General features: G+C 44.8%; 4 protein-coding genes and 3 long non-coding RNA genes across 16 annotated transcripts in view; 5 read left to right on the top strand and 2 right to left on the bottom strand.

The window, feature by feature from the left end:
* LOC145653377 (uncharacterized) overlaps positions 1-4,862 on the top strand; it is a 13,046-nt gene extending 8,184 nt beyond the window's left edge. The window contains exon 3 of the long non-coding RNA XR_014119666.1: positions 4,148-4,862. This is a non-coding gene — a long non-coding RNA (uncharacterized LOC145653377). The remainder of the gene's footprint in view (positions 1-4,147) is intronic.
* Positions 4,863-5,412: 550 nt separating this feature from the next.
* On the bottom strand, positions 5,413-9,841 carry LOC118240717 (uncharacterized). 2 transcript variants are annotated; one of them, XR_014119664.1, is made up of 2 exons: positions 7,083-9,841; positions 5,413-6,848 (listed from the first exon to the last, which is right to left on the bottom strand). It is a non-coding gene; the product is annotated as an uncharacterized LOC118240717 (long non-coding RNA). The 2 variants fall into 2 exon arrangements; XR_014119663.1 differs by having other exon boundaries at positions 5,413-6,810.
* A 172-nt stretch (positions 9,842-10,013) lies between these two features.
* Positions 10,014-11,698, top strand: LOC113572338 (DNA-binding protein inhibitor ID-1). The gene is made up of 2 exons (XM_027001791.3): positions 10,014-10,513; positions 10,738-11,698. The coding sequence occupies exons 1-2, from the start codon at positions 10,154-10,156 to the stop codon at positions 10,771-10,773; spliced, it is 396 nt and encodes a 131-aa protein (XP_026857592.1). The 5' UTR covers positions 10,014-10,153; the 3' UTR covers positions 10,774-11,698.
* Positions 11,699-13,842: 2,144 nt separating this feature from the next.
* ndnl2 (necdin-like 2) lies at positions 13,843-17,750 on the top strand. The gene is made up of 11 exons (XM_027001790.3): positions 13,843-13,894; positions 14,009-14,089; positions 14,352-14,462; positions 14,972-15,035; positions 15,341-15,420; positions 15,513-15,607; positions 15,695-15,774; positions 15,893-15,935; positions 16,168-16,230; positions 16,810-16,924; positions 17,263-17,750. The coding sequence occupies exons 2-11, from the start codon at positions 14,042-14,044 to the stop codon at positions 17,335-17,337; spliced, it is 774 nt and encodes a 257-aa protein (XP_026857591.1). The 5' UTR covers positions 13,843-13,894; positions 14,009-14,041; the 3' UTR covers positions 17,338-17,750.
* Positions 17,751-18,158: 408 nt separating this feature from the next.
* Positions 18,159-21,915, top strand: LOC145653376 (uncharacterized). The gene is made up of 5 exons (XR_014119665.1): positions 18,159-18,315; positions 18,778-18,845; positions 18,942-19,001; positions 20,864-20,902; positions 21,774-21,915. It is a non-coding gene; the product is annotated as an uncharacterized LOC145653376 (long non-coding RNA).
* Positions 21,916-27,934: 6,019 nt separating this feature from the next.
* si:ch211-236h17.3 (carbohydrate sulfotransferase 11) lies at positions 27,935-41,805 on the top strand. Its single transcript, XM_027001737.3, has 3 exons — positions 27,935-28,523; positions 37,893-37,975; positions 39,590-41,805. The coding sequence occupies exons 1-3, from the start codon at positions 28,430-28,432 to the stop codon at positions 40,433-40,435; spliced, it is 1,023 nt and encodes a 340-aa protein (XP_026857538.2). The 5' UTR covers positions 27,935-28,429; the 3' UTR covers positions 40,436-41,805.
* A 149-nt stretch (positions 41,806-41,954) lies between these two features.
* LOC113572317 (solute carrier family 41 member 3) lies at positions 41,955-56,832 on the bottom strand. 9 transcript variants are annotated; one of them, XM_081706615.1, is made up of 11 exons: positions 56,767-56,832; positions 55,114-55,411; positions 49,670-49,777; positions 49,460-49,531; positions 48,790-48,934; positions 48,229-48,375; positions 47,718-47,862; positions 47,027-47,205; positions 43,915-44,049; positions 43,578-43,726; positions 41,955-43,319 (listed from the first exon to the last, which is right to left on the bottom strand). In XM_081706615.1, exons 2-11 carry the CDS (start codon positions 55,384-55,386, stop codon positions 43,146-43,148), a joined length of 1,527 nt encoding a protein of 508 aa, XP_081562741.1. In that variant the 5' UTR covers positions 55,387-55,411; positions 56,767-56,832; the 3' UTR covers positions 41,955-43,145. The 9 variants fall into 9 exon arrangements, with proteins under 9 accessions (XP_081562741.1, XP_081562742.1, XP_081562740.1 ...); XM_081706616.1 differs by lacking the exon at positions 56,767-56,832 and adding an exon at positions 56,182-56,395; XM_081706614.1 differs by lacking the exon at positions 56,767-56,832 and adding an exon at positions 56,031-56,173.
* Between the last annotated feature and the right edge of the window lie 13,795 nt (positions 56,833-70,627).

Here is a 70,627-nt window from a genome sequence, read left to right as displayed (position 1 = left end):
GAGTAAAGGACTAACACACGCTAGGAGTAAAGGATTAACACACGCTAGGAGTAAACGATTAACACGCGTTAGGAGTAAAGGACTAACACACGCTAAGAGTAAAGGATTAACACACGCTAGGAGTAAAGGACTAACACATGCTAGGAGTAAAGGATTAACACACGCTAGGAGTAAAGGACTAACACACGCTAGGAGTAAAGGATTAACACACACTAGGAGTAAAGGACTAACACACGTTAGGAGTAAAGGACTAACACACGCTAAGAGTAAAGGATTAACACACGCTAGGAGTAAAGGACTAACACACGCTAGGAGTAATGGATTAACACACGCTAGGAGTAAAGGACTAACACACGCTAGGAGTAAAGGACTAACACACGCTAGGGGTAAAGGACTAACACACGCTAAGAGTAAAGGATTAACACATGCTAGGAGTAAAGGACTAACACACGCTAGGAGTAAAGGACTAACACATGCTAGGAGTAAAGGACTAACACACGCTAGGAGTAAAGGACTAACACGCTAGGAGTAAAGGATTAACACACGCAAGGACTAACACACGCTAGGAGTAAAGGACTAACACACTAGGAGTAAAGAACTAACACACGCTAGGAGTAAAGGACTAACACATGCTAGGAGTAAAGGACTAACACACGCTAGGAGTAAAGGACTAACACACGCTAGGAGTAAAGGACTAACACACGCTAGGAGTAAAGGATTAACACACGCTAGGAGTAAAGGACTAACACACGTTAGGAGTAAAGGACTAACACACGCTAAGAGTAAAGGATTAACACACGCTAGGAGTAAAGGACTAACACACGCTAGGAGTAATGGATTAACACACGCTAGGAGTAAAGGACTAACACACGCTAGGAGTAAAGGACTAACACACGCTAAGAGTAAAGGACTAACACACCCTAGGAGTAAAGGATTAACACACGCTAGGAGTAAAGGACTAACACACGCTAGGAGTAAAGGACTAACACACGCTAGGAGTAAAGGACTAACACACGCTAAGAGTAAAGGATTAACACACGCTAGGAGTAAAGGACTAACACACGCTAGGAGTAAAGGACTAACACACGCTAGGAGTAAAGGACTAACACACGCTAGGAGTAAAGGATTAACACACGCTAGGAGTAAAGAACTAACACACGCTAGGAGTAAAAGACTAACACATGCTAGGAGTAAAGGACTAACACATGCTAGGAGAGTACCAGGTGTTAGGTCTGTGTACAGGAACAGCTTTACATGAAAACATGCCTAAAGCTCAGTTTTTAAACAGCTAGTACTGAGTGAGTTAAAGTCTAATGTTAAATAGGAGGAGATGAAGACCATTGGAAGGTTGGATGAGGTCATGTCCATGTACATGTGTATGTGTGCCCAGCTGTGTAAATGGATGATGTGTAAAATATGTGAGCTATGCAGGTCAGCCTGAATAAAGATGTTTGCATAATACACAAGTTTGAGTGCAAGTGTGTGTGATTACAAAAGGAGAATGAACTAAGAAGTGACAGCACTTTGGACCTTGTATCTAACAGTCGTGGGAAAGTAAGTCAGAATCGACGATTTCTAGTTGACTTGTTGTGTTGTTCAAGCGTATGAGACACTGTAAGAGCTTGTGTGGGGCTCTGGCACTACACATGAAGTGAAACGTGAATGTTACTGACTACACATTCAACAGAGCCATGCTGATATTTTTGTGGGAAACTGGACAGACTGATTGCAGGTATCATAATGCCACACTGTTACAAATGATTACACACACAATTTTTAAACTTGAAGCTACAGTACTGAAAACTGATGCGTAAGTGAAGGATGTGTGTGTGGGGGGTGAATGTTAAAGTGGTGGGAGAGAAGCTCCCAGTGGCAGTGTGTTCTGATCTGCTTCACTCTTTCCCTATATTTGTCTTTTGTCACTGGCTCTGCCTCCTGGTTCTCTCTGACCCTGTTTTTAACTCCTGCCATTATCTTAACGTCTGTTCTTATTCAGAGCCCCCTTTCTCGCCCTGCCTGAGCCCACAGACTAGGTGACAGATGTTGTAGCTGCTGTTAGGCTCTAAATCTCTGACTGGGAGGTTGTCATGCTGTGGAGCACGGGGTGGGGGGGGGGTCGCGTTATCCAGCTGTGCACAGCTGTTAGCCTCTCCCCACACACACACACGCGCACACACACGCACACACACACGCGCGCACATGCACACACAGGCACACACCCCTTACCACCCCCCAGAACGGAGAAGAAGCCACTGGGGAGGCTAATTTGAGACCTTGTTCTTATAGAAAGCGTATGAAGCCTTAGTCATTGTCTTTCTGTAAATTCTTTAACATTCTTGGGTCAGCAGGCAGAATGTTTCCTCAAAAGCCCGTTGGCTTTTGGCTTTGGCTCTCTGGGCGTCCGATGAAGGCCTTAATGGTTTGGATCCTATTTGATTTCACTCAGTTGCCTTTCCCTGTCGGAGCCTGTGGCTCGCCAGCTTGGCTCTGATGGGCTGTTCAGCAACGCGGGCAAGTCTGCCAGCACAAACACACTTGTGTGCCAGTAACGGGCCAGAACAGCCTCGGTGCTATCTCACACAAACCTGGTAGATCAGACCTAGTAGATCAGACCTGGTAGATCAGACCTGGTTGATCTCAGTGTTGATGCTTTTCCCATTTCTTCTGTTTTATCTCCTGAAGGACTTCATTAATTTAGGTGTGGAGTGATGATCAACAAAACAGTTAATTTACAAATTGGATTTACAAATGGGCTCTCATTAGCAGTCCTCAGACACACACACACAATTTAGATTGAGATGTCAGAGGGATCATTATTACTTGAACAGCTCTTTCTCAGCCTCTTTCACTAGCATCAGAGCACTGTGTGTTAGAGCTCTGCTCCCCAGTGACACACACTTACACACACACACACAGACACACACACACACACACACACACGCACACACTACTCTCACTACTTGAGAGGCACAATGACGGGGAACTGACCGAGTTTTCATCACTACACAGATGTGCATTACTTTCTCTAACACGTGTCTCTAACAGTGAGCTTCAGTGTTCTTCAGCTTCCGTAAGTACTGACAGAGCTGTAGATGAAGCCAAGCTGCCAACCAAGGACATGCTGGTTCCATATCAAAGCCACTTTGTTTGCCTGTGACATCACACAGCTGCTGATACTAACTGCTGATTCTGCGAAGGGGATGTTGTGGTGTTGGGAGCGAATATTACTTCATGATAATGTTTCTTTTTTTAAATGTTGAGTCATGCAGTTACTTATACTGCCATGTTCTATTCTGGGCTAAGGATCTGCATTCAGAGAACTAGTTTTTGCGTGGGATCAGCTGGAATTTTTGGACACACACTCACACACACCCGCACCAACACAAAGGGATTGAGGCTGTACTAGATTTGCTACAAGCTAAAAGTGTCCAACAGTGTCACCCCCTCATCCTAAAATAGCCCCCTGTTCATCCATGCCTCCTCCCCCACCATAATCTGCCCCCTCCCCCCACCCACGTTCAGTTTCTCCAGGCAATTGTCACTGAAGTGGAAAGTCCTGCAAAGTACAATGCGCATGCCTCCCAGCACACGGCTGTGAGCGACTGGTGCAGTGTCACTAACAGATGGTGAGCTAATTAGACGTTCTAAAGAGCTTTGAGATGGTTTGTGGGAACCGGGCTGGTCTCAGGAGACCCTGTCCCTCTCTCTGTCTCTCTGCGTCTCTACCGGGGACGTGTGTCCCACTTGGACTCCAGGGCAGGAAGACCTGGGGAAGCACCCTGCCACACTGCCCTCCCAGAGTCCTACCACTGTCCCTGCTGGACAAGGGAGTCACTGCACCCCTGGCCTGGAAATGAGGTCCCAGAGAGAAAGATGTCCAACTCAAATACAGGAGGTCCTCATTTCATCATTTAAATGTGCCTCACTTTGGCACTTTGTGCCTCACTGTAGTGTGGTGCATAAGAACAAGCAGCACTGTTATGGCTAATGTGTGTGTGTGTGTGTGTGTGTGTGTGTGTGTGTGTATGTATGTACATGTGTATGTGTGTATGCACATATGTGTGTGTGCATGTACGTGCATATGTGTGTATATTCACACATACGTATGTATGTGTGTGTTTGCTCCTGGTTGGGATGGATGGGATAGTCTGGTCTTCTACACCAGGGACCAGGGGCTCGCTGATCTGCTGAACAGAGCTCAACCTGCCAGTGAGGCAGCAGTGAGGTGGTGGACAAAGGTCACAGGGTCCAAGCTCGGCCTCAGGGGAAGCATCATTAGCGAGTCGTCTGTCAAGCGCCTGCCGGAAACACCGCGACTTCAGCTCAGCTTGTGAGTGAAGCCATTCTCAACCAGTGGGGATTTCTGTATGATCGTTCAGCTTCAAAGACAAATGCAATTGTGCACTTATAGAAATTTGAATTAGCTATGGTCAGTACATCTGAAGCAGATGTTCATGTACCTTGTAGAAAAAACTTCCAATCTTGATTAGCATTAACATTCTTCTTCACCAGTGTAATAATGTGAGTAGTGTAATGCTGTATTTTACTCTTAAACATGTCCAACTTCTGTTCAACTTGTATTTCTACTCAGCACAAATTATGCAGACTTATTCAAAACAGAGTGTGGGACCTGACTTATGAGTTTGGCATATCTGTTAACCAGTTAAAGAAAAAAAAAGAATAGTCATTCTGTTAGCGACAGTTATTGATGTTCCTATTAGCGCAGGTTTGACATATTACCCTTCCTTCGATTCAAACCTCTTCCTATTGAAGCAGCCTGGAAGGGGGAGTATCTGTCACATAGATCTTCTCTCTCTCCCTCTCTGTCTGCTCAGCCACGGTCTGCTGACCCCAAGCTAAGTGACAAGCACAATGCCTTTCCCATTCCAACCACTGCTGCTCCCCCTCAGAGCCACAGTGCAGTCCAGGCAGGTTACTGCATGGCCCTGCCCCTCTATACCACAACCCCGCCCCCTCTACACATCAACCCCGCCCCACTACACCACAGCCAATCCCGGGCCCTCTGAGGTATAGCCTGCTGCTAGAGTTCAAAAAGATCAGAAAGATCTGCTTTGCTTATTTAATTGTTAAATACACCATTTCTTAAGTTATAGTGGACATTGACTGATAAAGATGAGAATTTTTAGCATGCTAGTTAAATGAGTCCCTGAGCATTAGAATTTACTACAAACATGCTATATTTGTTCAAGGTTTGTCCAACCTCCTAATTTCTCTTCTGTCTTCTGTCTGGAATGTAGCGGGTGATCTCTGATGTGTAAAGATAGCTGTCATTAAAAACTCAGGAGTTCATGAATGCACAAATGTGAGGCGTGAAGTAATTTCACTCACTCCTGTAGCATGTTTACAGTGTGGGGCAGGTGGGGAAGCCCCCCTGAAAAGAAGCAGCAAGCATGAGCAGAAAAGTTGTCTTTATTACATCAGAAATCACAGAACACAATTCAAGCAGAAGCACCTGCGGTGTGGAGCCCCCCGAAAGCCTTCCTATGCTGTCACTGGACAGTGTCATGCTGAGGTAACAGTATTTTTAGCTGAGTAGGGCTTCTCTCTCCTCCTTTGGGTGCGACATGTTAAATGATTGTGTAGCTTCTCAGGAGAGAATCTGTGCTATCCCATCTCTAAGGCTAGGCCAGTAAGCCATCTCACATCACTGCCACTGCAACTGCACACAGATCAGGTGGTTACGAGTTAGCACTTGTGAACAGCAAACACTAATGTGGACTTACACAAGTCCTACTTTGAAAGGTCACAGTACTGCCAAGATTAGCGTCTTCCATGCACTAGCCTAATACACCTGGCTCAGTTTCAGTTAGTTACCAAGGCCCTCTTACAAATCAACTGTGCAGTATCAGATTACAATAACATAATTGCTTGCACTGAATCTGTATGGATGAACTGACAATTACCATCTGTCAGTTAACTCTATTTGTATAATATAGCTCTCTAAAGAAATGTTTTTTTTCTATCATTCTCTCTACCAGCCTCTAGAAACAAGCCCTCTGAGAGCATATCACTGCCAGACAATTGCAGCTAGAGACTGACAGAAAAAAACTTACATGCATATATGCTATGCATGTAAATCCATATGAGTGGATTTTCATGGGAAAAGTTTGATTTATTTGTATAATTTACATTTACAGTTATGGCATTTGGCAGGTGCTCTTATCCAGAGAGACTTACAAAAGTGCTTTGTCATTTACTCATAGAATACATCCTAGTACAGTACAGTAGGTTAGAGTCCAACATACCAATGAACTAGAATACTGTAGAAATACATACAATGCTGACGCCTAGATGTGCAAAATTCATAAGCACTATGTTAGACAACAATAAGTGCAATAAACAAGTACTAGAATATGTTAGTCAACAAAGTGTAGTAAACAACATCCTACAATAAGTACCAGTTTAGTTAGTCAACATAGGAGCAGGGTCAGAGGTCATTTAGTCTGCGTTTGAAGACTGCAAGGGACTCTGCTGTCCGGACAAGCAGAAGTTCATTCCACTATTATATTTAAATAATGATATTGCTTATTTATTTTACAGCTGGAATAGCATAACCAGTTAGCACATTTCATGGTATCCTTGTAGACACCCACAGCTACCTCCCTCTGCCAGGAGAGGGATGCAGAGCCAAGACATAACGGGGGTTTCTTCACGAACTGGCAGCCCAACTGTGTCAAGCAACTGAAGAAATCCCATCCACAAAAGCGCTGTGTGGTGACATTCCTGAGCTCATAACTGTACACGAAACCAGGAATCAGAGCTCTCCCCGGGCCACAAAATCTGCATGTTCTAGAGAAGGACAAGCAAAACCTAGCAGTCTACCATAACTGCAAGCCATGCAAGGCTTTGAGTCAAAAGTCTTGTCTGAAATCAACAGAATTGCAAAGATACAATTGTATATTGTATTTGTTACAACTAAAATATGTTTAATGTTAATTAATCTTTTCATACGTTCATCTGACCCACTTTTATGAAGTACACAGAATCCAGTCTGCATTTGAGGTATCAAAAAACAGCCAAAATAGGCCGCAGAGCATTATTAATGCTTGCTAATGATTCACCTGATCTGGCTGGGCCTGTGCGGCTGCCTCTGCAGGGCAGACACACCTTCATCCAGGTGCTGTTTATCAGTTGAGCAGGTAAGGTCAGGCCCAGGAAACCGGGGCTATATCCTGACCTGGTGGGCTGCATCTGACACGCTCCTTCTTTCTACCTCAGTTGCCAGGCAATGACCACGAGTCCACAGCACCAGCGCAGCACTTTTAAAGCACAGCAGCACGTGTTGCTCATACTGTCAGAATGAGGCAGCAAAACATTTATGGAATGTTCTTTCTCCTTATCGCTGTGCTGCCGCACAATGCTGTGTTTCCTGAAGTCTTCCTCCCGTGCTTTCCTCTGCACCGATAAAACGGGTATTCCTCGGCAAATAAACTTCCCCTTTTCCACAGAAAAAGGAAAGTGTGTTAAAAGGGGTGGGAATATGTGGGGAGGCCATTGAAACAGTGCTCCTGCAGGTGTAGGGAAGTGTGCATCTGCTCTCTGCCCAAGGTGGAAGATGAATACTTTTACTAGTGTGTGTGTGTGTGTGTGTGTGTGTGTGTGTGTGTGAGAGAGTGTGTGTGTCAGTGTGTGTCTGTGTGTGTACGTGTATGTATGTGAGTGTGTGTGTATGTGTGTGTGAACGTGTGTCTGTGTGTGTGTGAGAGTGTGTGTGTGTATGTGTGTGTGTGTATGTGTGTGTGAACGTGTGTGTCTGTGTGTGTGTGAGTGTATGTGTGTGTCTGTGTGTGTGTGTGTCTGTGTGTGTGTGTGAATGTGTGTGTGTGTGTCTGTGTGAATGTGTGTGTGTGTGGTTCCCATATCCTCCCTGGCAGTTAAAATCAGGAGCTAATATGTTTCACTTTCTTTTACATGCCATCCTCCCTCCCTCCCGCTCGGCTTGATGTGCTGTAAACAAGATGAAAGGGCCCAGCTGTGTGGAGTTATTGTTACTGTCAGTAGGAAGCTCTGATAGCCTCAGAACAAAAGTAAGACAGGAGCTGTAAGGGGAGCTCCAGACTCCACGGCTCCAGTCAGTCATCTCTCCCACAAGCTGGAATCCACTTCCCATGGCTTCAACACAGGGCCCCCTCCCCCTCAGCCTCTTTCACCCACATGCTTCAGTGTCTTCTGACCAGACTCAGAAGATGTCACTGAAAAGCAGAAGTGTTAGGCATGTGTGGAGATGGCAGAGTGCGAGGGGACTGCGTCTGCAGTAACACAGAATTCTGCTCCATTGTTTGATCACTACAAATACCACAAGCAGGACTTATATTTCAGTTCCAGGAAATTCAAATAATTTAAAAAACCCACTTAGTCTTATATATGACATCTATAATGTAGATGTCATATATAGGTCCGGTATAAAAAGGTCCGGTATAAACAAGGTTATACAATTTTTTTTAAAGTATCCTGGCTGATTCTATTATGTAATAAACACAATATTTTAATTTAATAAACTATATTTTAACGTCTTAATGAAGACATATACAATAACAATAACAAAACACTGCTTAGTAACATCATTCATTTTGATTAAAAACAAAAACTTTAAAGGCTACTGCATTAAGAGTCTAACTAGGCTAACTAGATAACACACTCCAAAACAGATCCGGTGTGACCAGGTGAGTGACGGAATTTGCCTTGTTGAGTATCACAGCAGGTACTCCAGTCTGAAGACATTCGCCAAAGAGATCCGTGACATTAGAGCCTCCTTTAGCAACTCTTTTCTTTCGCTGCTCTTCAGAAGTCGATCGAGCAAGTTAAACAACAAAAGCGTTTTGCAGGTGTGCGGGCCAGTAATCTGTTGGAAGAGTGGTTTAACGTGATAAATGAATGCCGCTCCCGGCAGCTAGCGCGTTCTCAGGGTTTGCGCTGTGCAGGTGAAGGAAGGGGGAGTGCGCGAGCCCGTTGTTTGCGGTCTCCATGGACACCGCCCGCGCGGCGCCAAGCTGACAGGCGTCAGGGGTTGTATGAATGGGTGACGTCACGGCCCTGGCGCCTGCCAGTCTGCTTCAGCCTGTTTGGACAATCTGGGGAAAGATTCGAGGCAGATCCTTGCTATTTCACACACACACACACAGTGGGAGCATGTGAAAGCATCGGTAACCCTATTCATTGTGGCCTACTTTATTGTAAGGCGGATCTGTGATTTGTTTTATTGAAGGCCAGCGCAGGCTGCGCTCTGGAATTTCGTCCAAGCATCGCAGGCTGCACAGCAGATGTGCGATGAGGCGACTTACCGTGCTAATCGCATCACAACTAAAACCTCGTTAAACTTTCAATGACCATAATAGCGCAACGCATTTTTATTCTGTTGCAGCAACATTAAAGCCAAAACACGCTAGTTCAAGAATAATCTTTGCCAAGATGGCGTGCTTAACCTCACTGCATTCACACCATTCTCCTTTCAGATTTTATCTCAAAACTGATCACTGCATCTAATAAACAAAACGAAACAAAAACGAAACAAATGATCAAAAAATCACATCACACCCAAAGCGAACGCTTTTTTTTTTACAGCACAGCACCCGAAGATCTTAAACTATTCGATAATGTCTCTTTTTAAGCTGCCGAGAGAAGCTCGCAGTTATGACGCTGTAAAAACACTAATTAAAAGGCTTTTCACGCAGTGACTGCAGCGTTCTGTCTGTAGACGCCCTACTTGTTTTCTCAGCCCGCGCATCACTACACCTGCGGAGTCCCCAGGCACGAGCAGCTGGACTCCCACGTTCGTTTCCATTTGTAACACCATCCCTGACCGAGCGTGAAGCCCTGATAGCTCAGACTGCGCCGCTATTGGTGCACAGTTGCCTCGTAGTCCGGCCAATTCCGCAAGCGCTCGATTGCCATTGGCCCTGATTTTGAAAGTTTACCACGCTGGGACACACCCCCGAGCCCACCACTGAATAAATAGGGCCTCGGCTTCTCCACGCGCTCTAGCTGACAGAGCCTCCGGCTGCGTTCTGCTTCCTTCCGCGAACGGAACTAGTCTCCTACTGCGCACCAGCCTAACGAAACACGGCAGCTGACTGCGCGCGGGTTACACCAAGCTGCGGCTTTTTCCTCGTGAAGATCTCTTATCGTACACAAGATGAAAGTTGTTGGACCTACGTGCGCGCTGAAGAGCAAGGCTGGCGGCGAGGACGTGGTGCGCTGTCTGTCCGACCAGAGCCTCGCCATCTCCAAGTGCAAGATTCCCCTTCTGGACGACCAGATGAGCGCGTTCCTGCAGGACATGAACAGCTGTTACAGCAAGCTGAAGGAGCTCGTGCCTACCTTGCCACCCAACAAGAAGGCCAGTAAAATGGAGATCCTGCAGCACGTAATCGATTACATCCGGGACCTGCAGGTGGAACTCGCCTCCCCGGGAATTAACCGGCAGCAGGGGACAACCGGCACGCGCACACCCCTTACAACGCTGAACGCGGAGCTCAGCAGCATCTCGGTGGAGGTACGTGCCTGTCTGCGGCATCACCACTCCACGGCAGCTGCTTTAACAACGTGCGCGTAATGTTTCTTGGGTTTTACAAACAACGCTGCAGGTTTAAATAAAAAAAACAAAACAAAAAAAAACATGCAAGACTTTTCTTTGATGTATCCTCTCTCTCTCTCTCTCTCTCTCTCTCTCTCTCTCTCTCTCTCTCTCTCTCTCTCTCTCTCTCTCTCTCTCTCCAGAACGGCTGCTCAGATGACCGAATCCTGTGCCGTTGAGATCCAGGACCGCACGGACTCGTCAGTAAAGCCGTCGGTGAGGATCCAGTGCGTCACGCGCAGAAGACGCCGAGAGCGCGGCAGCCCCCATTCCGCGCGTGGCACGCGTTGCTCGATCACCGTGGACTGTGTCGTGCCTGATGCGTCAGCATACGAAGGTCCGGTTAGTCCCGCCAGGCCTCCGGGCAGGCGGTGAAACAGCGTCATAGTATTATGCTGTCTGTATTAGATGTTATTGAAGACCACGTCGACTGACTATACCTTAAACGTTTCTGTTCTCTTTTGTATTTTTTTATAATGTACACATAGAGAAATTTATTTTTTGTAAACAAAAGTCGGTTCTCAGATTTCTGAGTTATATTTGTATTGTATATTACAATGCCTTAAGATGTCCGCATTCATGTTGTATTACAATGTATGTAAATAGTGTTTTTATTAATACAGATAGTATTTTGGGGAAAAAAAACTGGTTGTATCTGTCGTATTTATGTATTGAGTTCTTTATGTAGACCATGTAGCCAATTTTGTTTTCTTAAAGACTTAAGACAAACTTTTCCATTTAGGTTAACTAAGTTTTACCAAGCGTGTTTATAAATGTGATATGAGACTGCAACAACACCAGGAGAAAGAAATCCTGTCTTTCAATACTTAATTCATTCCATGTTTCTTACAAAGGAATGTTGCAGGAATATTCTGTTTCGTTAGGCTCATTAAAGCAAAATTTAATTAACCAACCAACTCATGAACTAGACCACGTGCCTGGGGATGTTCCATGCACTAAACTGATACATATCAGGTGGATCGACTTACAGAAGAATAAGAATAATGCAAGGAAGAAGCAAGCAAGAGCTCTTATTTGGGGTTATAACCTACAAGATACCAAACATTACATATCAGTATAAAATATATTCAAATGTAAGACCAAGTAGGAATTCCAATTGTTAATTTCTTAATCCAAAGGGTACATACTACATCTGCATGCGATACGCTTGTTTCAACTACCGTGTTTAAAAATAAATAAATAAATAAAAAAATCACTACTCAGCTGTGTGTGGGGGGGGGGGGAGGTGCTCAGCACACCACCGTTAGAGCCTTTTTCTGTGTGTGTGTGTGAGGGAGAGAGGGAGTTGCTCAGCACACCACCATTAGAGCCTTTTTCTTGGCTGCGATCCCGGCCCATCTGTAGCTTGGCTCGCGGATGACTATTTGTTAATGTTTCAGTCAGCTGTGCGCGGGGATGTGGAGCTGTTTAACCCGAACGTCTCCAGGTGTGCGGCGGCGCCGCTCGGTCTGCTGCGCTGCCCTTCCCTGCCCCTGGCACACACACACACACACTGCGCCACGGACCAGAGGCTCATTTATGCTGGGCGGAAATAACCTCCCCATTGCCGAAGCGTGTTTGCTTGTGAAAAAAAGGTCATCTGTCATTAGTCCAGTTGCCGAAATGCTGAGATTTAAAATGTGTGGGATGGGCTATAAAATGCCATGTTATACACCTATTGGCTGACGTCCGATATAAACTGGATACAATCACATTTAAATAAGTTAATATCTCACACAGTTAATAAGTTAAGAATGGCTTATATTCTCTTACTAAACACGTTGCAGAGATGGTAGGTCGGAGAGAGAGAGAAAATGCACGTATAAAAGCAAAATGTGAAAAGTTAAAGCGCTTTAACAAATCTTTTAAACGGGCAGTCTGAATGATTTGTAATTGCCGCTTAGAAAGTACAGGCCACTATTAAATCCTGCACTGCCACTGTGTGGCTTTATTCGGAATGAAACAGAACTGAGTCACCACAGGACCACAGGCGTGTGAGACTGAACGTTTAAATGTTTTCATGTAACGTTTCCCTTGTAGTGGGAATCATAATACAGGAGTAAAGAAACCCTGAATAGACACACAGTGTCGGGGGAACACTTGCACGCTCCATTGATTCGCATTGCACACGTTTCTTTTATTGGTTTTAAACTAAAATTTAAAATATGTCAAAGAAAGATGTCGCGTTGTGGTTTAAAGGTTTACATGATTGTAAGTCGCAAACGGAGCCAAACGACGCCACATTTACAGCTATCGACAGGAGGGCTCCACCGGGACCGGACGGGTTCCGATGGTGTTCACTGTGTGCAGCAGACATTTTGCGTCCGGTGAATAGAAAGGTTAATAAGATCTCTTAAGATCTGAATTGTTAAAAATTGCAATACAATTCTTCAGATATTAGTTTAGATTGTTAGTTAGCTAGCTAGCTATGTAGATTCAGATATTGAAAAAAAGTTGATCCCCCACCCCCAACACAAGTGTTACTGTAGAATTTACACTCTGACTGTAATCTGGGTTTACATGAACATTTAGCCAGCTAGATAACTGCGATTAACGCTGATTAATACAGAACCAGAACGAAACTGATAATAGCAGCCTTAATAATAAGCAATCTAGTAGGTTATAGACCTGAGCATGTTGATCGCAATGTCAGCTAATGTTAGTTGTCTGGATGACCATAACGACTACCGTAGCCGCCCTGCTCAGTCAGGTGTAGGAGACAGATGTAGGATGACCATCCCACTACCGTAGGTGTAGCAGACAGGTGTAATCTTACATTTACAGCATTTAGCTGACACTTTTATCCAAAGCGACTTACAATTATGACTACAACTTAAGTAACTGAGGGTTAAGGGTCTTGCTCAGGGGCCCAACAGTAGCAACTTGGCAATGGTGGGACTTGAACCAGTACAAGGCAAGTACCTTAACCACTTAGCTACCACTAGTCACAAAATGACCATATCACTACCGTAGGTGTAGGACACAGGTGGCCACTGTGGACCATTTTGGGGACATAAACGGACACTGAGTCCAATCGAGTTTAGCTTTGCTGTCTATCTGGACTTTCTCCGGGTAGAAGACTACTGAAATTGGGTGGTGTTGACATCTGATGTTAAATCTGTTTCAAATTTCCCATCCCGGATAAACTTGCGGAATGTTTCCCCCACGAGGCTCCCTCCGACAACGCATGCGCATTGTCACGGCAAGCTGTGACGTCAAGCGCGCACACATTTTAACCAATTGGAGGAGCCATTGACCACACGTGACCACACGCGGAAGAACACCGAGAGTCTTTTAGTGGTATTAGTCTTTAATCTAGCGATCTGATATCGTTATTAAGCACCCCGTGATGTAGTTTGTATTGACTCAGAGGAGTAATCGTGAGTAACATTTAACGGTCTAACATCTTAACAGCTGCGACAGTGTCTGAGCTCACCGAGCGTGGAGATGTCCCAGAGGAGCGCGGGCTCGGGCGCGCGGAGGAGCAGGCCCGGGGTACGACCGCGTAATGTGACCACGCGCCACTTTATACCTTATACACCTGTCTGGCGTTGTTCATAAACTAGCTACATATGCTAACGGCTGCGTGTGCATGATTCCGTGCGCCTTAGTGTAAGTGAGCTGAGCTCTAAAACGGACCCCGTGTTACAGCTGCTTTTGTGCTTGCTGGGAATATGCTGTTTTCTCCTTAGTGATAAAGGAAAAAGGGAGACGGACCGAAGCATGACTGACGTTTCTGTTTTCCGCCCCTTCCTAGCGCTCCCAGGTTATACTGGACGACGATGAGCCCGACGTGTCCTCGCAGCCCAGCTCATCGCAGGTCCAGCGAGCAAGGTGCAGCTTCACGCCCCAACAGATAGAGCAAAAGGTAACCCAACTAATTAAGATCGGTATATGCCATCTGTAATTTCTACGTGAAATGACGAGCTAAGTCTATCATTAATGTGGTTCCTCATTTAACTCAGCATCAGCTATCTAGATGAAGGTGGTAATCTGTGCAGTGTCCAATAAGCTTTGTATTTTAACACTAGGGACAGTAGCCTTGCTATTGCATAGTAAAAATATGCATTATGTATTTATGCCCTGGGGTACTTAAAAATGCAGGTAATGCTTTTTTTTTTCTTTTTCTTTTTTTTTGCTTGATGAACCTTAAAAAAGAAGGTTAAAAGTAAGACAGAAAACAGAAGTCCAGGCTCTTTTGTTTTGTTTTGTTTTGTTTTTCTTCCTGTAGCATTGTTAAGTCCACTGCTACCATATTCCAGACTGTTTGTATATATGCTTATGGTTATTAATATGGTTATTAATTTTCATAGAGTGTTTTTTAAAGTGTTTTTTTTCTTCTTCTGTACTGTAACTTAATATTTTTGTTATTTTAAGGTGGCTGAGGTGGTGCAGTTTATTCTCATAAAAGACCAGAAGAAAATACCCATCCGTAGGGCAGGTGGGTGGTGCTTCCTTAATGAAGGTCTTCACACTTTTTGCATGCTGTATATTGGAAGACTTACCTCCACTCTTCCATTCTGTCCATTTCATTATTCACAGGCCAGCAATGCATAAACAGTGTAACAGTAAGAATGAAGAAACCGTGAACAATAAGAGAGTGCAGACGGAGTGAAATGTAAACAGTGCAGTGTAGTGCAGGGGATATTGCCGTGTTTTGCAATGAGAATGTCCTGCTTAGAAACATGCCCATATAACTCAGCATGGTGTTTAACAAATCATGTCTCAAAACGTATTTTTCTTTAGATGTCGTCAAACATGTGGTAAAGGAATATAAAGGCCAGTACCCAGGCATCATAAGGAGGGCTGGCCAAACCTTTGAGCAGGTTATGCTTAATGTTGTATTTCAAAGATGCCATAAAGTCCACTGCAGATGGTGCCATTCTGTGATGACATGCCCTCCCCCACCCCCCAACAGGTCTTTGGGTTGAACCTGGTGGAGATAGACTCTAAGAATCATGTTTATATCTTGGTAAACAAGCTGCATCCTCTTCCTGGGGAGCCAATCAGCATGTGAGTTGGTAGTGACATCACTCATCTGAGTTTGGTGAATTGAGGTGTGGCGAACTGAATTGTAACTGTATCCGGCCTGTTTATTAGGTGTCCAGGCAGCCCCAAGACTGGATTACTGTTTGTGATTCTCAGCCTTATCTTCATGAAAGGAGGCACAGTTAAGGAAAGTGTGTACATCTATGCATACTTTGATTTTCTTGGTACATAATAGAGCTTAAATAACAAAAAACTAGGAATTAGTACAGAAATGTAATTCAGTTGCTCCCAAATGTTTTTCTATGCTAGTTCTAGTGTGGAATACACTGAAGAAACTGAGAGTGTATGAAGGGTAAGACACTTAATATTGAAAATGTTTTTAGTCACTATCAGAATTTGTTTATTAGCCAAGTATGTTTTCACATACAAGGATGTGGCAATCAGAAAAGAAGAACAGGTAGAAAAATACAGCAGATAATTAATTATACAATACAGTATATACATAAAGAGAATAGTGGAGGAAGATTTGCCCAGACAAATGAACAGTTCCTGTGTCTGACAGTTATATGAATTTCTACTTACAGGGTGAAGCATGAAGAGTTTGGTGATGTAAAGAAGTTGGTCACCGATGTGTTTGTTAGGCAAAAGTGAGTGGACTGAGATGGGTATGAAGCGTGTTTGTTGCTTGGATTTCAGTGCAGTGGAGTGTGCAGTTACTGATGCACATGCTGCAGTTCTGTATCGACCTTTAGGTTTATATGTACAGAAACGTTTTCTTCATCTGGGTTAGTTTCTTTCCAATTTAAGTCTTGCACCACTGCAGCGTTTTGAGTGTCCAGAGCTACTAGGGTAGGTGAATATGACCTCAGCATCCCTGCAGTGTCCCGTTCTCAAAGCTCGCAGTAGCTCAGGTGGTTACACCTGCAGGAGCAACAGCTGCAGGGTCGCGGGTTCAAGCCCAGCCCAGGTTGGTGTGTTCAGAGCTGGTGTCCCTCAGACCATGGGCAGCTGGTTTATATCACACCATAGAGAACCATGGAGCCCTATGAGAAAAGCAAGATTCACAAGACCACCAATCCAAACTGCTAAGGGCTCCAAACATTTAGTCTTATGTTACATAATCTGTCCAAGTCGGTGTATTATGGGTCACGTTTGAAACGAGATAGGTGGATGGTGTGTTTGATGGAGCTGATGTCCAGCGTCACTGAACCTGCTGTGTGGTGTAGGTACCTGGAGTACGTGCGGATCCCTCACACAGAGCCGCTGGAGCATGAGTTCCGCTGGGGAGCCCGGGCAGAGCAGGAGGTGTCCAAGATGAAACTGCTCCAGTTCATTGGGGAGGTTTGTTGATCTCCGCTATAGGAATGACTGATTTTTAAGAATATGTTTGAATGGGAGTAACAATCCTCATGACCTGTCTATTGATAGCACGATTTGGAAATAATGTTTTATAATCACTTCAGTCAAAACAAACTAATTGTAGGAACATGAAAGGAGAAAGTACACTGTTCATATATAGAATAGTACACATATCTTACTTGAACATTTGAGTGCAACTAGTGCCATGGTGGAACTCAAAGAAGCCTTATATTTAAAATGGTGCTGATGTTTCTGGTTCTCTTTAGCATTACTGGGGACAGTTTGATGTTTGATGAAGGTTATTTTTCTTCTGTTTGCAGCTACACAACGAGGAACCTCAAACCTGGACACAACAATACAGGGAAGCAGCTTCTGTTGAAAGCAACCCAAGATAGTGGAAAAGAATGAGATGCAGGGGTGTGTGTGTGGGGGGTGGTGCATAGGTGGTTGTGTAGGTGTGTGTGTGTGTGTGTGTGTGTGTGAGAGAGAGAGCGAGAAAACAAAGATGTTGGAGGAAACCACAGTTTCTTCTAACAAGTGATTCTTATGGTGGGAGAGTGGATGCAGAGATCTGTAAAACATCTGCATTCCTGATCTGTAAAAGGTCACGTGTCAGAAAACAGCTCCCACATCTAAATAAAATTGTAAATCTGGCTGTAAACTAGACCTCTGAACTACGGTTGTCACAGGAAGAAAAACAGCATCTTAAAGCAGCAGATTGTTTTATTTAAAAAAACAAGCTCTGCACATATGTAGTCCTTTGTGTATTTTATTGTCTGTTTGAATAAAAAAATATTGTTCATTCTCATACATTTCTGCTGATTGCATTTCATTTGACATATTTGAATAGCTACGTTATAAATTTAATTTAAAATAAACGAGGGAGCAACTTCCACAGGTTTCTTTGAGGGCTCGGTGAGTGGGTGGGGTAATATATAATATAGTAATATATATATAATAGTCTGACGCCATCCGACACGTGCACAACAGTCATCAGTACGCAGGTTAGAATCAGTGTCACATGTATGAGAATAGTTACTGTAACGTATGTTTAAAATCGGCGGTTACTCGGTTAAAAGGCTTTAAGCAACTTGATTATTTCGAGTGGGACAGAGGAACTAAAATCCCACGAGTTTTCCTTTCCACGCGCGTTGCACGATCGCCGTCTTCTGGGCAAGGATTGTAACCACCATATCTCGCGTCCGTGATGTTTCTTAACAGTGTTTCTGGCCGTCTGCTGCCATGAAATGTCGACGCACCTCAGGGCTTCTACTTCTCATTTGAGTCGCTCATGCATCATTGGCCTGAAAGCGTGAATTTAACCACATCTGTTGCTAAACAACTTCACCAAATGATGGGAGCACCTTGTGCAGGTAACTCCTGACTAGTATTAATGCGACCACTGAGGAGTTTTAGACTAAACAATGAACCCAGATCAAAGACGGCAAGTTTAAGAGTCACAACCTTTCCGTTTAATTGATCTCTCCCCGTGTGCTGTAAAGCAACAGATCACATGATTGTAGCTGGGTGTCAAATGAAACGCGAAACGTCTGGTGTGTGGTGACTGCGGTGAGTTTTCAGTCTGTTAACTGAGTGTTTTCTAGTGATCTACAATGGCAGAAGGCGAAACTTATACCGGAGGCTTAAGCTGGTCCGTTGCCCACAACAAACACTCGTGGGTTATCACATTTGTTTTTGGATGACTCTGTACAGCGCGAAGTTTCCACCTCAGTTTGTCTAATATCCTTTTCAGCCCACCAGCAAAGAGTTTGTCTTTTCCAAGTATCATTTGAATATCGTTTTAATTAATTAATTTTTATTTATTTATTTTACAGTACTGGAGTTATGAGAAAATACAGACACAAATTCCAACAGTTTGCGTCGTGTCCAGCTTTGTGCTTAGGTAAGTCAGTATATCATGTCCTGATTATGTCTTGTGTTTATTTAGGTAACATGTATTTCACTGATTCATTTAATTTCTTGTTAAACAAATGTGCAGTGGTAGAAGGTTACCACTTGAAGTCCCACCACTGCCAAGTTGCCGCTGTTGGAATATGTGGTGAGACCCTTAACCCTCAATTACTCAAGTTATATTCAGTAACAATTGTAAGTTGCTAAAAGTGCCAGCTGAATACAATAAATGTAAATATGAGAACAATACAAGAAAATAATGTGTCTGACCCTACTGGAAGTGCTCACTATTCAGGTGGAGTCTTTCCCCAACACACCTGGCTACATTTATGAAGGCCTGATAACTGACCAGGTGAATGAGGCTTGTGAAGGTCTAGCTGCCCTGCATTGGCCTGCAGGCTGGATGTGCCAGTATGCCTCCAGTGGGCAAGCTGAGCCTGGCACATGGCAGGGGCTCAGGGTTGGGGTGTACCAGGGGTGGGTGGTGCAGATCTGTGTCTGGAATGAGTTGGGTCTCCTGCTCCATGTGTCCGTGACACAGTAGTGGAGCCATGCTTGTTAACATTACAGTGTTTGTCTTAGATGAATGCAGTGTGTGCCAATACAATACTGTGGTCTTGGCAGCACTGACAGTTTGCCATGTATCTTGGAGCACTCTCTCTCTCTCTCTCTCTCTCTCTCTCTCTCTCTCTCTCTCTCTCTCTCTCTCTCTCTCTCTCTCTCGCTCTCGCTCTCTTATTAATACAGTTCTCTGCGTCACTACTGCCAGTGCTGAAGAGAGGGAAGAGCCTGTGTTAAAAACTGAGCGATTGCCTTTTCTAAATGCCATTCCAGCTAATTTAAACTGCTATGAAAGACAGAAATGGGGAATTTTTCATTTAAAGACTTTTCCTGTCACTTCAAACTAGCACCAGAGAGGTGGATGACCCTTGGGTTGTCATCTGGTGATGGACAATACTTTACTTTTGCTAGATGGAAGGGATCTGCTCACTCACTCTTTGAATGTGTAGTGCTGTCTGGGTGAGACTGGGTGGTTTGTGCAGGCTGCAGGTCCCAAGGTAGGGTAGTTCCAGTGTGGGCTTTCTACACTGGAAGGGCTTGTGTGTGCAGACTCTTCCACCTTCAAGTTCTGTGGGATGACGGCCAGGAAGTAAACACTTAGCATGATGTTCATTTACATTCAAACTTCTTTTTGGTTCTATGTGATTGATTAATAGGTGCTTTCATAATTTGAGTTTTTCCTGATTTGTTGAAAAATCACATGAAGCTTTGAGGTCCAGAGTTATTTTTAACTCTTGAAAATATTATGACATTTTTTTATACACTATTATGCAATCAATTTGAATAACTGTATTGTAGCATGCTTTTTTAAATCATGGGCATATAATATAATTTGCATTTCACTTATTTCATGTTTAATATTTGGTGTCCTGAGTTGCCATATAAATTGCTACACTGATTGATGCTTTTTTACGTCTTCTACAGAATGGAAGCTTATAGTTTATGGACATAGCTGTATGGAACCTGAACATTACACAGCACACAAGGACCCTGTAATCCTTCACAGCATGAGTTTGCTACTGAAAAGGGACTGTGTCTAACGCAGAGTCTGTGTTTAAGTCTCTGTCTAATGCTACAAACAATAGAGTAGTGAGCAAAGTGTTTTCACCTTCTGGTTTCGATCATGGTGTAGTTTATCTGAAAAAAAGCCCACCACAGAAAATCACAGTTAAGCCTAACTGCCCAAATTGTATCCTGGTTGAATTTTGTCCTAGTGGACGTCACCTTACATGTGTTTCCCAGGTTGTCTCACTATAAAAGGTTCAGCTTGTTCAGAGGTTTATGGAAAATTAGTAGTTAAATCATCTCATCTGTCCTTTGTTAATTTGTTGTGTAAGTTAGGTGTAATGTATACAATAAGTGCTGTAGCCCAAAGTCAGCAGCTGTTTCCATAAATGTTTTAAACATGTATATTAGGTATATTACTCTGTATGAATCATTGTGATTCAGGTGGAGCTGTTGTTCCTGGGTGTTACGAGTCCTGTAGAGGTAGGTCTCTGGAGCTCAGTCTCGCCCTGCTACACCAGGCTAGTCAGCATCCCACTCCCACAAATGCACTCCACAGGAAGAAACCCCTGGAGCTCTTTTCTAACCCCAACCCCAACCCTAACCCCAACACTAACTGTAACCCTAACCCTAACCCCAGCTCTAACTCTAACTCTAACCTAACCCCAGCACCAGCTCCCAACCTTAACCCCACCCCAACTCTAACCCCAACACTAACTCTAACCCTAACCCCAACCCTAACCCCCACCCTAACCCCAACCCTAACCCAACCCCAACTCTAACCCCAACCCCAACACTAACTCTAACCCTAACCCCAACCCTAACCCAACCCTAACCCCAACACTAACTCTAACCCCAACAATAACCCTAACCCTAATCCCAACGCCAACCATAACCCAACACTAACACTAACTCTAACCCTAACCCTAACCTAACCCCAACACCAACACTAACCCAACCCTAACCCCAACACTAACTCTAACTAACCCAACCCTAACTCTAACCACAACACTAACTCTAACCTTAACCTTAACCCCACCCTAACCTAACCCTAATCCCAACCCCAACCATAACCCAACCCCAACTCTATCCCCAACACTCACTCTAACCCTAACCCCAACTCTATCCCCAACACTCACTCTAACCCTAACCCCAACCCTAACCCAACCCCAACTCTAATCCCAACAAGAACCGTAACTCTAACTCTAACCCTAACCCTTACCCTGACCCTAGTCTAATACCTTAACTACTGAGAAAAATGCAAAATTGCCATGTTGATTTTTTTTCACTTGTTTGTTTGTTTGTTTACATAATCTTTTATTTATGAAAATCCTCTCTTGAATTATGATAACAGGAAATGTTGGGATCAGTCACCATGGAAAACTACCGCATATGAAAAAACCGTCAATCTGTTATGGAGATTCATGTCTCTTGTAAATAAGATTTTGGTTTACACATTTGACAATTTATAGGTTGGTGGCAATAAAAATCCAAGATTAAAATGACCTCTGTATCTATGAAAGCTTTTGTGTCTAAATAATCATTTCTATGACTATATTGTAATATTGTAATCTGAAGGGGTGCATGTGACTGTGAGTCTGTTACGCGCTGCAGGAGTCACACCAAGTACGGGACATTACTGGACCCTTCTCCTTTCAGCAGAGGCTGTGGCTGAAGTGCTATGGAGGAAGCTGACGTGGACCACAGCTTATATATGTCTAATTTACAACTCTATCAGTACTACACTGATATAAGCCAGCAGTCCCAGAGCCGTGTACAGTGTGTACAGGAGCTTCAGTCCAGTGCTGGCCCTCTCTGGCCCTCCACCCAGTTCCATCCCCTCCACCTCCACCCTGCGCCAGCCCAGCACTGAACTCAGCCACTTACTAGCTGTCACTTCTCCTTTACAATCACTTGCTGAACATTTCAAAGCTATTTTTTCCTCATCCCAGTTAATGACAAGTGAAAACCATCTGGCATGAGATTTGTACTGGCATTTACATTTATGGCATCTAGCTGACACTTTTATCCAAAGCAACTTACAATTATGACTGAGACTGCATTTTCCTTCCTTAATGGTTACAGGACAGATGAGAAGAGCAGAAAAACTTCCCTGGAGAGAGATTACCAAAACCCCCAAAAATGTACCACTCTAAATCTTTCTTTTCACAACAACTTATTGTGAGAAGCTACACAAACGCACAGCCTGAGAGTAACAGCCACACAAATGCACAGCCTGAGAGTAACAGCCACACAAATGCACAGCCTGAGAGTAACAGCCACACAAACGCACAGCCTGAGAGTAACAGCCACACAAACGCACAGCCTGAGAGTAACAGCTAAACAAACGCACAGCCTGAGAGTAACAGCCACACAAACGCACAGCCTGAGAGTAACAGCCACACAAACGCACAGCCTGAGAGTAACAGCTACACAAACGCACAGCCTGAGAGTAACAGCCACACAAACGCACAGCCTGAGAGTAACAGCCACACAAACGCACAGCCTGAGTAACAGCTACACAAACGCACAGCCTGAGAGTAACAGCCACACAAACGCACAGCCTGAGTAACAGCTACACAAACGCACAGCCTGAGTAACAGCTACACAAACGCACAGCCTGAGTAACAGCCACACAAATTCAAAGCCCTTCCTGGTGTGCACATGCTCTTCCTCTATTACTGCTTGTGAAATCTAATGTTTTCTGTCCCCTGTGAACTCAGTGAAAGTCAAATTCAGAACAAAGCAGGCTGTTCTTCTGTGCTTCAGAGTCCCAGGAGAAGCAGTGGGTTGCCAGCCCCCTCTCCTGTCTCCAGAGCCCAGGCAAGCGTTCCAGCTAAAGCCCGTCTGGCCAGCGCCCAGCTGCCCCTTGGTCACCTCAGATCACGGTCCGAGGCCCGCTGGCGGAGGTCAGAAGAGGACAGAAGGCCGTGGTTCACCCCAGGGCATTGATTGCTGTGTGGCAGAGATAAAAGGGGTTCAAGCAACGGTCTGCGTGAAGAGGATCTGTGTGCTGTCAGGGGAGCTGAGTCACAGAGACGCCTCAAGCTCAGCCAATCTAATCACATCAAAGCCAGGGAAAACAGCAGTGTCATGAGTTATGCTTCACAGTTCACAGGAGGCTTGAATTTTTGTTCAATAATGTCTGGAAAGATACCTTTGGTGGAAAACAATCACTGCTATCATTAACTGTTCACCACAAAAAAGACAACAAGTTTTAGCGCTGGGCATAAGAAGATGAGATGTTGGATTAGTAACATTACAAACTGCATTCTGTGTGTCAGGAAAAGGGGAATATGAGGAAAGTAGAGAGTGTCTCTCAGTCAGGTCCAACAAATCAAAAAGTGCAGTCCTAGAAAAAAAACACTGCACCCAGCACGGGCCACGATGACACAGGGAACAATACTACCAGCCTACACCCACTACCAGCCTACATCTACTAACCAGCCTACGCCCACTACCAGCCTACACCCACTACCAGCCTACATCTACTAACCAGCCTACGCCCACTACCAACCTACACCAACTACCAGCCTACACCCACTACCAGCCTACATCTACTAACCAGCCTACGCCCACTACCAACCTACACCAACTACCAGCCTACACCCACTACCAGCCTATGCCCACTACAACCTACGCCCAATACCAGCCTACGCCCACTAACCAGCCTAAGCCCACTACCAGCCTACACCCACTACCAGCCTACACCCATTAACCAGCCTACACCCACTACCAGTCTACGCCCACTACAAGCCTACACCCACTAACCAGCCTATGCCCACTACCAGTCTACACCTACTACCAGCCTACGCCCACTAACAGCCTACACCAGTCTGCAAACAGTCTCATCCTGGGGAAAGGTAATATTTTCAAATCACTGGTTAGATACACAAACATGGAGGATGAGAATACCCTAGGTTATGAGATTATATGAAATTACCTTGGGTGATGTGATTTTATGAGATCACCCTGGGGTATATTATATCAAATTTCAAGTTTCAAGTTTGGTTTATTTGTCACATACATAGTCATACACAGTATAACTCGCAGTGAAATGGTTGAGAGTGCTCAGTCCAAACTGAGGAAAAAGAAAACGGGTGCATAGAGAAATATAGATATTCTATATATGTACAAAAATATATTAACAATGTAGGTACAATATATGTACATTGTTTATATACACAATGTACAATGTATATGGTTGTGTATATATATATGTACAGAATGTACAGATCCAGTTTGTAAAAAGACATATTTACAGTTTTTATGTTACATGGTGGTAATTGAATACATATGCAGTTATTGAATATATATACAGTTATGTTACATGGTGGTGGTGGTCCCCACAGTTTATCAGTTTCCCTGATTCAGGGTCCGAATGGCCTGTGGGAAGAAGCTCCTCTTCAGTCTCTCTGTCTTGGTCTTCAGGGAGCGAAAGCACTTCCCTGACCTCAACAGAGAGAAGAGCCTATTGTTGGGATGGGTGGGGTCCTTCACAATCCTCCTGGCCTTGGTCTGGCACTGCTTGTAGTAGATGGTCTACAGGTCAGGAAGTTCCGTGTAAGTGATGCGCTCTGCTGAACGCACTACCCTTTGGAGTGCTTGTCTGTCCTGCTTGGTGCTATTCCCAAACCAGACTGTGATGTTCCCCATGAGGATGCTCTCAATAGTGCAGGTGTAGACGTTCCACAGTACCTTGGAGGGCAGTCTGAAGTCTCTTAGGCGTCTGAGGTGGTAAAGACGCTGACGAGCCTTCTTTGCCAGGGAGTTGGTATGGCGGGAATTTATATGAAATTTATATGAAATTTATATGATAATTTATATGATAATTTATATTAAATTACCCTGGGTGATGTGATTTTATGAAATCACCCTGGGGTATATTATATAAAATCACCCTGGGTTTCAGGGCCGGTTTTTACACTTGCTTAACGGTTGAAGGTGTAATAAACTATGACTCTTTGTCCAATCATTCATCCATGACTTGCGCAGAGCCCAACGTTGCACAGGTGGGGGCTGAGAAGAAAATTCTGCCCGACACTGAACAGGTGGTACGACAGATCCCAGCATCTCCAGTAGGCAGAAGCAGGACTACAGATGAGGCAGAACAGATGCCAAACGCCTGCATGCCACCGAGACGTCCCCCAGCGGAGACCTGGGCCAGGGAACACGAGGAGGGGGACAGGAAAAGAGAATGAAAGTCAAAACAGGAGCAAACAGAGGTGTTTGTGGAGCAGGGCATAGTGGAACAGGGGGTTGACAGATGGCAGGAGGGGAAATTTCCATTCGAAAAGGTCACTGAAGAGCTCACCAGTGGGGTGCGGAGGAGGAGGAAGAGGCTGGGATCTGTGAGCTGCCTGCCAAAGGACAGACAGGAGAGATGGTGGTGAGGGGAGGGAATGCAGGGAGGTTTGGAAGGAGCGGGAGAGTGGAAAGGGATGCTAAGCTTCATTATCGGAATAAATACAATCCTTCTAATGTGAACAGATGGACGTGATCATCTCAGATCTTACTGCAGGCCAGAAGAATGGCTGGCGTGCTCTGATGGAGCAGAGAGAGGTGGAGGGTTGGAGAGGTGGCGAGAGGGATGCTCTTAGTTCACTTACCCACACAAACGTGAGTTATAAGAGTAATGCATTAATAAACTGTAACACAGGTGGAAAAACACTTAAAGCAACGCCAGCGAATGTCTGTTTCATATGTATGATTCTTCCCCGGGGCTCCCAACTGCCACTACGCTGTGATCCAATGCTTTCCCAAACTCAATCCCAGCTAAACATTACATGCACAGGTAAGGTGTTGTGGAACAATGGTATTTAAAGCACAGCACAGTTATACCATAGATGAACAATTAAGAAAAATTAACAAACAAACAAAATGGGTTAAAAATCTTTCATTGTAGAGTTCTGTTCTAGAGTGTTACTGAGTACAGCCACATGAACTTAGCCTAACGTAGCTCACAAGGATCCTGTTGTGACACTGGACAAAACAGCTGTGGTAGGACAATACAATAGTTCATATATAGTAGTTAATAAATAACTTCTCATGACATCAGTGCAGTGATGTATCCATTACACTGTCATTCTTTAAATCCTCAGAGTTATTGTAAAGAAGCACATTTAATAAACAGGTATTTTTCAATACAATACAACCCTAGCTTTTTTTTTTCTTTTTTTTTATTGGAGCCTATAAATGAACCCGGGAGGGTCTGGGCTGTTCCATATATAAATATCTTGGATTAAAAGGGCTTTATGGAGTAATAGTTATAGATTTGTAATTAACAAAGTAAATGAGTGCAGATGATAATCAAATTCCAAATGATTGTTCTGATCAGACCAAAGAGAACTGAAAGAGTGAAGAATCAGTCTGGTTGTATAAAAACACATGAAAGTGCTAATGCCTGGCTGGACCAAGAACCGCTGCGCTGAGTGAGAGTGAGTGAGTGAGTGATTGTGTGAGTGTGTGTGGTATGTGTGTGTGTGTGGTATGTGTGTGTGTGTGTGTATGTGTGTGTGTGCGTGCAGACGGTGTGAGGGCGAGGATGTGTTCGGCCCAGTAGAGCAGAGGTAGAGGTGTGCTGGAAGTGTCTAGACTTCAGTACTGGCTCCACCAGTCACACCACACACACCACACACACCACACTAGTGCCCAGCCGCAGAGATTACGTACAGCTGACCGTTCTGGCTGTTCAGATCCAAAATGGAATAAAATGACATTACATTCCACACCAGCTCCAGTGTCACAACATTAAACTTTAATCCATATATGAATGGACACCTAAGGAGTGCCTGACATTTTGAGCCAAAGCGCTTGGATCACAGGAGTGCTCAGCTCATATGGGTTTCAGACTCTGGGACTTCAAGGGTTTTGTTAGAAGTGTTTGTGGCAGGCTGCGCCAGAGCTTCCACACACTACTGCTACACTCACACATTTTATAACACACTTTATACGTTGCGTATGCCCCTCGTGCATCTACTGCGTAAAAGCAGATTAGCCATCAGTGAATTCAACACCGTTACTCTCGGTTTGTAGCGGCACGTGCCCCCCCACACACGGAGAGGCGGTCGTTGAGCACTGTCCCACGTGGCTTCGGTAAACACAACAGGTCGAAAGATTCTCCGGTTCGACGTGTCCGTGTAGATGCTGAGAACACTGCCATGTTCGTAGCCATGTTCAGTCATTTTGACGGCCAATGTGGACTGACTTTGTGTCACCACTATCGATGTTTCAGCAGATTGCAATACGACTTCTCTTATGTTCATCTCACGTACATAACGTCCCTTATGGCCACATGCGCCCACGAATATAGGTGCAATATTCTCCGTACATAGCACGAGACGAAAAGTGCCCGGTCCGAGTCTGCTGAGTGAGCCGCCAGATGTCAGTAATCGCACACTTTCCCCGTTTGTGTCACTAATTAAATCTGATGGTCATATGTTCTTACTCCTCGGCGCTTCAGCACCGGGGTCGTAAGCAGGGAAACTGGGAGGTTCGTGTGTACTGTTACACTCTTAAAGCGTAAGGGACTGACGGGGTACGTCTTGGTCCACGGTGATGAAACAGCTCTTGTACGCATGCGGAGCTCACGTTCCGGTTGTAAGCGCGAGGGTCCTCGCGGTTGACCTGCGCTGCGGGTGGGTGTGACGTCATGGTCTAAACTTTGATTGCACGCCCTCCATGTTTGGAGCGACAGCGCCCAGGCAGGACGGACTCACAGCGCGCGACGGACGGCACTACCACGTAAAGACATAAAACGTCACCCACTGGAGGATTGCGACTATGCCGCGCGTGTAACGGGAGGCCAGTAACTCGTCTCTTCCACCAGGGCTTTGGTGGTTTAACCTGATGTGACGACGTTAGTTAGTTTACTAATGGAAAGTGCAGCTTTCTCTCCTCCGGGACGGAGGCTTTTAAAAGTCATGCGTGCAGATTCTGCTTTTGCAACGAAGCGCGCAAGTATCCTCGCGTGAGCCGGGCGGTACTCGGCTCCGTCCGCACGAACCCAGAATGATGAAGCCCAAAGTTGGTCGGATGTTTCTGGCCACATGCGTCGGATCCTTCTTCATCCTTATCTTATATTTCCAAAACAACTCAAGATCAGGTGAGTTTTACCGACTGTAGGTAGGTTTGCCGTCGTTGTAAATAAAGAGGGTTCTGGTGTATTTAAGATCACGCTGTAGAACTTTCTCATGGCCAAAATGGACCGTAAAGCCACTTACGTAGAACCGGTCAGCAGCACTTTCTGATTAACGTATACAGTAATGCACGGGACACGTAGGGGTGCATGGGCCAGTCGGCGAAGGGAGAATAAGGTTCCGTGTCTTTCTGCTCACACTGCTCGTGATTCAGTGAGCACGGTATAGTTCCATTTACTGCCGCCACGTATGTTCAACCGTTTCCGTTTCGTGCGGTGGATGCAGTTGGGAAGTGGCTGAACCAACAGCCCGTGTTAGTTTCTTACGAAAAACTGTTGCTTAACAACATCTTACCCAAACAGGTCGATTCATGGCGCCGTCCAGCCATATCGTACATTGACGCTCGCACAAACCCCAGTGCAGCCTGGTAGATGTACGCTCCTCGCGGGAGTAGGGACGGTGGAGACAAACGTGGCTCGGGTTCTCCACAGGGTTCTCTCACGCCTCACTAGTGGACCGAGTTGTGAAGTTACTGCTTCACTTTGACAAGTTTCTGATCAGGACGGGCTGGAACAATTTCTCCTTTTTTTCCCTTTTCTTTTATTTATTTATTTATTGATACTGCTTCACAGGACTCTTATGTAGCTGAGTGTTTCCAGAGATTATTGGGAAAGAAGGAGTACAATATTTAAATAATTTGATGGCTATTTAAAACCTCATATAAGTAGTATGTGAATTTAACAAAACACACACACACACACACACACACACACACACACACACACAAAGACAAAAACATGCTTAGAGCTTCAGTTCAAAAGGTGACTCACGCTGGAGACCTGAGTGGATGTTGTGTCTACATCCTGTCTGAAACAGTTAGGCTATAAGATGAACCAAGAATAGGAACTACAAATCGGATGTGGAACAAAAGCAGAAGAAAGTGACTGATATGTTTGGAAATTTCCAGGTAAATTCCAGAAGCCTTCAAACTGTATCATCTGCTGACAGTGAGAAGTTTGGGGAGTTACATGGATAGCACAGGTTCAACAGACAAAAAGTGAGAAAGGGAGAGACGTCACTAACGTCATCTCTTAAACATGACCTAAAGTCTATATGGCCACATGACACAGACCTGATGTTTGTGGGTCATTCCCAGTAGCAAACACCTGGCGTGACACCCTGGCAGACATGTAAACCATGAAAAACCATCAACTGGAGAAGTGTGATAGATGTAAAACGGTCATCTGCTGTCTTCACCTTCCCACCTCAGCTACACCTCAGAACTTTGACTTATAAATACTCGTGTTCAGCGGCAGTTAGTACGCCACTCTGCAGGTCACACTCATCAGTTCCAAGGAGTTTTGACAGACTGGCTGATGACTTACTTCTTGAGGTAAAGGACACAAGACATGATGATCAAAGGTTTAATGGCAGCTTTCTTCAGGGTATTGTGGAGAGCTCTTCTCATGCCTTGGAGTATGTGTGTTCGGGCTTGTTTGTGCTGGAGAGTGACCTTCTCTTGGTTTTGTTCAGACTATGTCTACACACGTGTGCCCTGTCCTGCTTTTTTGCCCCTGCAGGGTGGTAGGGCTCTGCTGAGCACACCAGGGTGCAGACAGACTCATCACTCCTCCTGTGCTTTAAGTAATGAGCTCACCTACTTAATGAGGATAGGAATCAGCTTTGCACAATCAAGCAGTATGACGAATGGTGGAAAAAAAAACCCCGAAGGCTGCAGCTGTTGAGCCATGGAGACGCGTAACAGACCAAACTCACTGTGGCTGCACGTCATTGCTTTAGAACCAAGACCTCAGCTCTTCCTAGAACTGACACATGATGGTTAAGAAACAAGATCTGACGTCTCATTTTTCTCAAACGTCTGAGGAATAATGAGACGGTCCTTATTCCTGTGCCATTTGGTTTTATCCTAAAACCTTGATGCCTGAGAAAATCCCTTCCTGACCCCTGTACAGAGTGGTTGCTAGGATGGAGATGGTTGGTTCGACTAAACAAAGCAAGTGTACCTGTCTTAAGGTCTAACATGTGCCCTCACACTGTGCTTACAGCAGTAGGTAGCAAAATAAAGAGCAACATCACCATGCGTACAGAACTCTGTGAGCTGGTGCTAAGCCTTCAGCTCGTGCTGTTTTCTTGCGTCATCTTGACATGCTTTGCCTCTCAGATCATACAAACGAGCTACGTAGGTCTATCACAGGCCTTTCATATTTATCTCTTTTCATACGCTTCGGACTTTTTTGTGAAAGTTGTGACTGTTCAGAAAATAAGGGTGTCTGTCTTGTGTTTAATGTGAATCTTTTTACTCTGAAGGAGGCCGACATAAAACCACGAAAGGCATACAGCAGACATGTGGTACAACCAATAAAATTTCAATATAGATCATAAACTACATGCACTCCTCCCATCCAACACACACACAAACACATACACACTCACTCTCTCTATTACTCTGAAAAAAGCAACCTCAAAACAGCTGGTAAATACATGGGGGCTTCTACCTCCACCACATGCTGTTTCTCTGCACCTATTGATATTTGTGTGGAGTATGAAGTGTGACTGAAGAGTGTCGGCTCACCTTCGCTTCTGGTAAAGTGAGCAGGCTGCTGACTAAGCAGGTCTGAGGTTTGCTGTGGAACAACGTTGTCATAGAATGACTGCATCCTTTCAGACGCTCACTGCCTGCCGTGTGAGTCTGTTTTACAGACCACGCCCCTTTCAGACGCTCACTGCCTGCCGTGTGAGTCTGTTTTACAGACGCTTCACCACCTGCCATTCACTCTCAGATGACACACGTGAACAGAAGCATGCTTTACTGAAGCTTATGTGAGCTGATACAGCAGTGATCTACTTACATACATGTTTATACTGATGAGTTAGGAAGAGAAAATCTTGCTTATGCACTGCTATGCTACAGTGCTGACTGTAATAAAGCTGCACATATTTAGTATGTTAGAAAGGAATAAAATAGGCACAACACACATATATTGTAGCAATATAATATGCAACAGTCTTAAAGAGTGACAGCAGATTTTTTGCATTTTGGGGAAATAACTATGATCTACAGTATACTTTGTTCATGAGAGCTTAGTGACATAAGAATACTACTGAAAATGGAAAAACATTCTTAAAAAAACACTACAGAATTTTTCAGCCTTTTCAACATTTCTGTACACTGTATTTGTCACATTTGGTTAATTACCGTGATTAATAATTTCATTTGCTTTACCAGTTGACTCGAAACATGAAACACTAAACCTAAAGGCACTTGCTGAATTTCATTAGTAAATATCTAAAATATGTGACTAAACAGCATAAGTTCAAAACATGCTAACAATCTGTTTTTAACAAAGCTATTCTTTCATTGCTTTATTTATACAATTTTAAACACTGGAGCAACACTACAGAGCAGTTCTAACTCCTTAACTTTCACCTGCGATTTAGTGGCATCCAGGTGTAATCAGTAAGATCCATGTTTATGTTGAGTTGCTTTCTGGAAAAGTAGCCCCATCCCTGAAAAAAGGAATTATACCAATATACACAAATGAAAGCATTCATGCAAATATGTTCTAAAAAGGTTTTGCATAAATGGTGCAGAAATTAAACAATTGTCCTTTGGTTTCCATGTAGTGTGTGTTGAGTCCCTGGGTTTTCCATTCTTGTTTCAGTACAGGGAAATGTCAAGAGAAGACTGTGCATCATATGCTACAGATGCAGTGGATTACGTCCAAAATGGCTAAAATCTCTTTTACAAAGAGCAGAAAGAGGGGAGGAAAAACTGTAATGTCGACTCGAAGTGGAAAAAGTCTGATGCAGACATTAATCCTTACACTGTCCACTGAAGCATGCTGGGACAGATGGTTACTGCTCTGCACATAGAGTCATGCTGTAACTGATACTGTTTCTGTATATTAGTGTTGATTATGGCACTATCAGTAACTGTTGTTGATGCCAGGAGGTTTTATAGTGGATGTGTAGTGGAGTGTGATCCTGTATTGAGAGATCTCTCTCTCCTCACGGCAATTTACATAACGCTATCAGACCTAGTAGTCATGTAGGGATGTCCTGATTCCCAAGCAATGACACATAGTTGGATAGTAGACTTCCACAGGTTGCTTTTTAATCTTGTGTTTTGGAACATTTTTGTTTTGTTTTGGTTTTGTTTGGTTTCTCTCTCTTTCTCTCATGTGTTTCCAGGATGGGAGCAGTTTTAATCGATTATAGAGTTGAAATTTCACTACATTTAGTACTTTTCATGATAAATGATCTCTGCTGTGTTTGGCAGTCTGACACAGACTTTATCACCTTAGCTGTTTCTGACACATAAGTGCACATAGCTGTACTCCATGTGCACGTGGTATCAGCCATTACAGAAACAACTGTATTCCTTCTGTAGGTACAGGCACAATAAGTTGTCCTGCTCTAAGGCAGAGGTAATGCTAGCCTAATCTCTGATTTAGGAACATTCCACACTTTGTGTTGATTTATGTATAACACTAAAGCCTGTTTTATACCAGCCCATTAAGCTGTAGTGCTCGAGAATGAATCCTGATCCGCCTGATGTTCCCCAGAAACTATCCAAACTTCCTTAATATGTCTAGAGTACATTCTTATTATTATTGGTGGTGATTATATAAAGGGTCTTTTTTAGGTTGGCTGTTGGTGTAACAAAGATGCAAACCATTCAACTGACTTGTGTGCTGACTTCTATTTGTAAACAAGTCCTGCTCGTAACCATGTGCTGTAAATGAAAGCTTGTCATCTGTGGTCATACCAAAATACTTGGAAAATGGATTTCACTTTATAGTTGTACAATTTGAGGAATGGACAGTGTGTCTATAAGGGTCAGTATGTTTGTGACGTTTTGGAAACCTCGTGTAATGCTAACTTGAGGTACAAGCTTTGATCACTTAAATCCTATAGTATAAAATGGGGCTTGAGACTGCAAATTGGATGTTTTAAGAATGTAACCATTATTTCTGTCATTCAAACTGAAACCAAGTAACAGCAAGTGTTGCTTTTTAACCTAACGTCCAGAATGTTGTCAGCTCAAGGAAGCGGGCACGTCAGAGAGGAATAGGTCGCCGCTTTGCTTGTACTCTTCATCCTCATCGGATCAGGCGGAGGTGTTGAGTTTTGGTGGGTTTTGGTGATTTAAGGCATTTAAGAATCCAGTGTTTTAGACTCAGTTCCTGACACTCATGTGTGCACATAGGTTGTGATCTTATGTGTAACTGATACAAACTCAAACAAACACCTTACATTTCTGCTTAAATTGTGGATAACAGCATTAGTCTGGACTGTTAGACTGGACATTTATTCGTTAATCCGCATCCATTTCCTTGTTCTGTGTATTTTACGAATCTCTCCTCGGCTACGGGCAGAGCAGTCACCAAAAGCATTTCACTTCCAGTTATGCTGTGTATGACTATGTATGTGACAAATAAACTTTGAACTTTGAACTTAGTCTGCTTTGTTCGATTGTGGATCATGGCATTAGTCTGATTTGTTTGAATAGATGACTGTGTGTTGTATTCCTTTGGACCAGTACAGGAAGTGGGACTGCTGTGCCTTCCTTTACTATTTTCACTTCTATGCGACTGTTTATGTTCCCAGAGAAACATGATCTGTTATTTAAATCACACCACTCTGTTTGCCCCTAAAGTCATACACGTGAACAGTATAAGAGCAATTGAAGTGCTGGCTGAGGGTTTTAGGGTTAATGTAACACTCATGAGCTCAGGAGTAGAACACACACACACACACGCACGAAAGCTGCTGGACATTAGAAGGCAATCTGTTTCTGTGCTAAAGGAGGGCTTCCTGTCCTTAGCATGGGTACAGACACCAGAGGAGGCCTGCTGGTGTGTGCTCCTGCTCAGTAGGCCATCACCAGTGTAAATGGCCACAAGCCACTGCGCCAGTCCAGCAAATTGCTTTTGTTGGTGCTGCTGGGCCCCGGCAGACTGGGGGAAGCCCCGTCCTCATGCATACTGATGAAGTCTGAAAAAGCCTTCATTGTTAGGCCACCTTCTAGGTACGCCGGCCTGCGCTGGGAAAAGCCCCACAGGGACTGAATTCAGATGCTGAGTTTTTCTTGATATTCTTGCGTCCTTGGCTTGAGCACTTTGAAAGCTGTTACACTAATGGCAGTGTTGTATATTTCTGCGTGTGGAAGTTAGTCTGTTCTCCAGGCTCTCAGGCATGCCTGCTCGTATCGCTGTGGTTAGTGGTAGTGCCCAACGCTCTTTTTTCTCGTCCTGCCTAAGTACGTTCTGTTCATCTCCTTCTGTCTGGTATATCTTGTGACAAACTGAGAGTCGTAAACGGAAGTTTGTCATTGGTGTCATTTTGTGGTTGTGAAACAGATCGAGACCAAAGCAGGTTCCGCTGCTCTACCTCCTCTGAAATCTAATTCACGCACACTCAGATGAGTAGGGCGAGGCAGACTGACATTTATTTGGGGTTCTTCATAGTTTTTAGAGGGTTTTATCGATTTGATAGTCATATTTTTTTATCTGGATTTTCATATTTCTTTAATTGTGAATTTTCACAAATCAACTCACTGGTGACGTCATGATCGAATAAATTCCTGAGTATATTTGATCAGGGTTAAGTTACCCCCCTTTATAAAGATGTATGATGTTTAAAAGCTGAAGAGGAAGGTCAAGGTCTCGGGTCTTGACCTCTCACTGTAATTATGTCCAACTCGTGAACAAATAGTTCTTTCAAACTGCCTGTAAAGAACTCTGTAAAGAGAGAAAAGCACAGAATAGTCCAGGATGTTCGTGAACATTTTATTTATGCTTAAACTGTAGCCATAAACTGTGAACATACCAGCTGTGCATGAAATTATAGTGCAATGTTGAAATTCAGAATGGTCAGAAGGTAAAACATAGCCTGTTCAGTCGCAAGACAGCCAGAGAAGCAGTTTTACATGAACTGATTTACCGACACCCACCGCCTGGGTGAAACTGAAACGACTGAATTAGACATTTGACGCATTCAGATGAACCATTTGAAAGAGTCAGTTCAACAGTATGAATGCATCATTATTTCATTGATTTTGGCTGTAGAAACCTGAGATGCTTTAAAAAAAAGGTTTAGGTTTTTATAGCCACCACAGTAGCAGGTTATAATAATGCTTGCAGTGACACAGGTCACCAGTCTGGTGAAAATCTACAGCAGATAAAACAGTGATGTCACCCCCCCCCCCCCCCCCCGCACTCTCCCTCCCCCACCCCCCCACCCACTCTCCCCCTCACACTCTCCCCCACTCCCCCATCACTCCCCCTCACACTCTCCCCCACCCCCCCACCCACTCTCCCCCTCACACTCTCCCCCACTCCCTCTCACACTCTCCCCCACATCACTCTACCCACCCACACTCTCCCCCACTCCCCCCTCACTCTCCCCCACTCCCCCCAGCACTCTACCCCCTCACACCCCCCACCTCACTCTCCCCCACTCCCCCATCACATCCCTCCCCCAATCCCCCCATCACTCTACCCATCACTCCCCCCTCACACTCTCCGCCACTCCCCCCACCACTCTACCCCACTTCCCCCATCACTCCCCCCTCACACTCTCCCCCACTCCCCCATCACTCTCCCCCACTCTCCCCCCATCACTCCACTCCCCCATCACTCTCCCCCACTCCCCCATCACTCTCCCCCACTCTCCCCCCATCACTCCACTCCCCCATCACTCTCCCCCACTCCCCCATCACTCCCCCCTCACACTCTCCCCCACTCCCCCATCACTCTCCCCCACTCCCCCATCACTCCCCCCTCACACTCTCCCCCACTCCCCCTCACACTCTCCCCCACTCCCCCATCCCTCTCCCCCACTCCCCCCACCACTCTACCCCACTTCCCCCATCACTCCCCCCTCACACTCTCCCCCACTCCCCCATCACTCTCCCCCACTCTCCCCCCATCACTCCACTCCCCCATCACTCTCCCCCACTCCCCCCATCACTCTCCCCCACTCCCCCATCACTCTCCCCCACATCACTCCACTCCCCCATCACTCTCCCCCACTCCCCCATCACTCCCCCCTCACACTCTCCCCCACTCCCCCATCACTCTCCCCCACTCCCCCATCACTCCCCCCTCACACTCTCCCCCACTCCCCCATCACTCTCCCCCACTCCCCCATCACTCCCCCTCACTCTCCCCCACTCCCCCATCACTCTCCCCCACTCCCCCATCACTCCCCCCTCACACTCTCCCCCACTCCCCCATCACTCTCCCCCACTCCCCCATCCCTCTCCCCCACTCCCCCCACCACTCTACCCCACTTCCCCCATCACTCCCCCCTCACACTCTCCCCCACTCCCCCATCACTCTCCCCCACTCTCCCCCCATCACTCCACTCCCCCATCACTCTCCCCCACTCCCCCCATCACTCTCCCCCACTCCCCCATCACTCCACTCCCCCATCACTCTCCCCCACTCCCCCTCACACTCTCCCCCACTCCCCCACACTCTCCCCCACTCCCCCATCACTCCCCCACTCCCCCCCCATCACTCCCCCACTCCCCCCTCCTCACTTTTTTGTTTGCCTCATTACTGCTGTTCTTCTTCTTTTTGGCCTTTTGCCCAACCCCCTCTTATAACTTTTGCTTTTGTGTTGCTTCTCTTCTCTTCTCTACCCCCCGCCCCCCTCGGTGTGTGTATTAAAGCAATTTCTTTGAATTTGCTGGCACATGTGCAAAACTAATCACTTACACTACTGCTTGCCAGGCCCCCAGCATTGGCAGGTCTCTAGCCAGGGTTGTGTTTATATATGTGCGTGTGCGTGTGTGTGTGTGTGTGTGTGTGTGTGTGTGTGTGCTGAGAGGGAAAGGCTGTAAGGGGGAAGGGACATGAATTACAGGACAGCGAACACTGTGATCCTACAGAAAATATCCATTTAAAGCGGGAATTTTATGACTGATCACCATGGGGAGGAGAGTGGAGGAGGCAGTAATAACCAGCCAAGGCCAGTCCTGTTTAAACCGTCTGACATCCACTCTGAGTTATCCCTGTTCCTTAGCCTTCTCTCTTTCAGAGGCACTTTCACTCTGCAACACTGGAAGTAACTTCTCCCAACAGATAAAACCTACATGATTCTTATGTTTTTTACTGAATCTGACAAAAATCTCTTGTAGTTTTTAAGAGTTAAAGGTTTGAGTGTCTTATGTTTTAGAAACATAAACAGAGACGTGCTCAAACCTACGCTAAAGCAAAAGTTAGAATAAAAGTCTAAAACATTCCTCAGAATGATTTCTTAACAAGAGACCATCATGCTTGATTCTTGGCCCTTGTGTGTCGTAGGTACGATGCAGCTCTCAGCAAGGACCAGACTGCCAAGCAAGACCAGGAGAAGTCCTCTTCAGACGCTCTATGATGGGGATCAGGTGACCATCTCTGTGTCTCAGATACACTAGCACTGCTGCTCCAACTAGTGGTGCAATAAATTGGGTTTATATAACTGTAGAAAGTTAATGTTCCACGTACGGTATTGTCGTAATTTAATATTTCGACAATCTGTTTATGACGTTATTCTGTTCTGGAATTACAATGAACTGTAATCAGTCACAATCTTCTGCCGGAATGGTCTGGAGTTCTGTGGATGGGGTTGATGTGGAGCGGTGGAGGGTGCAGCTCTGGTTTTAGGCTAAGAAGCAAGACATTCCCCAGGCCTCCAGAAACAGAGGGGCTGTCCTGCAGATGGGGAAGTTCCTTAGCAACTAAAATCACAGTCTACCCCACAGTCCAGAAGCAGCTCTACCCACCACCCACTCCAGGATGCCAATATCATCAGATAGGTGAAATCAAACGGGAACGCAGAAAATTAGAGCAGATACATGACTTCACCACAGCGCCTGGAATTCTGCCCTGGTGGAATCCCACCTCTCCATGGATTTACACACATACTAAAAGGGCATTTCTGTTTTACACACACAATGCAATTAGAAATAAACAGACTGATACTGTTTGAGCAGATAATTACTGGCATGAGTAGACTTGGTAAAAATCGTATTTGTGATAAGGTGTGCACATCTTGCTGGGATTGTTACAAAAATCCTCAATCCTATCGTTTCTCTTCCCCCTTGTTAGAATTTTAAGGTGTGCTGTGCCAAACATGATTTAGAGTATTTACACTAACGAGGGGCGAAAAGTTGTTTTTACACAGATGTATTTGTGTCCAGGCACATCTGGTCACTTCGGTTCTTATTAACAGTCGAAGATTCTGCCCAGCTGTATCATGGCCACACTGAGATCCAGTCTGAAGATCCCGTGGTTAATTGGCCTGGATTGCGCTGCTATCAGATCTTGGTTATGCAGTGGGTTAAATCTGGAGAGAATCTAGATCACATGAGCGGTGTCACCTTCGCCATGCCTCGGTTAGAACGTCTTGCTTTAGTCTCATAATTGTAGCATTAAAATACTGTAACTCGCACGAATGAGGCGTGTTCTTAAAAACACCAGCTGTATCTTGAGCTGTTAAAAAAAAAAAACATACTGGAAAATCAAGAACAAACAGGAGCTTCTCATGAACCTGACACTGTTTTTCATAAGGTCGCTCCAGAAAAATTGATCGGATCTCATATCTCACCACACGTCTCACATCGAGTGTCTCTTCACTTGTGGCCTGCCCCTAGATAAAGAGAGACTTTGATGTGTCTGTTGTGTCAAGCCCTTGAGACCCTTTAGACTAAAGTGCGGGTGCATTAGCCCAGTGTGAGCAGACACACAGCTAGCGTTTAACCCTGGCCTGAGTGTGCTGATTTGATTTGCTGTTTTTGTCCTTGAAAACTGCTGCTAGACTCAACAACAAGACCGCAGAAGGAAAGAGCGGTTTAGCTACCTGAACGAGTCTGTTCAAGGAGTACATGGAGTACACAGTTCAAGAAAACTGCTGTGCACTGTCAGGTGTTCTCCACTAACTTGTATGAGATTGGCAACCAACCTAGTGCCAGTTCTTCATGTTAGCTGAACCAATTTCTCCTCTCCGCTCCTCTCCTCAGACGGATCAGGCTGCAGTGCAGGCCACTCTGCAGGGGAGGCGTGAGCTGCTGGAGGCAGCCTGCCGCTCGCACACGCGCAAGCGTCGCGTCCTCACCCCCGAGGACCTGCGCCACCTGGTGGTGGATGACGAGCACAGCCTGCTCTACTGCTACGTGCCCAAGGTGGCCTGCACCAACTGGAAGCGAGTGATGATGGTCCTGACGGGTGACGGGCGCTACCACGATCCAATGGCCATCCCCGCTAACGAAGCGCACGTGGCGGGCCGTCTGCGCTCGCTGGCCGACTATCCTCCGCCCGAGATCAACCGCCGTCTGCGTTCCTACCTGAAGTTCATCTTTGTGCGTGAGCCCTTCGAGAGGCTGGTGTCAGCGTACCGTAACAAGTTCACGCGCAGCTACAATACGGCCTTCCACAAGCGCTACGGGACCAGGATCATCCGGCGGCACCGGGCTGACCCGCAGCCCGAAGCTCTGGAGCGGGGCAACGACGTCGCCTTCGAGGAGTTCGTCTACTACCTGGTGGACCCGCGCACACAGAGGGAGGAGCCTTTCAACGAGCACTGGGAGCGGGTGCACTCACTCTGCCACCCCTGCCTCATCCACTACGACGTGGTGGGCAAGTACGAGACCCTGGCCCAGGACGCACATTATGTCCTGAAGCTGGCCAGCGCCGACCGAGAGGTACAGTTCCCCGCCATCTCCAAGAGCACGAGGACCACAGGTGACATGACTGCCAAGTTCTTTAATAACATCAGCCCTTTCTACCAGAGGAAGCTCTACAATCTTTATCGAATGGACTTCCTGCTCTTTAACTACTCAGTGCCAGCGTACTTAAAGCTGAGATGAGGGGCTTCCGCGTGGCCACTCGCTCCTCTGTCTCAGTCCAACCCGAGGGGGCTTCTGCGCTGCTGGCTCGAGCCCTCTGGAAGTCTCGGTCCGGGAGCTGGCGAGCAGAGGTTGAAGTTCTGCTCGTGAGAGAGAATGTCACAGAGAAAGCCACGCCCCCCCACAGGTGAAACCGCTGACAACCGGTTACTACTGCCAAGGCTCTACTGCTCCCGAGCCTTCCCATAATGCATCTGTGTTAAGTGCCAACTCCCAGATATGTGCCTTTGTACTCTGAACATTGTCTAAGTGAAGCAGGATTCTTCATTAGCTGGCAAATGCAGAGTTTTCATATGCCCTCATTTATATGCGTCCCACGTTTTATATTTATGGTTTTGCTCAAATATTTATTGTAAACGATGTACGTTGCTCTCAAACTGAGTTCAGCAAAGTTTTACTCAGTGCTGTGAATCTTTATTTCATAAAAACAAAATGTGACTAGTTTTTCACACTTGTACTGGTACAGATCTCCCTCTGGAGTCTGAAATGAGCTCACGACTAGAGAGGATTCAGATGAGCTGTGGTACAGGACGGTACAGGACAGGTACAGGACGGTACAGGGCGTGCTCCTGAGCCGTCCCTCGGTACACGCTGGCCTTCTGACTGCCTCTTTATTAAGCAGTCAGCTGTGTAACCAGTGCATAACTGTGGTTAGGGCCCAGGAGGCGCCCATCACTGGCCTCCTTGTTAAGCTAGGAAACTAGGCTGAAGAGCAACCCAGGTACCCGTCACTACAGGCCAGAAGAAACAGCTACCGAACACAGAAGGATCAGGCTCATGAGCTCTCAAACAGACTACCTTCAAAACAGGATCGATTTTGATTATTCAGTCACAAAAGAGAAATATTACAAAGTAACTGGATAACATCTGTGAGATCAGTCAGCTTCTGAATGATAGACTCCACTGGATTTACAGATTGTACTTTATATTCATGATTGCCTAAACTTCTGGAAATTAATTTTGATGTTGAAATGTGTCTGAAACGCCAAACACTTAGCCAGTATTACAGTGAAACCTGGGCAAATTCCTGGTAATATGCCTCATCACACTGGGTACGCGTACAGTATCTTTTCCATGTACATTTGACCTTTCACCTCTCTTTCTCTTATGTGCTTTTGGGAACATAAATGGCTCTGCCAGCACAACTCTGAGGTCTATGGCTAAGGTAGTTTGTCTTTCCGGATGTCCACATGCAATCTTCCTCTACCCACTGAAAAGAAAAGCCACTTAACCTCCACATGACAAATAATTTACATTAGTTAATTGGTTTGGACCATTTCAAATGCCAGCGGATGGTCAGCCCTGCGACAGAGTCTGCAACAACACATGCCATTTTTAAAAGAACTTGCATATTTTGCACACAAGCTGAGAACCTACTTCGGTACTGTTAAACTGTGAAGGCCACTGTGTTCTGGGCAGAACGACCCGTCCTCTGGTTTTGATTCGTGGCTGATTTTAAAGTGAGAGAGCAAGCTTCTGGTTTGTGGTCTGTGCTCGTCTTTATTAAGGGACAGGGGAAACATGCCAGGCTACATGATCAGTGTGATCTCTGTTTGTGAAATAATGTATCATGTACAGAAATAAATTAAACATTGAAATGACTGAAACCTTGTTAAAATGCAGCAAGTGAACTGTATAAAACACGATGGGGTTTTCCCACTCAAGTTAGAGTTTTAAATAAAAGTGTCATATCTAAGGTTTGAGAATGGAACGTTCCAGTTAAGAACACATTCTTATTACATTAAAAAGATTTGTACCTGGATGGTGGCTTCATGGTTCCAGCATTAAAGACAACACTTTCCAAAACCAGTGAGACAAACTCACTCAAAGGCATGTCAATAACAAAAATATTCAGCAAATCACCTGAATGTTTGTCTTCATTATTGTTGACCTTTTTAGCAGGAAACTCCAAATCTCTTCCTTGAACACGTCTCCTTACTGTAATTCAAACCAACAGCCGAGAGATTCGTCACAGCTGAGTCTTTTAATCTGGTCATGCTGGAGTGTGGAAGCACCCATTCAGTCACAGACCCAAAACACTCCGAAGAGAAAGAGATGACTGAACACAGCTTGCCGCAAACATGTGGAAAACCTTTCCATCCTCTGAAGTTCTTCCAGCTTTAAGCACATTCAAGCCCATTTAACATCTGGGATGACAACTGGATACAGCTCATCTTGGATGACCGAGAAGCCCTGGATTATGTAGCCTTTTAGATGAAGGTGTGTGTAAAGGTGTGTGTAATTTGTGCACGTAAATGTGTGTAAAGGTGTTTTTCCATCACTTCCCTGAAGAAGAAGCCACAGGAGAACATATCCATAGGTCAGTTATGACAGTGTGAGTTTAATAGAGACCTTTTAGTCCACTGTCTATAACTTCCAGGACCTCAATTCTTGTTCGATCTCTTGTCCTGGTAATCACGGGTTCAGTGGTGCCTATCTTTCCTGACCCGGACCCGTTTATTTGACCTCCAGGCTACCACAGGATCAAGAGTCAGTTGGGGTTAAGTGCTTGTGGGTGCACTGAGGTGCCTACTATGAGAAAAAACCCAGTCCCTGGGGGTGAGTGGTGGCACGTTAGTATTCACTGTCAACTTGTGTAAAAGGAGCATGTCATGTGTAATAATGGGTTCTTAGATGCCTGTGTGTGTGTGTGGGGGGGGAGGTTAGCAGCTCAGTGACTGAGCCCCTCCAGAATTGTGACCAGGCGAAAGCACAATGCGAGGAATCCAGTTCCCAGTAGATCTCCCAGAGCGGTCAGGTAGGGAATGGAGAAGTTATCAGGGTCCAGACCTCTCCGCCACGTCAGACGCACGATCAGGTCTGCCATGTAGAGCAGAAGACCCACCTGTGGGAGGAAGCACGCAGCAATCATCAGTGGATCCAGTAGCAGCAGCCGCTCAGCTGGTCAACACCTTGGTGACAAGACCTTGGAGTTACTCTGCATGCCGATAGATGAGGAGAAAACCACCAGAATGTGGAAATCTTCACTTCAGTCGTGTGTTTTTGGAATGTGTTGGAATTCCCACCTTCAGACCTGCTCATCTGGCACGTTTGTATTGTTACAGAGGGAAAGGCTTCCCATACTGTGTGTGTGTTCACAAACCTGGAGCAGAGCAGCACACAGGTAACAGCAGGTGAAGGTCAGTGTAATGGTTACATCTCCACCCTGCAGAGCCCTGATGGCAAACAGGAATACCAGATGACCGGGCACCACCAGCAGAAACAGCACTCTCGCCGACTTGGAGTTCACTCCTGAGGCCACAAACGCAATCAAATGGCCCTCATTTCCATGTTTCATTTCCAAACAGGACTGTTTAATGAAACATTGTCTGGAGATGAACAGTTTCTCAGTTAGGTTCAAATCTTACCCAGAATGCTCAGCACTTAACTGCACTTTCATGTTTTGCTGAACTTGGACTGAGTTCAAAAAGGAGTCTGACCTGAAGACCAGAAGGTGTTGCAGGGGTTTGGCCAGTCCTGCCTCATCCTGTGGGGCAAGATTCCTGGCACAGCCCAGTAGTGCAGGTAGGTGGAGAGCCGGCTAGCCTGGATAGCCACCAGGTTCCCTCCAACACCTGAAGGAACAAGCACCACCTTCACTGATGAATCACTCACTACCATTCCACTTTTCACATTCACTCCATTTCAGTGTATGTGTGTGTGAGAGAGACAGACAGAAAGATTAGATAGATCCTAAAATATGGGTTATTTCCTGACAAGTACTTCTCATGGGACTCACGTTCACACGTTTTTCTCCTACATTCTTCTTCTCCACCACAATATGAAATTAAGGATTTAGAGCTTTTCCATGTTTTTGGTGGCATTGAAGTGAAGCTGGCAGAAGCAGTTTTTCAGAAAGTGCCTCTAGCTGTCCTCTCCGTGAGCACAGCCCTCCTCACAGCTATCAAAATAACGCCCCCCTCAGTCACAACACAGTTCTCATTTGAGACTATTTGCCTTTCCAAGTGAGCTGTAAAAATGGGTGTTTATTTCCATCTAATTTTAACCCAAATCAGAAAGTCTATTTTTGTGTGAGTGTAAACCTGATTCTCGTAATACCCTTTGTTCCGCTCTTCTCTGCAATCTCTCACTATGCTGCATTTTGCTGAGTCATTGTGGTAGAGGAACCAAGTAGTGAGCGTGGAAAATCATAGCTGAACAAACAGGGGAAGCCTAGCCTGACCCTAACCAACCCTACCCTAACTAACCCACCTTAACCCTAACCTAACCAACCCTACCCCTATGCTAACCTAACCAACCCTACCCTAACCAACCTTAACTAACCCACCCTAACCCTACCCTAACTAACCCACCTTAACCCTAACCTAACCAACCCTACGCTAACCTAACCAACCCTACCCTAATTAACCCACCTTAACCCTAACCTAACCAACCCTACCCCTACGCTAACCTAACCAACCTTAACTAACCCACCCTAACCCTACCCTAACTAACCAACCCTACCCCTACCCTAACCTACCCTACCTAACCAACCCTAACCTACCTAACCAACCCCAACCCTACCTAACCAATCCCAACCCCACCATACCTAACCAACCCAACCCTAACCAACCCTAACCCCACCCCACCTAACCAACCCAACCCTAACCTAACCAACCCTACCCTAACCTAACCAACCCTACCCTAACCTAACCAACCCTAACTAACCCACCCTACCCTTACCTACCTAACCAACCATAACCCTACCTAACCAATCCCAACCCCACCATACCTAACCAATCCCAACCCCACCATACCTATCCAATCCCAACCCCACCATACCTATCCAATCCCAACCCCACCATACCTAACCAACCCTAACCCCACCCCACCTAACCAAACCAACCCTACCCTAACCTACCTAACCGTACCCTAACCAACCCTAACCTAGCCAACCCTAACCCCACCCCACCTAACCAACCCTAACCGTACCCTAACAAACCCTAACCTAGCCAACCCTAACCCCACCCCACCTACCCAACCCAACCCTACCTAACCAATCCCAACCCCACCATACCTATCCAATCCCAACCCCACCATACCTATCCAATCCCAACCCCACCATACCTATCCAATCCCAACCCCACCATACCTAACCAACCCTAACCCCACCCCACCTAACCAAACCAACTCTACCCTAACCTACCTAACCGTACCCTAACCAACCCTAACCTAGCCAACCCTAACCCCACCCCACCTAACCAACCCAACCCTAACCTAACCAACCCTAACTAACCCACCCTACCCTAACCTACCTAACCAACCCTAACCCTACCTAACCAACCCTAACCCTACCCTACCTAACCAACCCTACCTAACCAATCCCAACCCCACCATACCTAACCAACCCTAACCCCACCTAACCTAACCAACCCAACCCTAATCCTACCCTAACCTACCTAACCGTACCCTAACCAACCCTAACCTAGCCAACCCTAACCCCACCCCACCTAACCAACCCTAACCGTACCCTAACCGTACCCTAACCAACCCTAACCTAGCCAACCCTAACCCCACCCCACCTAACCGACCCTAACGGTTCTTTACATCCCAGGCTGTCTACAGCCCAACGTTACCAACCTGTGACTCAAATTCAATTTTTTTGCCTTACTGTGACAGATGTGATTGTGTCGGGGCTGTGTGAACACCTAAATACGGTCTTTTATAATCAGATTTGAGTCGCTTTCGTATGTGGTCCTAGATCGGATTCGTATCCGATTCAGGGACATGAGTTGAATGACAACAGACGGATCGGAATTCACATGTTCTTTTGCCTACACAGATGTGATTAGTACTGTAGTGTTCGAAAAAAGAGTGGAGGACAGCAGCGCCTGCTAAAGATGTGTCGGACGCGTTTTCACCTCGAACAGAGCAAAAGGCCACGCATACATTTCACATTCTTAATACTGCAAGTCACCTCACAAACACAACGCTATGGTTGCTGATGAAGCAGGTCACCGCAAAACTGCATTAAAGTGCACATTTGGCATTTAAGAGGACAGATGTGTGTTTATATTACACACAGATAGCTGTCCTGCTTATAAATGTAAACCATTAAAACAAGCAAATCCAATATGAGGGGAGATAAAATCAGAATTGAACAAATGTGGCTTGTTATGGGAAAGTAGTCAGAACCGTCTTGATGCTGCCAAACCTGGTCATGTGGTTTCACACCAGACATGGCGCTCAGAGATCTAGAAACTTGGTGCTGCACTACTATAGTTTTAAACCCCAGGCTTCTGTCTTGACTCAAGGACCTGCTATCCCTTTGCATCCACAGAGCGCGCGAGAGAGAGCGGGGGGGGGGGGGGGGGGGGGGGGTGTCAACCATGAGACAGAGAGACGAGGACACTTCAGTGTTTCTCTTATCTGTGTTCGTCTAACACACATACATAGGCTAGTGTCAGGCAAGTTTATGCCCTACGCGAGACCACAACTGAAGTAAAAATTAACTAGACACCACAGAAAACACGTGGGAAAGTTTGCATTCTAAGTCTGCATTTCAGATAAATATGCATTGCACAGTCTCTGATTCAATGATAATTCACTCACCGTTAATCACAGGTGTAAAGACAGCCATGCCTTCATAGTTGGGATCACTGACAGTTTTATCAAGGATCAGTCCACCAAAGCTGATTAACAAGAGAAAGAACACATCACCGCGGCAGGCAGAACACCAATCCAGAGAATCCTGCCTTGTTCTCCAAAAAAGGCCAATCCTGTACAAACTACTGCTTGCAGGGCAAAGAGGAAGATTTGGTAAGGAAATGTTATGATATGAAGTTACACTTATATGGCGCCTTTCTCAGTACCCAAGGACTCTTTACAGTCAACACACTGTACAATGCTGTTACATCCAGTCCACACACTGGTGAGAAGCAGCAGCCAGTAGAGTAGCATACTCTCAACCAGAATCCAGAGCTTACAGGAAAAATATTACACAATGGAAACTTTTTAAATATTTAGTATATGCGCAATATGATCGATGTTACATATAAAAACTCAAAACAGATATGCAGCTTTACTGCTGGTGGATAAAAAAACATCTAAACCCTGCTGAGCTCTGCTTCCCATCACAGTTAAGCAATTCATCTGAAAACCTATTTTTCTTTTCTTCAAAGTAAAAGTAAACTATGTAGAAATTTTGAGAAATCAGTGGACTTCCCCTGCACCCCCAGTGCGTCAAATCCAAACCTCTGACATGGGTGTGTGTGTGTGTGTGTGTGTGTGTGTGTGTGTATACCTGCTAATGGACATGGCAACTATAACAGGCTGCCACCCAGATATCAGCACTTCTCTGATCTGAGCACTGCGTCGGGCAATCACCACCCACAGTGGAATCAGTAGGAGGAAGAACACACACACCAGAGGAGCCAGGTACCAGATATCTACAGAAAATCAATACAGTGGCTTTCAAACACACACCCTTAGCACATCACCAGTGAAGAAACTTTAACGTTTCAAACATGTGTGTCTCAGGAATTTGAAGGCTGACCTGAGTGGAATAGCTTCATCACTCTAGAACATATCACACGCTAATCTCAGCCACAGCCCAGATGAACATGCAAAGCAGCTGCCTGTTTGACTGCCAAAATGGCTGCCTGCATAGGCAGGTACCACTAAGGGGTTAATTTCGTTTGCTCATCTGAAACCATGGATACAGAACACTGATATGGACACAAAATGCTCCTGTCGCCCTCTGCTGGGCCCACGGTCACTACGCCGGCGTGTTCCATGGGTTTCCGCGGCTGTACCTCTGTACTGAAAGAGCGTACTGCTGATACCAGCCAGCAGGGAGAGGGTGATGAGGTCGCCCAGGCTGGCAGCGACTGGGGTGGCCACGTTGTCCGGGTTGATGCCCACCCTCCTGGAGCCAATAACCACTCCGATCATCACCAGACCTGGAGAGGAAGGGTTTAAAGGACGACAAATACAATACCCTGTGCATAAAAGCTACTCCAACAGGATCCCGATTTGCATGAAACTTAATTAATGCCGCTTAGATTTTCTTTCATGCTATTTGAAAGAGTTCTAAAAATACTTTCACAACAAAAACACAATTACAAAACCTCTCCAAAGTGGCAGAATATAACCTTCCCTGTAAGAGAACCCAACCTCACAGCAGGGAGTCTTCAACTTCAGTTCTACAGACCCACTGCCCTGGTTTCTAGCATGTTTGATCCAGTTCATCACCGTATTACTGAGTGCTTTATGAGTTCAGGTGTACTGGGAGTTGGAGAAGCGTGCAGACCAGAGCAGATCACCCCTGAGGCCGTGCTAAAACTGGAGGCTGGAGGCGGAGGTGCGTCAGGTACCTAACGACAGCGCAGCGATGAACGCAGTGGCAACGCTGCTTGCACAGAGGACAGCAGCCTGGTCCAGCTCCACGCCGCCCCTGGACACGGCGCCCAGGGCCACGGCTGACAGAGCCGCCAGGAAGCCCACCACGGTGGCCTGCACCTGGGGGGGAAGAAGCAGCTCAGCCTTGTGTGCCCTGGGCTCAGATAGCCCTCTAGTGGTGAGCATTGGTATTTAATACAGCTCGCCTGTGTCAACCCTTTCTGTTATTTGAAGAACAAAGCCTGGCTGTGCTGGTAGAGGATGTGAAGACCAAGCTGAAGTCAAGAGCCACATACAGCTTCTCCGAGCCCGAGCAGAGCACAAACCCCACTTCCTGCTTGTCAGCATGGAATGTAAATGCTGGAATGCTGAAGTGTTACAATGTAACCGTTAAATAGTTTATTTACTAAAACAATGATGAACTGTTTAATAAATGTCACTCCTTTGAAAATGTCTTGCTAGACTATATGCTGTAATAAACCAGGAGCTTCTGGTACAGTAGTTCCTGTTTCCAGCCCATACAAAATTAATTCCATGACACAGTAGAGGGGGTCAAGGATCTCAGAGGCACACAGTCCAGTGCCGCTTTATTTTCTTCCTGTTACCGCGTTCTTAGACACTGCAGTTCCGTGAGTGGAAGCGGACCTGAATGAGGGCCAGGTTACTGGACACCATTAACCACTTCTGGCTGGGCTCATCCATCTGCCCGGTGTTCGCCTGCAGGAGAAGGAGAAGCAGGTGTCCGTTAACAGGAAAACATTTTTTTGTCCATTAAGCAGATATGAGGCACTGGCTGTGGCATGAAGCATGAGAGAAATAACAACAGAAGTGAAGCAGTGGACAGAGAGGACTTACTGCAGTGGACAGGCGAGAGGCCAGGGTCATCTCCAGATTTCCCTTTAGGCCGACTAGAGCAGGCACCAGGATAAACACCTCGGTGATGACTTTAAATACGTCCCAGTGCTGAAACAAACAAACACACACACACACACACACACACACACACACACACACACACACACACACACACACACACACACACACACACACGAGTTAAGTGTAATGTAGAACAGGTAATGTTGAATTATTAAGAGCAACGTAATTAAACATACACTAATGCCACTGTGCTAAAGAAAGCCAAACAAACAAACAAACACCCACTTTTACAAACAAAAGATTAGTGCACTGAAGCCTGTAGAGGCCAACTGGTGGCTTAGAACTCATCAAATATTGTGGATAACTTTTGATTGAGTTTGAAACACAGAAAACACCTACGCTGTGTCTGAAATCTGCTCACTTTCTCACGCGTATATACACTCCTCACTAATCTCTGAAGTATGAGTGATTTAGGAACATCACTATAAAGTATGTGCAAAGGCATTCAAACGTCAGGCCAGTTAGCTGGCACATTTAAAATATGAACTACCCCAAACTTATTTGGATTAAATTCATACATACTCAGTGAATATGGAAATATGAGGCTCTGTTTTCTTATAATTGTAATTAGTAACGATTAAGTTTTTCACTTTTGTTTTTTTATCCACCGACAGCCTCTTCCTTCCGTGGTGCGTGACAGCCCAGAGATGACAGCAGGATGCGTCTTCTGCAGTACAGGAGCGGCTCTGTGACAGCAGGTTTTGTGGGGTGTTCCCAATATGCAGTGGCATTTAGCTGACACTTTTTCATTCAAAGCAACTTAAAATTATGACTGAATACAACTTGAGCAATTGAGGGTTAAGGTTCTTGCTCAGAGGCCCAACAGTGGCAACTTGCCAACTTGCGGCTTGAACCAGCAACCTTCCTTCCATATACAAATTCAGAAACAGTCCCAGTGTACCAGGGTTCTCAGTTTAGTAGTATTTACTGAGGATGAGGTTAGTGTGTATAAACTGCCATAAACTGCCTTATACATTACACGGCTTTTATGGTCAGATGTGAAACACTAGCTGTCATCACCCTCGAACATTACAAATCACCATCACAGTCAGTCACATGTCTAGCAGCTGCTGAAATGTCGACAGTTAGCAATCATTTCAATGTTTGTGCTAGTGTGTGTGGATGACAGAAAAGCAATTCCACACGTTAGATTTTAAAAAATAAACACGTGAACAAAAACGATCCACTGTAAGTCACGGCCATTTTTAGAGTGTTAGCAGGTGAGAGTCCTCCCACAACCCAGTAACTAAAAATAAGGCCAGTGTTTAAATAAGCAGACAGGCGCAGTGCCTAGTAAGATAGCGTGTGTATTTATAAACCGTGTGACATCCCAGCTGTCATGTCAGAACCTCATTCTGAAAGCTGGCTTGGCTGTGCAGCTCACTATATCACCAGCACTCACACACTGGCTCATCAGTGCATGCTGCCCATCTCTCAACCCTCCCACCCCATCAGTTAAACAGCTCAGACTGGCACCCAGGGCACCTGGCCTTATCTCACAGACTCCAAGCACCAGGGAGAACACAGGCAACCTGGCTGGGCTTGTTAGCATTGTAATGAGGCAGCAGGAAAACAACCTTCTTAAACGATATTAAGCAGAAAACAAATAAGGGTTATGCTGACAGCAGCATTTTTCTGATGCTGAGACACACTTTTTAGACAACCTGTGATTAGATCAAAACACTTGGAAATTAAATACTTAATGAAAATTCACAGTTAACAGTGACAAAAGGAAGTGACCTGCTGGAGAGACCCAGGAGACAAGCACTGCACAAAGCTCACCAAGCATGACCTTAGAAGGAAACCTCTTGTAAATAAACTGATGTGTGATTTAAAAAAAAAAAAACAACAAAAAAATCTGCAATATATATAAAAAACTACAATATATGAAAAAATATATGTAAAAGATGAAAATAGTATGAAGAATGAACATTGTTTGGAAGGTCATGTGAAAATGTAACGATTTAGAATGAGCTACAACTTCTCATCAATTTCAGCAAGTATTCTGCCAACTAACTCAACGACAGACATGCAGACCACTGTGAGATGTGGTCCTACTTGAATGGCATCCATGAGGATTCCAGTTGCCACCATGCCCAGTCCAGAGAGCAGGTACGGGACCAGGACCTGAGCAGCAATGAGGCAGGAGTTCTCGGGCAGGAAGCCACATGCCGACCGGGTCAGCTTACAGGTGAAACCTCGAAGCTTCTTCCCCTGGTAGAACAACTCCAGTTCCAACTGTGTCACCACCATCTCTGCTCCTGCATCCACCAGCCGAGGTGCCTTTCAGAGGTCTGCTGGGTCAGGGGACAGTTCCTGGAAGTCTTGCTGGATGCCACAGATGGAGCTTCAGCGCCCCCCTGACTGGCTCTTCATGCTGAAGCAGGAAATTCTTGAATCCCAGTGAAAAATAACCAAAGAATTCTGAATGTCAAAACTTCAGTTGGATAAAAATGATTTACAGGGTTCAAATGACATAAGAAGACATCAGAAGTCTGAAGAAATTAACTCCTAATCTTTGCCTTCTTAGTATTCCACAGGGCAGGAACGGAAATCAGCAATGTCAGGACGCTGCGTAGCCCAGACTGCTCTGTGCCCTGTCCCGCTAAACCATTAAAAAGCCAGTCTGTTCCACTCTGTCCCACACAGAGGTCCTACAGATGACTTGTTGATACTTGAGAAATGGTAAAGCTACTTTTCATGGTCATAATCGTTACTTTTCAACATCCCAAAAAACAACAGAAAATGTGTCCAAGCTAGTGGATATCTTTAGCGTCCACATACACTTTCCCTCGGTCCATGGCAGTCAATAGATCCTCCAGAGTTGTCTCGTTTTGGACAGGTTCCACTCCACTAGCACGTGTCTCGCTGGCAGAGCGCGTTTGGTGAGACGGGGTAATGTCCTGAGCAGTTCCCCAACAGCCCGACACACCCGCCTTACTCGAACCGCTGCGGGATCAAGACAGCACATCTATTTTTGTCAGCGTTCTACCATAGAGATGCAGGTGTGTGTGTGTGTTACGAGTATGTGCTCACGCTCGTGGTGTCCCTGCCTCGTCACCAGTGTCGTGACTCACCACCATCGCAACACACACTTCACTCCGGCTCCTGACACACACTCACAGCTAGTCATCCACTGCAAAAGGCTCTGGCCTCACGCCAGGTGTGGGAGTCAGGAGTAGTAACAAACATGTTGAGCTCCTTCCTCCCTCCCTGCAGCCCTGCCCCCTCCACGTGACATAAGCACACCCCACCCCCTGACAACCACACTGAAGCTCCTCTTCATCCCTCATCCTTCATCCTCTTCTTCGTTCATTGCCTTCCCTCTGCTGGATATGCGGTTAGTGTCCGGCTGTCCCTCACGTCCTGAGCTTGGTCTCAGCCCTGCCCCGCCCCCTGCCAGGTGTCAGCCCATGCTGATGCGCATATCTCCGCCCACCTGCAGCTCTGTCTTATCGGCAGCAAACGGACCGATTCCACGCAGAGTGGAGGGGGGAGTGATGAGAGAGAGAGAGAGAGAGCACGATGGAGAGACATCAGCCTGAGACTGGGAGCCCTGAGACGAGCACATCACAGTGACGCAGCAATTTCTCCCTGCAGTCTGTGTCGCCACCATTCCACAACACCACGCCTCCTGCTGGAGCCCGTAACACGCCCATGTCAGGATGCAACGCCCCTCAGATCCGCAGACGTGAATTGAATCACGGATGGCTTTAAAAGACCCTGACAGAACTGTTTGGTACGGGCTAAGGGTTAAAGTGGCAGTTCAAGGATTTTCAGAGTTCACATCAAAACTTGTGTTCTTAACAGCTGAACAACGTAAATGCCCGATATGGATTCAGAAACAATGGTTGGATTTGAAACTATTCAAGGTGGGAGCATTGTTGTTTCTATACCCTGACTTGTCTTCACTCAGTGGCATGTTTGTGGATGTGAGTATGACTGTCCAGAAGGAGGCTTTTACACACACACGCTACCAACCCAGATTGTATTTCTGGACAATAACATCTTTCTGGATTCCTCATCTCTTACAGAATTGTGACCATGTTTGATCCAAAATTTAAACAAAGCTAAAAGGACAAGCGGCAAACGACCAGTGTAGTGTTACTGTGTTTACATGAAAATTTAATTCTCACTGTTCTCATTATCAATGTTCTCGCAAAGTTTGACAAATTGCAGGGCCGTGCATGCTGAGAAGGCGATCTGGAGAAGCTAACCGATTTATGCCTGCACTTCAGCTGAGTCCTTTCCTTGCTTCTGTCGAAATTAGTCGATTTTTCTTTATATCGTGATTCTTCAGACAATATCAACTGTTTTTCTTGAAGATGGTTGCTTTCATTTCTGTAACTGTTCTCTTGGGTAGCGCGCAAGGACCAAAGACAGCCATGCAAACGCGTGCAGCTCATGCTCGGTGTCCGTCACTAACCTGTACACTCACACGGGCGGTTCCTCTAATCAAGAGCGCTGATTGACAGCGGACACGCGGCGCGTTGAGGAACCTGCATTAGTAGTTCAGCTCCATATGCATGTTATAGGAGTGAACAGGTGACATGAATACCTCGCAGTTTCACCACTGTTATACGAGCCGTTCTAGAGTCTACATCAGTTATTTAATAGAAAGGATTCAATGGCAGTGAATCAGACTTCAGCACTTTTAAGTGGAAAGTTGATCTAATGTGCCAGATGGTCAGTGATTTTCTATCGTTTCTTTATTTTATTTAATGTGCTTTGAATGGCAAATAAAAACATATCAATACATGTTAAACAGATGCATAGAAATGAATTATTTTACTGCTCTTCTCTTATCTAGAACAAAGCCTATGGTCCCCTGCTTGATCTACTTTGCATCAAATAATATGTTCACTGCAGAGTGAAATGAACAGCTCCCAGAGTCCTGGGTGGCAGCTCCAGAGAAGCACGTGTCCAGCCACAAGCAGCCGAAAGCCAAAGAGTGTGACACTCCCTCACCACATTACAGCCATTGCACAGTGCATTTCAGGTGCTCTTCCTGTTTCATAGACACATGCTTTTCATTGCTCAAATCTTTTAAGACTTTTCTACAAAGACAGTAAAAATGTTCTTGCGCGATCAAGTCAACCAAATCAGTTTCTGGTTAGTGTTGTGAGGAACAGACTCTATACAAACAGCAAATCTATTTGACTGACTGGACAATCAACCCTGGGTAAACTCAGCCATATGTTACAACCACTACCAGTTCAGTTCACCAGTTGGCAGACACGTGTGTTCGACACACACACCTGAACTCTAAAACCATCATTTTAGAACCTAAAGCTGAAGAGCATGTTCAATATTCTTGCGTGTGGGTTACAACAATATTCTCGAGCAGCAGAGCGGCATCTCACCTGCACCCTGTGCAGCGCCGTGCCGGCCAGCACCAGGCCCACACCGGCCAGCAGGTAGGGGCAGAGCACCTGCAGGCCGACAGACAGCACCGACTCCTCCTCGGCTCGCGAGGGTCTTCTCTTCTCCTCCGCGGGCTTTGCTGGCATCGGGAGCAGAGGGGGCAGCAGCGCCTCCTGGTGGCCGGCCCGCTCATTGACCTGCCGTTTGCCCCTGCCCTTCTTGGACTTCTTGTGCGCTCCACCCTTCCTCTGGTAGACCTCATCTGCAGGCATGGTGACGCCCCTTTAGCTCCCTGTCCTGGGCAACAGGGAACACGGCCAGCTGTGCAACAGTAGTCCAGGCTTCTCTAGTTCTTACGAATTAATCTTTTAGTCCAGTTATCTTAATCTAAGGTGCATCTTACTCTGCTGCCAAGGCTTCACCACACAAGACACTGACCTGATGTTAGTGACTCCTGATTACGCATAAAGCTACGATTACAGAACGTGTTATAAGCCGATATGGATACGGCTTGCTCTTATTGAAGCTGATGGCACCCTGCGTTACTCCAGCACGGTACCTACCGACTGATGCACATCAGTAACGTTTTGGATTCGTAGCTACGTTACAGTACTATAACCTCGTGCTTAGCAGTGACCAACCAGACTTAACCGTTTAGTAGTCACATCCAGGCCTACTGCGAAATAAACATGATTCACTAAATAAAGTATGACTTGGGAAGCAGGCAGCGTCACCAGCCGTGCGGCCCATTAGACTCCGGTAGTCAGTAATGTAGTGGAGCTATTCTACAAACATAACGATTAACGTGGCCTTTAAGCTTTGTAGTTTACTACGCATAACGCTTACAGTGATCAACCCTACAGAGACACGGGGCTGTGTGATAGCATGCAGACTCAGGTACTACAGAATATCCTACCGTTTAACATCACAGATGCATGTGTGCTTATATTACGATTAGCCTTCATTATGAGTTAAAAGCACGACGGCCAAGTGGCCGTCCAACATCAGGCCATCACCGGCAGAAGCGCGCAGACGTGTGAAGCTATCGCGCGAACCACAGCACTTACTTCCGTGTATAGCCTCGAGAATGCAGCACGGGTATTTTTACTACAAACTAAACACGTGCTTTCTTTCTCGCGAGCTATGGGAAGACGTGAATCGACCAACAAACATCACTGATCAATTATTACACATCCGCAATATATAAGAGACAGGAGGTCTTTTAGTACACGAATCTGCGGTTCTTGATGTTTTTTGTGTAACTGTTCGAAAGGGGGTAGGCCTGCGCGTGCGCATCTTTGTCATCAGCGGGTCGCGCGCGGAGGTGATGACGGTGTAGTTTAGGTTTGACTTTTTATTTCTCTGCACGTGCAAGCTTAAAACGTGAAGACACGACGTGCGCAAGCAAATCACATTTTCTTAAGGACTAAGAACAGCCCCTCGGGATCTGTCGAGGATTCCCACTGACTTTAGTAGCACTGATCCTTAAAGACCAGCCCATGCAGCACGCTGCCATCTTACACTAAATCACCACACTGAACTATTCCCTGCAACCCCAAAACTAGCAACAAAAATCATGCTTGAAACCAAATAAAAAAATTGAGCTAATTAACTATACCACTCCGTCCGCAGAAAATGCGCACGCTTCTTACCTATGGAGCTGCCTCAACCTCGAGCTCCCAGAATAACGGGTCTGAGTGGGGAGGGGAGAGGAGGCGACTGGGGATCTTAAATTTCAACCCGTTGTCAGACTGGAGCTCCCCGGCCTGCCTGACTGGTCTCTACCAGGCGGGCTTCTTGGGGTTGTGCTATAGATGCCTATAGTTGTATAATAACTCTTTTAATGCTCGTTTGGACTCTCGAAAGTTTTCATTTACAGGATCAAGTAACAGCCAGAGTTGTTATAGTATTATATGTTTAACAAGAAAGAAAAAAAAAGAGCCCCCTAACACACAAATTCCTTTCAGATTTTTTCCAGCCCTTTGTTTATATGTTGTTCAGTTGATGGTACTACTGAGTGCCTCATACTTACAGGGCACATCCCTTACGTGTCTGTCTATACTGACTGTGGTCTGATCATGTCTGCACTAATTATACTGTTGCTCTGTGTTAAGCCTGCTTGAACATCAAATATAGCTAAAGGATGTCTCAGACTGGTGCAATGGTTCGCACCGTCCACTAGATGGCAGTAGAAACCTACAGTATTTGTTCTGTGGTACTAAGGAGACCCTTACAGAAGTGATTATTAAACACAATCTGCTCCAGCATAAAATTTTATAAAACAGAGAAATAGATTCAGCATACCAGAAAAAAAAAAAAAAAAAAAAAATGGTTTACTTGTTCTGATTGGCTGTGAGATTGATAATTAGTTAATACGCTGTATGGCTGTTGGAAATCACATTCCAAACCCTATAAAAAGTCTTCTATTGTAGGTTCTATTTTAGGAAAGACATGAAACTTGGAAAGATGATAAAACAATATAGGAAATGTACAAAATGTCACCCTGAAAAATAACAGATTTAGATTCCACTCCTCTGTGAGCGTACTCGCACAGTGGAACGCCACCATTATACATTCATTCATTCATTAATCCATTCATTCATTCATTCATTCATTCATTCAGCACCATCCCTGGATCCAGTCTACTGCAGCCCACTGCATCATGTCCTTTTATATAAGATACCCTCCTCTAACACATTGCAGTTATATGTATGTGTCATTTACATGCACACATGTAAGGGTGCGTTGCTCCATCAAAGACGGAGGTGCAAAAGTTGACTAGTGTCTTGTGACCCTGTTCTAACTGCTCAGAAAGTTCATCCTGTCATTATGTGTGTTTTTGCAGAAAAGATCCGATGCCTAATTGCTTCCACCACACACATCAGTGCCGGCTTACCTAATAAAACTGTCACATCAAAAGAAGTTACAGATGTAAGCCCAGCACAAAGCATGCTTCTAACAGCTACCAGACAGCATGGCTTAGCTCTGATTGGTTCAGTAAGAACCAGGAAGAAGCTACAAATTGTGTATCAGGCTACTGCAGTCTTTTCCAGAAACCTGGTAAGAGTCAAGAAGAACACTAACACTAACCTTTCCCCAAAATGGCAGTAGTCAGTGTCTTAATACAGGCCAAGCACAGCACCGGACGCACATCTGGGCCCATCAGGACATACATAACCATAGTAGAAGGATGTACATAACCCTAACCCTAGTATAGGAACGTAGATAACCCTAACCCTAGTATAGGAACGTAGATAACCCTAACCCTGGTATAGGCACGTAGATAACCCTAACCCTAGTATAGGAACATAGATAACCCTAACCCTGGTATAGGAATGTAGATAACCCTAACCCTGGTATAGGAACGTAGATAACCCTAACCCTAGTATAGGAACGTAGATAACCCTAACCCTGGTATAGGAACGTAGATAACCCTAACCCTAGTATAGGAACGTAGATAACCCTAACCCTGGTATAGGAACGTAGATAACCCTAACCCTAGTATAGGAATGTAGATAACCCTAACCCTAGTATAGGAACGTAGATAACCCTAACCCTGGTATAGGAACGTAGATAACCCTAACCCTAGTATATGAACGTAGATAACCCTAACCCTAGTATAGGAACGTGGATAACCCTAACCCTACTATAGGAACGTAGATAACCCTAACCTTGGTAGAAGCATTGTTACAGAGATTATTACTGAAAGCACAGCTATGATCTTGAGCACTCTCTGGTGAAAATTGATAGAACTTGGTTAATATAGTAGAATATCCCCTAAAAGCCCAGCAGTACATGAAAAGCAATGCTCTATTGACTGCTTTCTCTGGCTTTTTTGTCTGTGTGTCTGGGTGTGTGTGTGTGGTTTGTGTGTGTGTGTGTGTGGTTTGTGTGTGTGTATGTGTGTATGGTTTGTGTGTGTGTGGTTTGTGTGTTTATGTGTGTGTGTGTGTGGTTTGTGTGTGTGTGTGTGTGTGTGTTTGTGTGTGGTTTGTGTGTGTGCGTGCGTGTGTGTGTTTGTGTGTGGTTTGTGTGTGTGTGTGTGTGGTTTGTGTGCGTGCGTGTGTGTGTGTGTTTGTGTGTGGTTTGTGTGTGCGTGTGTGTGGTTTGTGTGTGTGCGTGTGTGTGTGTTTGTGTGTGGTTTGAGTGTGTGTGTGTGTGGTTTGTGTGTGTCTGTGTGTGTTTGTGTGTGTGTGTGGTTTGTGTGTGGTTTGTGTGTGTGTGTGGTTTGTGTGTGTGTGTGTGTGTGTGTGTGTGTGGTTTGTGTGTGTGTGTGTGGTTTGTGTGTGTGTGTGTGTGTGTTTGTGTGTGGTTTGTGTGTGTGTGTGTGTGTGGTTTGTGTGTGTGTGTGTGTGTGTGTGTGTTTGTGTTTGTGTGTGGTTTGTGTGTGTGTGTGTGTGGTTTGTGTGTGTGTGTGTGTGTGTGTGTGTGTGTGTGTGTGTGTGTGTGGTTTGTGTGTGTGTGTGTGTGTGTGGTTTGTGTGTGTGTGCTCCCAAAGGGTAGCTCTGCCCGGACTTGTGCCAGGCTTCCCTGTGAATGAATATCACTTTGGCACATGACTGCTTCTGTCAAACAGTCTGCCAAACAGGATCTAGTCTGTGAAGACCTGTTTTTCTGCAGTAGTTCATAAATAACTGGCAGCAAACTCTGATATGACAGTCAACTTGGATCACATGTATGTCTGATTCTGCTGTAGTTAAGATAAAGATTTCTGCTGGGAAAATAAGGTTCAAAGCAAGAACATATATCCATGTTTTTGTAAATCCAGCCTCTGTACACTTTACTGATTCTGTACTTGTAAATTTGAAGCATGTTCAGTGTAGGACTGTACAGTTTTCTACCACATTTCCATGTTTTTCAGCTGTACAGTATGCTGAGTGTCACTGAGCATGCTCAGAACCAGCAGCTGTTCTAGGGGGCCTCCCGCACATTCCATTACATAACATGAGGACCAGCGAGCTGCACTGGGTTCCAGTGCCAACTCTCTCTCTCTCTCTCTCTCTCTCTCTCTCTCTCTCTCTCTCTCTCTCTCTCTCTCTCCCTTTCCGCCCCTCTCTCTCTCTTTGCTAATTCTCTCTTTCACTCTGTTCACTCACTCCTTCTTTATCCTACATAAACACTTTGCTTCTCTTCACGTCTGTGTGTTGGAGAGGAAGGCAGTAGTCCAGGAGGTAATGATGGCTGATGACATGGTGTAAGCGACACCCAGTCCAGAAATGAACAGACGCTGGTCATTCACGTTTTGACTCGCGGCATCTCGTTTCAGCAGAACGTCCTGCCAGCGCTCACTGAGCTGACACCATATGATCTTTGGGTGAAGGAATCCCAGACTGATCCACTAAACCCATGCCCAAGCCTGAGCCTCAGTTCTTCACACAGCAATTCTGAATGTGCTGATCCTGCTTTGGTCCTGGGAGGAAGGCAAATGCCAACCAGATATGACCCCCAGGTCTTAAGCGAACAATGGGGATGGTTTGGTGTTGTAGAGTTCTCTGAGATTGATATTTTGGTGGCAAACATTTAATCAACAATCGAGGTGACATCATCAGTGCAAACATCATTGTATGCTTAGTCGTGTGATTTTTTTTGTCGTTATATCAGATAGAGTTGATTGATCTCCCATTTTGTCTTGCTATTGTCCATGCCTGTGGATGGTTTATTGGGGGTCTGTGGTTGATACTCTGTGGAAGTAGTCATTATATATGATTACCAAAATTTGATTCTCCAATACTGAATGTTTCTATTGTTTCTGTCCATTGCTATTACAGGAGACTGTAATGCAGTAAGTACAATGATTTATTTATATTTATTATTGTTTTAAAAAACAAACACACTGACTGAAAGGTTCAGATTTTCCCTGTTTTCCTTATTATGTCAGCAGTAATGCTGTGTAAAATCCAAGGAAGGGCTAAAGTGTGCCGTGACAGAACACAGTGGATTTCACAACCTCTCAGAGAGTCTTGTGTCTCTTGGTGTGCCAGGCACTCACACCTGTAGGTGTGCCACTACGAACTTGCACGCCTCTCCTTCCGGTCCATAGCCCCTGCTTCTACCAAACCTCCAACAACCACACTGATGATGATGTTTTGCTTTTTGAAATGGTTCCATTCAGAACCATTTTGCAAGGGTGTAGCGCTTCGTTAAAATCTTCTGATGACACATAGTGTTGTGTTCCAACAGAAAAAATAAAATAAAAATCCGCTGTTTGCATCTTTTTGATTTTGAATCGTCAGGGGCAAAACTTTTACATGGTAGTGTGGAAGAGCTTGTTTCAATTGTCACTGGACCCGTTATGTAAAGGTAAAGTGAGTAAATGACAAAAACTAAGACCTATAATGAGAATTTATGATGTCAGTGTATGACAAAAGGGTTTTCGTAACATTTGCTGCTTTGAGCAGTGAAACACAAGCCCTCTGGGTGGCTGTAGTCAGGGATATTTCTATTCATCCAAAAAGAACAGCAACCAAAATAGAAGATGAAGCAGAGGCCCTGTGTTAGTACACATGTATCTATACGGAGAGTTGATCTAACACACTGCCATCATCATCGTATATTGGCAGGCTGTTTATTAGACTTGTGGAACGGGGCAGTCTCCAAGGCCAGCAGAAAAGCACATCCAACCTGTTGTTCATTAAACCTGCTTGCCTATCACCAAATCATACCAAGAGTCAGAGATTAAACGCACGGGTGGAAAAGACAATGACACACGCCGCAGTGGCTTTGACCCTGTTGAAACACGCTCATAGGGTGACCCACGAGATTTCACCATGTCACTCTGTTGATCCACAGTGAGTTTGTCTTCCTAAACATCAGTACTCCAACACAAGTCTTCTTGGAGTGCTTGGTCATTGGCACGCCGTGAGATCTCGTGCGGTTTTCTTTGCGACTTGCATTATCAGATTGCTTATGAAATGTCTGCTCTGATAACCTGCTTTCTTTGTGAAAACAGCTACTTGTATAAAAAATGATGTCTTTGTGTTTCTGAGCTACATGTGTTAAAAATTTGCTGATTTTAAGATTTTTTTTCCTTCTAGAACTCTTAAATTAATATGATCTTATTACACCATGTACTAAGAATTTATTACTGGACTTTTTCAAGTTTTGCCAAAGCGTGAAAAGAAAACACACACGCAGTAGTATGTACACTGGGATGCTGATAATGGGTGAATGCATTGCGCCTCTGGGTTGTCTGCTCGCGATTTGCTAAAGTCATTATGGCATTAGAGTACACTGCGGTATTGGTTACAGGCCTTCTTGGAAGCAGCACAGTCACACTCTGATACTGTGAAACCGGAGAACATTCCCAGAGCACAGTGTATCTGGAGCCATTCTCCACCTGTTACATAAGTGTTTCCTCCCAGTCATTACCTCTGCGCAAAAAACTAACCACACTGGTGACAGGACCTCCGGCTGACTGAGAGTTCCAGCTGACTAGCTTTACATATTGGGCGACTAAAAGCTTTTACGTGCGTCCAGTGTATTGAAGTAAAAGATGTATTGGTAGTCAAAACTGCAGTAAAGTACATAAGGTATCCAGAGAAACAGCATTTCAGATGGAGGTCATTCATCCGTGAAAGAAAAGTTCTCCTACACACAGTACACAGTGCACAGAATGTTATGTTGTGGTATGGGTGAAACACCTCTCAAGCTGATATTATTTCAGAATAACATTTAGAAAAAACATTTATTTGTACACTGGGATACTGTGCTGTCAGTTGCATTAATACCAAAAACTGTTTACATACTGATGGTAGATTCAAGAATTGTACAGTTTTGCCACACATAAACATACGTGTGTGTGTGTGTGTGTGTGTGTGTGTGTGTGTGTGTGTGTGTGTGTGTGTGTGTGTGTGTGTGTGTGTGTGTGTGTGTGTGTGTGTGTGTGTTTGGTTATTATTTTAAGTATGATGTTAGGTTTGGCTTTGGGTTCAACAAATTGTGTACAGTCATTAGATTCATGTACCCTGCATTCTCACTCAATAGAATTGCAGCCAAACTGTAATGGGGCCAAACCATCAGTGGTGGACAACAAAATTACAGCACAGTGTCTGTCCAAGAGCCGCCAGCCAGCCAGCTCTCTGCTCACACAACATGTGGCTTCCATCATGGGCTTATGTTACTCATGTGGTAGTGTTTACACCCCTCCCAGCACATACAACATAACGTGCCCTTTTGGGTCTTCCCATATCCAGCATTCATCAAGGTGGTCTCCCCACGCCAGTTCCTGCATCAGGTGGGCGGCTCGTGTCCTAGCTGTTAAGTAAAAGTGGAGATGATATCCTCCACTGGCTTGTTATTTGCAACATCCTGCTACCAGATACTGTGTCATGGTGTTTAAGACGTTTACCCAAAGATCTGATGACTCTGATGCAACGTCCCCTCCAAAGCTGTTGCAGCCTGGTGAAGTGGACAATCAAAGGGAAAATTTGAAATGGTTGTTGAGTATTCAGGGTCAAATGGCTGCTGAATGCTGATGGTCAGTGCTGATGTCGTATTGTGACATACATGAATATTTGCAATGACAATGTACCATTTATACACCCAACCAAAAGACCTTGTTGAGTCTCACAACTGTTAACATAATACATGTTTGTCTATGCTAAAGCTTAGAATAATTTAGAATGGCAGCAGAGGTGGGAGTTAGAAACACACATAGCGTCACAAAGAAGTGTCATGTCAAGTCTTAAGAAACGTAAGCAATCAAGCCGGTCGACTCAGAGGCCAAGCAGATCACATGGAGTCTCTGTCACAAATCAAGCAAGTGAACCCAAATCACAGCATAAAAATAAACACTCATCTATGAGTTTGACTGATTACACTGTAATGAGTAAAATGAGTATGTCAACAACAGGCAGATCATTTGCTCCAGTCTGACTGTGAATAATGTTATGCAGCCACCACCCCAGCAGCAGTGGGTCAGCTCACACAACACGTCTGATCATCAGCCATTGTTACTGATGAACTTCCTTTACTTATTACCCAGACAGTAAATTGTGGACTTGCCAGCATGTTTGAAAGGCACCTCAGGCTCACATTGTCAGACAACTAGCTAATGCTGCCTCACTAGCAAATACTGCCCCACTAGCAAATACTACCTTACTAGCAAATACTGCCTCACTCTATAATAATACTGCCTCTCTAGCTAATACCGCCTCACTCAATAAAAATACTAATTCACTAGCTAATACTGCCTCACTAGTAAATACTGCCTCACTCTATAATAACACTGCCTCACTGGCAAATACTACATCACTAGCTAATGCTGCCTCTCTTTATAATAATACTGCCTCACTAGCAAATACTACCTCACTCTATAATAATACTGCCTCACTAGCTAATACTGCCTCACTAGCTAATACTGCCTCACTAGCTAATGCTGCCTCACTCTATAATAATACTGCCTTCACTAGTTAATACTGCCTCACTAGCTAACATTGCCTCACTCTATTTTCAATGTTAAGAGTCAAAATAACATGTCAGCTTTTAAAAATATTTTATAGAGTATACACGCACACACACACACACACACACACACACACACACTATACCATATATATATATATATATATATATATATATATATATATATATATACTATACATCACCAGACACAATATTAAGAACACCTGTATACCTGCTCATCCGTGTAGGTATCCAGTCGGCTAATCAGGTGACATGAACTCAGTCGATAAAACAGGTTGATCACTTCAGTTAAGGTTCACATTCTAAATCAGAGTGGGGGGTGTGATCTGAGTGACTGACCATGGCATGTTGTTGGTGGCAGACAGGCTGGCTTGAGTATTTCACAAACTCCTGATGTCTTGGATTTCATAGGCATCTGTCTCAGAATTCAGCCAGAATGGTGCAACAACCAAAAAATGGTCAGCAAACAGCAGCTCTGTGGGCGGAAATGCCTCGTTGCTGAGAGAGGTCAGCAGAAAGGCCAGGCTGGTTCAAACTGACAGGAAGTCTATGGTATCTCAAATAACCATTTTTTGTTCCAGCTGAGAGGAAGTCTACAGAAACTCAAATAAACACTTTATACAGCCATAGTAAACAGAATAATATTTCAGAACACATAATACATTGAAGCTTAAGGCGCATGGGCTACGTCAGCAGACAACTACAATAGGTTTCATTCCTGTCAGCCAAGTACAGGAATCCGAGACTACAGTGGGCAGAAGCTGACCGAATCTGGATAAACCAAAATTGGAAAACTGCTGCCTAGTCTGAGAAATCTTGATTCCTGCTGTGACATGCAAATGGCAGAATCAAAAATTGGTTTAACTGGCCTGAATCCATGGACCCAAACTGTCTTGTCAACAGTTTAGGATGGTGGTAGTGTAGTGCTGTAAGGAATGTTTTCTTGGCACACACTTGGCCCCAAACACCGGTACATCTTAGATTGAATGCCACAGTGTCATGATGACATCAACCTGTCTCACCACCAAGACAGTTTAAGACATCAGTCAAGTCAAGGCATTGAATGCCTGCATACATGTTGAGATATGCATACTAATGTATGAAAGATTTATTCACGTAATTGATTGCCTGTAGGAACAGGAGTGTGGGAAAAGTCCTTCTATGGGCCAGAAGGACCCACAGGACACCTGGAGGGGGGTATTGAAACCTTTAAGGAAAGAAATGTTAAAATACTTGAGAAAATACTTACCTGTTAACAGTGTTTAAAGAAACTATGGTGATATAATGGTATGTGTGGTCAATATTGAAAGGCTTTTACCATAGAAAAAATTGAATTCATTCTTGTAGAATGGTGAGACCCAGATCCTAATTGAGGGCAGGGTTACATGTATAAAAGCACAGTACTGGTGTGTGGTGTGTCAGGCTTCTCTCTGGTGCTGCTACTGGACTGATTGCTGGAGTCACTAAATGTTTGGATATGTTCATCTTTCACCCAGGACTGTAAATAGTTGTTAGTTCTCTACTGGTAACCTCAATAAATGAGCTTGATTAGAAGAGCTGCACAGTGTCCCTTTTGTAGTGAGCTCAATCTCTGGTTCTACTCTGCTCACTCTTTGTCATACTCTGCTCACTCTTTGTCATACCCTGCTCACTCTTTGTCATACTCTGCTCAATCTCAGGTTATACTCTGAGTATGTGAGTATTGTTGCTGACTTTCTGAGTCCGTTTATGATCAGTTTACTGTCTTCTAAGGTCCCGCTGTACATGACGGGCCCAACCACGTGACTTGGGGGAGGCGAGCATTCCGTGACATACATATATATATATAATGAACTGGTGGCCACTAAGTAGATGTGTTGCAGCATTTTGCACCAATTGCAGACTTAACATGAATGATTGGCTTCCTTTAATAAATTACAAAGTTGCAATACTCTAACTGTGAAGAAACAAAAACCCCAGAGGAATAATCTGAGTATCATCAGTATAGCAAGGAGATGATAGGTTATGCTTCCTAATGATTTGCCCCAGAGGCAACATATAGAGAAAACAAAATTGATCCCACAATTGATCCTTGGGGAACCCCAAAACTAGCTGTAGCAGATGGAGAAAAGCATTTGCCAACTTTCACCGAAAAAGCTCTATTCCATTCCATAAACCATTTCAATGCTGTCTCTTTAATACCCGCACAGTGTTCCATGTGTTCAGTTAATAAGGCATGATCCATGATATCAAAGACAGCACTTAAACCCAGTAAAATAAGAACTACTCCACACCCAGCATCAGCTGCAAGTAGTACAGAATTTGTCACTCTTAAGAGTGCAGTTTTAGTACTGTGACCAGTTCTAAAACCAGACTGCAAAATGTCCAAAATTTGATTAGCACTTAAAAACAATGACAAAATAAGCCACAAGTAAGCAAATTTAGAACTGGAATCCGACTCATGTCAGCAATGGACTAAACAGCGTAAGTGTTACATCCAAGGCTACAGCATGAAGGAAAATACAGAATGTAGAGGCATTTGAGCAGAAAACAGCTGAAATAAAAAGTAGCATGTTATTAAAGCAATTAACACACCCGCAGAGTTCAGTTCAAACATGCTGTATGTCTGAAATAGGTTTTCTACGTAGGCAAAACCCTCCATTAAGCTGAAGACGTCAGCCAATGTCACTTGTATTGGCAGAGGACAGGAGGAAATTAAGTATGGAAGCAAGAGACAAAAAGGAAACAAATAAAAAGATCAAATGGCTTCCTGAGCTCTTAGAGGCTAGATTATCGTCTTCCAAAAGAGGCTGCAAGCCTCAAAATTGTAAATGTTTCTGCTTAGAGGAGGAAAAGTAACAGATGTTATTCATTAGTTCTCTAAAGGCCTCAACGGCTTCATAAACGCTGCATGGCAGGGCCCAGAGGCGTAAAAAAACTCTCACGTGTGCAGCGTGCCAGATCTGAGTGGTGGACAACTACAGCCAAGTGCATAGAAGAAGAGAGAAGGATTCCATCATTAGAGCTTTGAGTGGATTTGGGAGTCTTGGACCTTTGAGTGGTGGGGTAGGGAGGAGGGGGGGTTACAAACTATTTAAGAAACTGGCCTAAAATGAAAGTTTTGACATTTTTCTGTCAAATTGACTTGCGTGAGCAGTGCATCGATATTGAAATCCTTGTGCATAGTGCATAGTGAACATAGAGGGTTTTTTACACTTGTGAAAGCTATGCTTCTGTGCATTTACCATAATTACAATAGCACACTCTTAGCTGTTCAGGCTACATTAAAAATAATTATTTATATTCGAACAGTTACCCTTTCCAAATGCTTATTCTGCTAAATTAGTTTTCTGATGCTTGGTGATGTATGATAATGAGTGTGCGTCCTCTGAAGCCATGACTACAATGCCAAAAATGGACCAGCCTCTTCATACATGAGGTCAAAGGTCAAAACCCGATCCGTACCTCGAGTACTTCGAACCTCAAGTACAGCTCGGCTTGAAATACCTTGCTTCAGGTCTCATGGATGACAAGCATGGAGACTATTTTCTGTCCTGGCTCCCAGATGGTGGAATGAACTCCCACTTGCTGTCCAGACAGCAGAGTCCCTTGCAGTCTTCAAATGCAGACTGAAGACTCATCTATTTGCAGAATATTTAAAGGACAACTGACACTGCTCCCATATTAACTGACTAAATTAGTACTTATTGTAGGGCACTGTTTATGTTGGTTAATAAACTCTAGCACTTATTGTTTATAGCACTTATCATTGTTTGAGATAGACCTTATGTAGTTTGTACTTCTACGTATCAGCATTCATCCCTGTATTCTACAGTATTCTAGTTCATTCATATGTCTGATTCTAACCTACTGTACTGTACTAGGATATATTCTATGATTAAATGACAAAGCACTTTTGTAAGTTGCACTGGATAACAGCATCTGCTAAATTCCGTAAATGTAAATGTAAATGTAAAAATGACTCTTACAGACACAGAGAGGACAGTGTAGTTGCAGAAACAGGAGACACCACTGGTTATGAGCACCCATGACCTCACTGTTAACCAGGTCCACACTGCATCCCAGTGGCCTATATTGTACACACATGACTAGGCCAATACTAAAAAACATACCGAACAGGATATACCATGGACAAAAAAACCCAAATCTGATTTGATTCTGTAACATATCCAGTCAATAAATATCTTGTCTGAATAGCTTGTACTGCAACATACCATTAAAGCCATATAAAGTAGGTCATGTGATAACACATAGAAGTTTTTATGATTATAATTTGTTAGGGATTTCATCTTATATATGACATGCATTGGTTTTGTAATAGAAAAACAATTCCTTTGTAGCGTAATGTGGCAGATGATTACAATATAATGGGTTTTCTCTGTTTATAGGGTTTAGAGGGTTTGGTGAGATTCCCTGACCTCTGGGCAACACTGTGTGTCATTTCTGCTGTGAAGAATGAGGGCTAAAAAGCTTTAGATCCTGTTCAGTGACTCCAAAGCATCCTTGTTCTGTGTTCATTAGCTGGTTAGTTAGTTAACATCATCGATTATGCGTGTTTGCTTGTTCATGCTTTCACTGGTTCAGTCATCTGTGTGATGGATTGTGTCTCCTGGGGGATATAATGTTTTTTCTCCTTCACTTGTCTTCTTGCCGCTCTGCCTTGGCCTTGAAACCTGAGTGCTGTACATTTGGACAGTTTCCAGATTCCTCTACAAACGAACTGGTGTTTGAGAAAGCAAGCAAGCTGAAATTCACGTATGTGTGTGCATGAGCGAGTGTGTGTGTTTGTTTATTCTTGTGTATATTTCCATGTGTGTTTGCGCATGTGTGTATATCTGTGTGTGTGTGAGTGTGTGTGTGTGTGTGTATGAGTGTGCGTGCGTATGTGTGTGCGTGAGTGTGTGTGCGTGTGCGAGTGTGAGTGCGTGTGTGTGTGTGTCTGTGTGTGTGAGTGTGTGTGTGTGTGTGTGAGTGTGATTGTGTGTGCGTGTGAATGTGTGTGTGTGTGAGTGTGCGTGTGTGTATGTGTGTGTGTGTGTGTGTGTGTGTGTGTGTGTGTGTGTGTGTGTGTGTGTATGAGTGTGCGTGTGTGTGTGCGTGCATGCGTGCGTGTATGAGTGAGTGTGCGTGCGTGTGTGTGATCATTGGTTTTCCTCACTCCGTGGACATTCTTCTGGGACACTTTTTGCACTGTAAGTGTTCAGAGTTGCCAGTCTCCTATTCTACTCTCACTGGTTCTTTTCTTTATTCTTCTTCACAGACAATATTCTCTTTTCATATCCACAACTCTGCAATGGCCATTCAGATCCCTGTTACAAAGTTCAGAGTGGAAAAAATCTGTATATCAAAGAAGATGACTGAGTAGCAGTTTAGCTTCTCTCATATGACATCCGTGAAATAAAACTGCAATACATATGTAGTCTAAGAGACTCCATAGTAATTTAAGAAGTCATTTTTAGTGTGGGCATAATGTGTGGAACATTAAAATGCTTTTTTTTTCCTTCCTAGAGGAAATGATATTTTCCTTGGTGTAAGTTAGGATTATTATAACCGGTTTTAGTACTTTAAGGTATACTTTTGCATATATCACAGTATGATTTGAATAAAAATACTTTTTACCCCTCTAGTTTTCTGTCAGTTGCCAGGTTGAGCAGTTCTAACACCCCTGATTCCACACACTTGACCTTTTATTCATTAGGAGAAACACACAAGCATGAGGACCCTTGAATTAACAATCGTGATAAATAATTCTGTAATTCAATGTGATTCATCACCAGGCCTTTGTTTGGTGATGAATAGTAGTTCCAGAAGCCATAGTTTTCGCGTGGTTTCTACATTTGCACTGACGTGATCACTAACATGTAGATGATCATCATGTACTGTGCCTGACCACTTTCTTCAAGCACAGGACTTTGCTAAAGTGTGAGCGCTTGCATTTGTCCCCTGCAGTGCAAGAATAGCCAGTTTCCAGTGATTCCAGAATAGTAATACCCACACAGAAAAAACCCAGACACATCGTGAACTGAAACTGTACAATATATCTGCCATCACACCTTAGTTCCCCTCCTTTCCTGGCAGGATTCCAGAAGA

The sequence above is a fragment of the Electrophorus electricus genome, chromosome 24 (assembly GCF_041902795.1).
Source record: "Electrophorus electricus isolate QZ-2024a chromosome 24, ASM4190279v1, whole genome shotgun sequence".
NCBI lineage: Eukaryota > Metazoa > Chordata > Actinopteri > Gymnotiformes > Gymnotidae > Electrophorus > Electrophorus electricus.
Note: the sequence above shows the minus strand (reverse complement) of the source record. Positions and strands in the feature narration are given on the sequence as shown.

Bases quoted from the DNA above. Each gene is read 5' to 3' on its own strand.
- LOC113572338 (XM_027001791.3), top strand. From the start codon at position 10,154: ATGAAAGTTGTTGGACCTACGTGCGCGCTGAAGAGCAAGGCTGGCGGC. The intron at 10,514-10,737 runs GTACGTGCCTGT...CTCTCTCTCCAG, and splicing joins TCAGCAGCATCTCGGTGGAG to AACGGCTGCTCAGATGACCG.
- ndnl2 (XM_027001790.3), top strand. From the start codon at position 14,042: ATGTCCCAGAGGAGCGCGGGCTCGGGCGCGCGGAGGAGCAGGCCCGGG. The intron at 14,090-14,351 runs GTACGACCGCGT...GCCCCTTCCTAG, and splicing joins CGCGGAGGAGCAGGCCCGGG to CGCTCCCAGGTTATACTGGA. The intron at 16,925-17,262 runs GTTTGTTGATCT...TTCTGTTTGCAG, and splicing joins TGCTCCAGTTCATTGGGGAG to CTACACAACGAGGAACCTCA.
- si:ch211-236h17.3 (XM_027001737.3), top strand. From the start codon at position 28,430: ATGATGAAGCCCAAAGTTGGTCGGATGTTTCTGGCCACATGCGTCGGA. The intron at 28,524-37,892 runs GTGAGTTTTACC...TGTGTGTCGTAG, and splicing joins CCAAAACAACTCAAGATCAG to GTACGATGCAGCTCTCAGCA. The intron at 37,976-39,589 runs GTGACCATCTCT...TCCTCTCCTCAG, and splicing joins CGCTCTATGATGGGGATCAG to ACGGATCAGGCTGCAGTGCA.
- LOC113572317 (XM_081706613.1), bottom strand. From the start codon at position 56,079: ATGAAGGCTAATCGTAATATAAGCACACATGCATCTGTGATGTTAAAC. The intron at 49,532-49,669 runs GTAAGTCCTCTC...CTTCTCCTGCAG, and splicing joins CCTCTCGCCTGTCCACTGCA to GCGAACACCGGGCAGATGGA. The intron at 48,935-49,459 runs GTCCGCTTCCAC...CTTCCCCCCCAG, and splicing joins GTAACCTGGCCCTCATTCAG to GTGCAGGCCACCGTGGTGGG.